This window comes from Tachyglossus aculeatus, chromosome 19, assembly GCF_015852505.1.
Source record: "Tachyglossus aculeatus isolate mTacAcu1 chromosome 19, mTacAcu1.pri, whole genome shotgun sequence".
NCBI classification, from domain to species: domain Eukaryota; kingdom Metazoa; phylum Chordata; class Mammalia; order Monotremata; family Tachyglossidae; genus Tachyglossus; species Tachyglossus aculeatus.
The window spans coordinates 15585572-15656594 of record NC_052084.1 but is presented as its reverse complement, the minus strand read 5'-3'; the positions used below and the strand labels follow the sequence as shown (position 1 = coordinate 15656594).

General features: G+C 51.8%; 1 protein-coding gene across 4 annotated transcripts; it reads right to left on the bottom strand.

The window, feature by feature from the left end:
- Nucleotides 1-42799: 42799 nt before the first annotated feature.
- Nucleotides 42800-65294, bottom strand: VEGFA (vascular endothelial growth factor A). Of its 4 annotated transcripts, none has more exons than XM_038760914.1 (8): nucleotides 64648-65294; nucleotides 60692-60743; nucleotides 51722-51918; nucleotides 50328-50404; nucleotides 49992-50024; nucleotides 46763-46834; nucleotides 44947-45078; nucleotides 42800-43095 (listed from the first exon to the last, which is right to left on the bottom strand). In XM_038760914.1, exons 1-8 carry the CDS (start codon nucleotides 64711-64713, stop codon nucleotides 43074-43076), a joined length of 651 nt encoding a protein of 216 aa, XP_038616842.1. In that variant the 5' UTR covers nucleotides 64714-65294; the 3' UTR covers nucleotides 42800-43073. The 4 variants fall into 4 exon arrangements, with proteins under 4 accessions (XP_038616842.1, XP_038616843.1, XP_038616844.1 ...); XM_038760915.1 differs by having other exon boundaries at nucleotides 46781-46834; XM_038760916.1 differs by lacking the exon at nucleotides 46763-46834.
- Between the last annotated feature and the right edge of the window lie 5729 nt (nucleotides 65295-71023).

Here is a 71023-nt window from a genome sequence, read left to right as displayed (position 1 = left end):
AAATTATTAACATTAATGTCTGTCTCCCCTTCCAGACACTATAGGCAGGAAATATGCCCACTAACTCTGTTGTACTCTCCCAAGCACTTAGTACAGGGCTCCGCACACAGTAAGCACTCAATAAATACCACTGATGGATAAAAGATAATCAGTCATCTAGGGTCCCTGTTCCACAAGTTTTTGAAGGGTTTTTCTGTCCCTCATTTTACCATGAAGAAACTCCAACCCAGGGAGATTAAATGACTAGCCCAAAGTCAAACAGCAGGCAAGTGGCCAAATTGGGATTAGAACCCAGGACTCCTGACCCTCAGGCTTTGTGCTGAGAAAATTGGAGTGGGGTTGACATGACCGCAGCATTACTATTTTCCCTATGTTAAGGCTGTAGCCATCTGCATTAATAATAATAATGTTGGTATTTGTTAAGCGCTTACTATGTGCCAAGCACTGTTCTAAGCACCGGGGGGCGGGGAAACAAGGTAATCAAAGTCGTCCCACGTGGGGCTCAGTCTTACTCCCCATTTTACAGATGAGGGAACTGAGGCTGGGTTAGGGCCACATACCTCTAGACTTTAAGCTCGCTGTGGGCAGGGAATGTATCTTCCAACTCTATTATAATGTATTCTCCCAACCACATAGTGCAGTGCTCAGCATACACTAAGAGCTCAATAAATGCAATTGATTGGATAATTGAGCGATGTGTAGAAATCCTTGGTTTGGTGGTGTCCTTCATTGAGGTTTATCTTCCTTTAATTTCATTTGCTGGTCACAGTGTAGGATTTTCTCAGCCTCTTTCATCACACCACTCAAGGCCCAAGACACATTTCTTTCCTACCAAACCTTAGATCTTTGTAATTAGACACAGATCTGAAAGTTGTGTTTTAGGCATCATTGTTTCATTATGGGTATCTATTAGATGGCAAGTACCATGTGCTTCTCTTCGTAGAGAAGCAGCGTGGCTCGGTGGAAAGAGCACAGGCTTGGGAGTCAGAGGTCATGGGTCCTCATCCTAGCTCCGCCGCTTGTCAGCTGTGTGACTTTGGGCAAGTCACTTCACTTCTCTGTGCCTCAGTTACCTCATCTGTAAAATGGGGATGAAGACTGTGAGCCCCACGTGGGACAAACTGCTTACCTTGTATCTACCGCAGCGCTTAGAACAGTGCTTGGCACATAGTAAGAACTTAATAAATTCCATAATTATCATTATTATTATTAGTATCATGTGAGACAGGGACTGTGTTCGACCTGATTAAGCTGGATCTTACCTCATCACTTGGTACAGTGTTTAGCACATAAGTAAGCATGGCTTAGTGGAAATAGCCCAGGCTTGGGAGTCAGGGGACATGGGTTCTAATCCCGCCTCCACCACTTGTCTGCTGTGTGACCTTGGGCAAGCCACTTAATTTCTCTGTGCCTTAGTCACCTCATCTGTAAAAAGGGGATTAAGACTGTGAGCCCCATGTGGGACAACTTAATGACCTTATATAATAATAATAATAATGATGACATTTATTAAGCGCTTACTATGTGCAAAGCACTGTTCTAAGCACTGGGGAGGATACAAGGTGATCAGGTTGTCCCACCGGGGGCTCGCAGTCTTAATCCCCATTTTACAGATGAGGTAACTGAGGCACAGAGAAGTTAAGTGACTTGCCCAGCGCATAGAACAGTGCGTGGCATATAGTAAGTGCTTAAGAAATACTATTATTATTGCTATAGCATAGCATATTAAGCATATAAGCATTACTATATGCTTAAGAATATTATTATTATTATTCCCATCTCCTTGTGGGCTGGAACCAAGTCTTCCTCTGACTCTTCCCTCAGGGCTCAGCCCAGAACTCACCCCAGTGAATACTCTATTGCTGAATTTCCCCCTTTCTCTTCTCTTTGATCATTTCTTCCCCCTACCTTTGATTCACTCCCCTGCACTTCCCTAAAATTCTTCTGTCTCCCTTCCCTTCCCTGCCTCCTCACAGCCTGGTTGTTGGGTTTTTTTTTTCCACCACTACATTCTTTCTTCATGTTGCTTCTTTCGCTCTCTGGTCTCACTTTGATTTTATTGACCTCCTGCCCTCCTTCCTTTCTCATCTATTCTTCCCCTCTCCCTTCCTCTCCTGCTGTCTGGAGCTGCCATTCCCTATTTTCCTGCCACAAAAATGACAAGCAAGTGTATGGAAAAATGAATTAAAATGGGAAATTAAATGGTTTCTTTCACATTAAACTGTCTGAGATTTCACTCCTTTACCTCAAGTTGATGTTTCTCCCTGCCATCATCTGCTTTTTTCCTCCCTCTCTCCTTTTCTCTCTCCCTTTATTTCTCACTGTCATTTTTTTTGGACTCTGGTTGTCTCTTATTTTCTCTTTCTCTGTCCCTTTCCCTACCTCTCACTTTCTCCCTCTGCCCTTTTATTTTCAGGCTTTGGTCCGACTCGGCCATAACCCATCCCCAAGGTGACACACTGTCACGTAAGAACTTTCTTAGAAAACAGTCGTGAAAAGGAGAAGTTGAAAAAGAAAGACCCAATGGAGAGGAGAAAATTACAGCGTCTGAGGCAGTATTTACGATAATTATAATTATTATAAAGTACAATGGGGTATAAAAGCCCATAATTCGACTTGTGCTTTCTGATTTTTCTCTCTATCTTTAGATGATCCCTGCTTGATTCCTCTTTTTTTTTTTTTTGAAAAAGACAGAAAGGGAATGGCATGAAGTCTCAGCACTTCATATAGGAAGGGTGTTGAGGGGGCTATTTGTGTCCTCAAGGGATCCCGGCCTTTCGGCTTCAGATGAGACACAGTAAGCTTCTCCCTAGACTCTAAGCTCTCCTCTAGACTCTAAGCTCCCTGTGGGCAGGGATCACACCTACCGACTCTGTTGTATTATCATCTCCCAAGAACTTAGTACAGTGTTCTGTGAACAGTAGGTGCTCACTAATTACCACTGATTGACTGAATTGTTGTCCAAGACCCCAGGACCAGGGTGGAAAGTCAAGGTTGGCTAAACAGACTCAAATAGACTCCCCTAAACACGTATATCTGGACAGTGGACTTCCTAGGGCTTTCTGTTGAATCCTAGAGATGGGAGGGATGACAGGAGGGACCTTAAAAGTCATCTCATTCATCTCCCGACCTCTGGTCACGACCATGACTAACCCAACCCAAGTTGGTTTGATCAAATAATAATAATTTTGGTATTGAGCGCTTAGGTGCTGAGCACTGTATTAAGTTCTGGAGGAGATAGAAGATGAATCAGGTCAGACTGTCCCTTATTGGTCTCAGGGTCTAAATGGGAAGGAGAATGGAGAAGCAGTGTGGTCTAGTGGTTAGAGCGAGGACCTGGGTTCTAATCCTGGCTCCACCACTTGCCTGCTGCATCACCTTGGACAAGTCTCTTAGCTTCTCGGGGCCTTGATTACCTCACCTGTAAAATGGGGATTAATGGGGCCTCCCTCCTACTTAGACTGTGAGTCTCTTGTGGGACAGAGACTTTGTCCAACATGATTATCTTGTATCTACCCCAGCGCTTAGTACAATGGTTGGAACATAGTAGGTCCTTTAATAAGTGTCATTAAAAGATAAATATTTAATCCCCATTTTACAAATAAGGACACCGAGGCCCAGTGAAGTGGCTTACCCAAAGCCGCAGAGCAGGGATTCGACTAGGCCAAGACGCTATAGGTATTTCAGGATTTTATAAGGGCGTATTACAGGACATCCCACAGCCGCCCTTGACCACCTCTCCAACGATGCCTCCTATTCCACCCAGTCACGGAGTTCACGCAATACCAACTGACCTCATCCCAGTCTGCCCATGACCCCCAGGAGGTGGGTCCGGATCATACATGATCACCTCCGTTTTATGGTGGAGAAGGAACTCGGGTTTGTAAAAGCCAAGTGGACTTCCTGGCCTGGGTTCATCTGGATGGCCCAGAGAGACACGAGGTCCGTATAAACTCAGCCTGTCACATGCTTTGACTGGGTCCCTGCCTCAGCATATGTGCTGAGTAATCTCTGACTCACTGCACTCTGACCTCAGGCCGGAAGATACTTCCCCTGCTAGCTCCCAAAAGAGGCACGTTCACCCGATGCGGGCCCAGGATTCTGGCTGCAACTGCTTGGCGATCACAGGCCAGGCCAGGAGGCACCCTGGGGATTCGGCTTGTTGCCCTCAGTGGTGCCCAGGAGGGAAGGAGAGGGGCTGTGGTCAGGGGGATTGCTGTGGGATAGTCCCCCCAGAGAGAACCGTTTCTCTCTCATCCGCTAGCATCCGGGCTCCAGGAGGAAGGCCCAGCTCTTGGGTTGCCACTGTCTCCCCAGAGTGGGAGAGGATCTGGCCAGGTGAGCACTCCGGCTAGACACCGATAAGCCGACACAGGGTCATACTGCACCGCCCGGCAGTCTGGCAGGCTTCCCGGGCAGAGGTGCCCGGAGTTGAAGCTTCCAAAGACGGTCCATCCCGCGTGACGTCACCTGAGGTGAGGGGGCGGGGTGGACATGAAGCTTCCTTTCCCGGTCAGCTCCAATGTTCTCAGACCATGCCCAGTGAGGTGGACCGACCCGGTGATCCTGAGATGCCTCTGAGGCCACTTTGGCTAAGCAGAGGGCTCTGAGAGGGCATTCGGGTGGAGGCCGGGTGACCGCGGACAACACTCGCGGACATAACCTAGTATAAAGACATTGTAGGAGCCGGGCTGCGGAAGCGTCCTGAGATCACCCAAACCCAAGCTGGAACTTTTGTCCGGGGGGAATCCCATTTCCCACCCTTCTGCGTGCTCATGGTCACCGCTTCTGAATCACGGAATGCAGCATCCAGAGCTGAGGAAGAGGGAAGCTTTCCACTGGAAACAAAAGCCCCAGTAATAATGGCATCCAATGCCACGGTACCAGAGAGACTGGCCCAAAACTGGACAAAAGATCACCCTGCTGGAGGGGGCCCAGGGCCCTGGAGCTCTGTCTCTCTGCAGACCATTTTTTAATGGTATTTTTTAAGCACTTATTTGGTGCTGGGCACTGTACTTAGTGTTGGGGTCTCTTTATGTTGCCAACTTATACTTCCCTAGTGGTCTATCCTCTAGGCCATGCTGCTTCTCTGAGAGCGAAGCGGGTCAGGACTCAAGGGCTAAGGTGACTTAGTGCTGGGTTGGGAGTAGAGGGGGAAAATCAAATGGGGAGATGAGAAGAAAGGGGGCCCACCCTTTGAGTCTGATGATGGTCCAGCTCATGAGAAACAGGCTGCCCATACTGCTTTTGTGGTGTGGTGGCCTCACTCCCAGCCCCTACATCTCTGGGCATTGCTGCCCATCTGGACAGAGACCTACGTGGGGAAGCGGGGAGCTGATAAGGGATTTACACCCCCCAAAACTGGCAGAGAACATGCTTGCTTATTCTGTTGTACTCTCCCAAGCACTTAGTATTGTCCCCTGACCATAATAAGCGCTCGGTAAATACCACTGATTGATTGTGTCTCTTCACTGGGGGGTGGGGGGACTCCATTTGGCTAGCATCTCTAGTTGAAAAAAATCACATCCCTGTCCCGAGATCCCACCCTAACCTCAGGGGGCCCCTCTCCTGGGAGTCTCTCGGGTGGGGGCTGCTTGTCCTCAGTTTCCCCTCTTCAGCTGAGGAAAGAGTGTGGGGCTGGGAATTGAGACCTCCGCCACTTGCCTGCTGTGTGACTTCGGGCTACTCGCTTTGTGTCTCTGGGCCTCCACTTCCTCACTTGTAAAATGGAGGTGAAATACCTGTTGTCCCTCCACTTAGACTGCTAGCGCTTAGTACAGTAAGCATGAAGTAGACACGACGGAATGAATGAGCCTCGCGTGGGGCCCGGACTGGGTCCGACCTGTGCTTGGCACAGAGTAAGCGCTCGACCAATACCTCGGCTATGATTATCCTTCCGCTTCTGCTGGCCTGTCCCCACTATGGCCCACCCTCCCCGCCACCCAGCGGAAACCGAATCCTGTCCCTTCCCTTGGCCTGCAGGTGCTCTGTGTACTGTAAACAGAGGGAAGATCCCAAGGAAAGGTCACTGGAAAGCTTATTCCAGAGTAGTGAGTTTGCAGGTTTGCCTTTGTTCCCGCAACCTCCGCTCCGCCTCTTCCGTGCTCTCGCTTTGTGACTTCGCCAGCAGCCCGGTCCCCTTGGAAGAAATGTCTGCGTCGCCCATAGAAACGGGCTTCAGAAATCGAGTTGTTCTCCCCATGCCACGAGGGTGCTGTGCGGTCGGTCACCTGAGCCCTGGGCTCCTGCCCGTCGGCTTTTAAGCACTAGATCACCTTAATAATAATAATAATGGCATTTATTAAGCTCTTACTATGTGCAAAGCGCTGTTCTAAGCACTGGGGAGGTTACAAGGTGATCAGGTTGTGCCACGTGGGACTCACAGTCTTAATCCCCATTTCACAGTTGAGGTAACTGAGGCGTTACTGGATATTACTGGATGTTACTATTTATTTATTTACTTGTACATATCTATTCTATTTATTTTATTTTGTTAATCTGTTTGGTTTTGTTCTCTGTCTCCCCCTTCTAGACTGTGAGCCCACTGTTGGGTAGGGACTGTCTCTATATGTTGCCAACCTGTACTTCCCAAGCGCTTAGTACAGTGCTCTGCACACAGTAAGCGCTCAATAAATACAATTGATTGATTGATTATATATGTTTGTACATATTTATTACTCTATTTTACTTGTACATTTTTATTCTCTTTATTTCTCTCCTCCTCCCTTCAAGGCCCTACTGAGAGCTCACCTCCTCCAGGAGGACTTCCCACACTGAGCCCCCTTTTTCCTCTCCTCATCCCCATCTCCCCCGCCCTACCTCCTTCCCCTCCCCACAGCACCTGTATAGGTGTATATATGTCTGTATGTATTTATTACTCTATTTATTTTATTTGTACATGTTTATTCTATTTATTTTATTTTGTTAATGTTTTGTTTTGTTCTCTGTCTCCCCCTTCTAGACTGTGAGCCCACTGTTGGGTAGGGACCATCTCTATGTGTTGCCAACTTGGACTTCCCAAGCGCTTAGTACAGTGCTCTGCACACAGTAAGCGCTCAATAAATACGATTGAATGAATGAATATGAGGAGAAAATGACTCCCCCCACCTTCAAACCCTCATTGAAGGCCCCGTCTCCTCCAAACGGGAAGACTAAGCTTTCACTTCCTTTCCTCCCACTCGCTTCTGCGTCACCCTGACTTGCTCCCTTCATTCACCCCTCAGCCCCACGTCACTTATGGAAGCAGCGTGGCTCAGTGGAAAGAGCCCGGGCTCTGGAGTCAGAGGTCATGGGTTCAAATCCCGGCTCTGCCACTTGTCAGCTGGGTGACTTGGGGCGTGTCGCTTCACTTCCTTGCGCCTGTTACCTCATCTGTAAAATGGGGATTCACTCATTCATTCAATCAATCGTATTTATTGAGCGTTTACTGTGTGCAGAGCACTGTACTAAGCGCTCGGGAAGTACAAGTTGGCAACGTTTAGAGACTGGTCCTTACCCAACAACGGGCTCACAGTCTAGAAGGGGATTTGCTATTACTCTATTTATTTATTACTCTTTTTATTTATTTATTTTATTTGTACATATTCTATTTATTTTATTTTGTTAACATGTTTGGTTTAGTCGTCTGTCTCCGCCTTCTAGACTGTGAGCCCACTGTTGGGTAGAGACCGCCTCTATATGTTGCCAACTTGTACTTCCCAAGCGCTTAGTACAGTGCTCTGCACACAGTAAGCGCTCAATAAATATGACTGAATGAATGAATGATTAAGGCTGTGAGCCCCGTGTGGGACAACCTGATCACCTTGTAACCTCCCCAGCACTTAGAACAGTGCTTTAGTAAGCGCTTAATAAATGCCATTATTATTATTCAGCGCTTAGAACAGTGCTTTGCATGTAGTAAGCGCTTAATAAATTCATTTATTCATTCAATCGTATTTATTTAGCACTTACTGTGTACAGAGCACTGTACTAAGCACTTGGGAAGTACAAGTTGGTAACATATATGCCATCATCATTATTATTATGTGCACATCTGTAATTTATTGATATTAATGTCTGTCTCCCCTTCTAGACTCTAGGCCCGTCGTGGGCAGGGAATGTGTCCGTTATATTGTTTGACTGTACTCTCTCATTCATTCAATCACATTTATTGAGCGCTTACTGTGTGCAGAGAACTGTACTAAGCGCTTAGCTCCCAAGTACCTAGTGCAGTGCTCTGCACACAGTAAGCACTCAATAAATATGATTGATGGCTCAGTGGAAAGAGCACGGGCTTTGGAGTCAGAGGTCACGGGTTCAAATCCCAGCTCTGCCACACATCTGCTGTGTGACCTCGGGCAAGTCACTTAACTTCTCTGAGCCTCAGTTACCTCATCTGTAAAATGAGGATTAAGACTGTGAGCCCCATGTGGGACAACCTGATCACCTTGTATCCCCCCAGCGCTTAGAACGGTGCTTTGCACATAGTAAGCACTTAACAAATCAATCAATCAATCGTATTTATTGAGCACTTACTGTGTGCAGAGCACTGTACTAAGCGCTTGGAAAGTACAAGTTGGCAACATATAGAGACAGTCCCTACCCAACAGTGGGCTCACAGTCTAAAAGGGGGAGACAGAGAACAAAACCAAACATACTAACAAAATAAAATAAATAGAATAGATATGTACAAGTAAAATAAATAGAGTAATAAATATGTACAAACATATATACATATATACATGTGCTGCGGGGAAGGGAAGGAGGTAAGATGGGGGGGATGGAGAGGGGGACGAGGAGGAGAGGAAGGAAGGGCCTCTCCCCTGTTAGATTGCAAATGCCCTGAGGACAGGGACCCCCAGTACAGACCCCAAATGTAGAGACGTCTCTCTCCTTCTTACTACGGCCCCCAACGCCGGTCTTCTAGAATGATTCTCTGCACGCATCTCCCTGTTCTTCAACAACCTCCAAAGTTCACCCAAACCTCTGTGCATTAAGAAGAAGCTCCTGGCCACTGGCTTTTTTAGACTGTGAGCCCACTGTTGGGTAGGGACTGTCTCTATATGTTGCCAACTTGTACTTCCCAAGAGCTTAGTACAGTGCTCTGCACACAGTAAGCGCTCAATAAATACAATTGATTGATTAAGGTACTCTCCATCAGCAATCCACTCAGGTCTCCCAGTATTCCCTCAGCTCGCCCTCGTTGTTCCTGACAAGCCCATCTCTTGGTGCCTCATTCTCGACTCTGCCACCTCTGACTCCTTGACTCCCTCTTCCATTTATATCATATATCATATATATAAAATAATGATGGCATTTGTTAAAAAAAAATGATGGCATTTGTTAAGCGCTTACTATGTGCAAAGCACTGTTCTAAGCGCTGGGGGGATACAAGGTGATCAAGTTGTCCCACGTGGGGCTCCCAGTCTTAATCCCCATTTTACAGATGAGGTAACTGAGGCTCAGAGAAGTTAAGTGAAAGGTCACACAGCAGATATGTGGCAGAGTCGGTACTCAAACCCATGACCTCTGACTTCAAAGCCCGTGCTCTTTCCACTGAGCCACGCTGCTTCTCAAGTGCTTACTATGTGCGAAGCACTGTTCTAAGCGCTGGGGGGGATACAAAGGTGATGAGGTTGTCCCACCTGGGGCTCACAGTCTTCATCCCCATTTTACAGATGAGGGAACTGAGGCCCAGAGGAGTTAAGTGACTTGCCCAAGGTCACACAGCAGACATGTGGCTCCCAAGCGCTTAGTACAGTGCTTTGCACATAGTAAGTGCTCAATAAATACGATTGATGATGATGATGATGTGGTGGAGCCGGGATTAGAACCCATGACCTCTGCCTCCCAAGCCCGGGCTCTTTCCACTGAACCACGCTGCTTCTCAATGGGTACGTGTGTATACACACGCACGTAATACCTAGTGTTAAGCGTTTACTATGTATCAGGCACCGAACTAAGCACCGGGGTAGATATAAGTTCATCAGGTTGGACACAGTCCGTGTCTCTCAGGAGGCTCACAGCTTTAATCCCCGTTCTACAGCCCACTGTTGGGTAGGGACTGTCTCTATATGTTGCCAACTTGGACTTCCCAAGCGCTTAGTAGAGTGCTCTGCACACAGTAAGCGCTCAATAAATACGACTGATTGATTGATAAAGTAACTGAGGCTCAAAGAAGCTCAAAGACTTGTCCAAGGTCACACGGCAGAGAAGTGGCGGAGCCGGTATTACAACCCCAGGTCCTTCTGTCTCCCAAGCTCGTGCTCTGTCCACTAGGCCAAGATGCTTCTCTGCCGTTCCCTAGAGCTGCTTCCTCCTTCAAATCCTCCAAACCACAGCCCTTCCCAACTTTCACGCCCTCCTGAATGAATGAATGAATGACTAACCGCTTGTATATATATATATATATATATATATATATATATATATATATCAATAATATCAATAATGATGGTATTTATGAAGCGCTTACTATGTGCAAAGCACTGTTCTAAGCGCTGGGGAGGTTACAAGGTGATCAGGTGGTCCCACGGGGGGCTCACAGTCTTAAAGCCCATTTTACAGATGAGGGAACTGAGGCCCAGAGAAGCGAAGTGACTTGCCCAAAGTCACACAGCTGGCAAGTGGCAGAGGTGGGATTTGAACACATGACCTATGTATATATACATATGCATATGTATATAACCACCTGTATATATGTATATATGTTTGTACGTATTTATTACTCTATTTTATTTGTACATGTTTATTCTATTTATTTTATTTTGTTAATATGTTTTGTTTTGTTGTCTGTCTCCCCCTTCTAGACTGTAAGCCCACTGTTGGGTAGGGACCGTCTCTATATGTTGCCAACTTGGACTTCCCAAGCGCTTAGTACAGTGCTCTGCACACAGTAAGCGCTCAATAAATATGATTGAATGAATGAATGAAATCCCTTCTCTTTCAGGCAGCTTTCCCCTATTACATTTTCTTCTCTCCTGATTATTTTTCCCAACCACTCTCAGCACTTAGACACTCACAGCCACCTGAATGTACACGCTGATTTACCCGCTCTACTATATAAGGACAGATTTATTCACCTATCTACCTTTGAATTCTCTTTTTCCCCCGACCTCTAAATCATTTTGTGTCTATTCCCTCCCGTTGGATTATAAACCCCTTGAGGGCAGGGATTACGCCTTGGTACCTCTAATGTAGTCTTCCAAGAGCTGAGGTTGAGTGTTCTGTAAACTGCAGGTACTCGTTAAATATTTTACTCTATTTATTTATTTATTTTACTCTATTTATTTTACTCTATTTATTCTATTTATTTATTTATTTTACTCTATTTATTTATTTTACTTGTACATATCTATTCTATTTATTTTATTTTGTTAGTATGTTTGGTTTTGTTCTCTGTCTCCCCCTTTTAGACTGTGAGCCCACTGTTGGGTAGGGACTGTCTCTATATGTTGCCAACTTGTACTTCCCAAGTGCTTAGTACAGTGCTCTGCACACAGTAAGCGCTCAATACGATTGATGATGATTACTGATTAACTGACTGAGTGCTGAAGGGCCGATCGTTTGACCGATTCAGAGAGAGAAAAGGTATCAGCAGACGCTGACAGCTCTTGTCTGCCCGTTTGACCACATCTCAGTATGCGGTGAAGAGGTTTTGGACCAAAGTCAGGCCCAAAGAAACCAAAGACATTTAAGGCGGCCAGTCAATCCATCCGCAGGGAACGACAGAAGAATTCGTTCCTGTCCTCAGGGAGCTTGTGGCCTAATAAAGGAATGGATAATGATAGTAAGAAAGAAAATAATCATCATGGCATTAAGGGCTTACTACGTACCAGGCACCCGAGGGACGTACGAGTCATTCAGCTCAGATGCGGTCCCTGACCCACATGGACCTCACAATCTAAGTTGGCGGGAGACCAGGCAGTTCATCCCCATTTTGCAGATGAGAAAACTGAAGCTCAGAGAGGTTAAGCGACTCGCCCAAGGTCACGCGGCAGGCAAGCAGGGATTAGAATCTGGATTTCCTGGCTCCCAGCCCTGGGTGGGAAATCAATCAATCAATCAATCAATCAATTGTATTTATTGAGCGCTTACTGTGTGCAGAGCACTGTACTAAGCGCTTGGGAAGTACAAGTTGGCAACATATAGAGACAGTCCTTACCCAACAGTGGGCTCACAGTCTAAAATCCTCCTAATGCAAACAAACCCAAAGGATAGAAATGCTTTAACGTGTGCCAGTCCAACTAGGTATGCACGGAGATCTTTTTTACGTATCAGGCTAACCGCTGGGGTACATATAAGCTAACCAATTTGGACACAGTCCATGTTCCACAGGACTTAATCGCCAGTTTACAGATGAGGAAACTGAGGCCCAGAGAAGTGAAGTGACATGCCCAAGGTCACCCAGTAGACATATGGCGGAGACGGGATTAGTACCCGGGCCCTGCCGATTCCCAGACCGGTCTTTTGTCCTTTAGGCCAGCAACTCGAAGGGAGGCCAAGAGAGGTCAATTCAGGGATGCTTCCTGGAGGAGGAGGGTTTTGCCGAGGGTTTTGACGGTGCGGTTTGGGCACAGGGAAGCGGGAAAGAGGTTGCGTTTAAGGGAGATGGCTCATTCTTTTGTCCTTCCACAGGGGTCACGGGGCTGCTCCCTGGGATTCATTCATTCATTCAATCATATTCATTCATTCATTCAATCATATTTATTGAGTGCTTACTGTGTGCAGAGCACTGTACTAAGCGCTTGGGAAGTCCAAATTGGCAACATATCAGACGGTCCCTACCCAACAGTGGGCTCACAGTCTAGAAGGGGGAGACAGAGAACAAAATCAAACATATTAACAAAATAAAATAGATAGAATAAACATGTGCAAATAAAATAGAGTAATAAATATGTACAAACATATACATATATAGTGCTTACTGTGTGCAGAGCACTGTACGAAGCGCTTGGGAAGTCCAAGTTGGCAACATCTAGAGACGGTCCCTACCCGACAACGGGCTCACAGGCTAGAAGGGGGAGACAGACAACAGAACGAAACACGTAGACAGGTGTCAAGTCATCAGAATAAATAGAATTAAAGCCAAATGCACGTCATTAACAAAATAAATAGATCGTAAATATGTACGAGTGAAATAGAGTAATAAATCTGTACAAACGTATATACAGGTGGCAAGATCGCACACAGAGCTGTCAGCCACGAGCGGAGCCAGTCCTCTTCATCATCATCAATCGTATTTATTGAGCGCTTACTATGCGCAGAGCACTGTACTAAGCGCTTGGGAAGTACAAATTGGCAACAAACTGGCTTCAGGGCCTCAAACCAGTCCAATTAAGGACTACCAGGAAGTGAGGTGCAGATAAAGGATGGAAAAGAGCGACTCGCGATGTGACCGTAGATTCGGGTCACGTCCAAACTCCAGCAGCCGGCTCCCGCTGGCGAGCGCCGGCCGTTCGGACCAGCGTGCTCCTTGCCCCGCTCTCTGGGTTGGCTTTTCCTCTGAGTCACTGTGCTGGACGCCCCGCCGCCCCAGGCCGGGGCCTGTGGCTGACCGGTGGTCAACGCCCAGGCCGCGGACCCCGAGCCGGACGCTCCGGGGACGACAGAGGAGGGAGGACCAGATGCGACCTCGGCCCTGACCCGGAATCTGCAGGGTGAATAAATGGTCGACAGAAACGGCCGGAGCCGGAGGGCAGGAGGAGTCGTCAAGTAGTCGAGGAGCAGCGTGGCTCAGTGGAAAGAGCCCGGGCTTTGGAGTTGGTGGTCGTGGGTTCAAATCCCGGCTCCGCCAATTGTCAGCTGGGTGACTTTGGGCAAGTCACTTCACTTCTCGGGGCCTCAGTTACCTCATCTGTAAAATGGGGGTGATGACTGTGAGCCCCACGCAGGACAACCTGATCACCTTGTATCCCCCCAGCGCTTAGAACAGTGCTTTGCACATAGTAAGCACTTAACAAAAGCCATTATTATAATTATTATTCTTCGGGCCTCCGCTACCTCATCTGTAAAATGGGGGTGATGACTGTGAGCCCCACGTGGGACAACCTGATCACCTTGTATCCCCCCAGCACCTAGAACAGTGCTTTGCACATAGTAAATGCTCAACAAATGCCATTATTATTATTATTATTATTATTCTCTGGGCCTCAGTTACCTCATTTGTAAAAGGGGGATTGACTGTGAGCTCCCTGTGGGACAACCTGATCACCTTGTAACCTCCCCAGCTTGGAACAGTGCTTTGCACATAGTAAGCACTTAACAAATGCCATTATTATTATTATTATTATTATTCTCTGGGCCTCAGTTACCTCATCTGTAAAATGGAGATTGACTGTGAGCCCCCTGTGGGACAACCTGATCACCTTGTAACCTCCCCAGCGCTTGGAACAGTGGTTTGCACATAGTAAGTGCTTAACATGCCATTATTATTATTATTATTATTATTATCATTGTTATTCTCTGGGCCTCAGTTACCTCATCTGTAAAATGGGGATTGACTGTAAGCCCCCTGTGGGACAACCTGATCACCTTGTAACCTCCCCAGAGCTTGGAACAGTGCTTTGCACATAGTAAGTGCTTAACAAATGCCATTAGTGTTATTATTATTATTCTCTGGGCCTCAGCTACCTCATCTGTAAAATGAGGATGATGACTGTGAGCCCCCTGTGGGACAAGCTGATCACCTTGTAACCTTCCCAGCGCTTGGAACAGTGCTTTGCACATAGTAAGTGCTTAATAAATGCCATTATTATTATTATTATTATTATTATTATTAACTGTGGTGTTTGGTTAGCACTCAGTGGGGGCCGAGCACTGAGCTGAGTAGGTACTTGCTTGTACAGGATGGTCGGATCAGATGCCGTCCCTGTCCCTCGTGAGGCTCACAGGCTAAGGGGGCTGGGAGGACAGGTATTTTATACCGATTTAACCGATGAGGAGACTGAAGCCCAGACAAGTTAAGTGATCCGTCCAAGGTCACACAGCAGGCAAGCGGGGATTCGAACCCTGGTTTCTTGACTCCCAGTCCTGGGTTCTTTCCATACTGCTTCTCAAGGAAGGGGGTAGTTGCCTGCACTATGAGGGTCCTACAGCCCGAAGCCCCCAGACTGAGCCCCCTCCTCCCCCTCCTCATCCCCCCGCCTTACCTCCTTCCCCTCCCCACAGCACCTGTATATATGTTTGTACGCATTTATTACTCTATTTTATTTGTACATATTTATTCTATTTATTTTATTTGGTTAATACATTCTGTTTTGTTCTCTGTCTCCCCCTTCTAGACTGTGAGCCCACTGTTGGGTAGGGACTGTCTCTATATGTTGCCAACTTGGACTTCCCAAGCGCTTAGTACAGCGCTCTGCACACAGTAAGCGCTCAATAAATATGATTGAATGAATGAATGAATGAAGCCCCCTACCCAGAAGACGTGTGGGATCTGCCGCCTCCGGATCCTGGGGGCGGAGGGCTAGGGGTGACGGTGAGGACCAGGAGAAACCAGCGGTATTTCGTTCAATCATATTTATTGAGCACTTCCTGTGTGCACATTCATTCTTTCATTCAATTCATTCAATCGTATTTACTGAGCGCTTACTGTGTGCAGAGCACTGTACTAAGCTCTTGGGAAGTACAAGTCGGCAACATATAGAGACGGTCCCTACCCAACAACGGGCTCACAGTCTAGAAGGGGGAAGACAGACAACAGACACACACAGACTGGCAGACACACACCCTCGTGTAATAATAATAATAATGGCATTTATTAAGCGCTTACTATGTGCAGCACTATACTAAGCGCTTGGGGAGTACAAGGTGGCAACATATAGAGATGGTCCCTACCCAACAACGGGCTTACAGTCTAGAAGGGGGAGATGGACAACAAAACAAAACATGTAGACAGGTGTCAAAATCGTCAGAATAAATACCGACTAAAGCAGTAGGTAAAGAAACCTTGGTAGCCCACCCGGCTTTAGGGTGAGCGACCCCCCTGAGCCCCTCTCCCCGCTGCTCCTGAGCCTGACGGGGCCATCCTAATCCAAGGGAGGAAGCAAAGCAGAGTGCCCCAACCTTCGCCCCAAACTGCTGCCCACTCAGGTGGGTAGAGGCTCATACAGTGGCGGGGCAGATCGCGGGGGGAGACCACAGTAACAACTGTCCCGACTTCTCTCCGTTTCCCACTTTGAGCCAGACTCGGAGGACCGGAGCCTACAACACAGCAGGTGGATGCAATCCATCCATCCGGAAAGGGGCAGGGCCCAATCCATCCCAGGTGGATTTACCAGAAAAGCGGGGTTTCGGTTGGGCTCCCCGAGCTGGGGAACACTTCACCAAACCCATTTGACTGGCCCCAGGGCCTTCGAGGTTTTCAAGACAACGTGGATGTGGAAAGATGACAGGAGGAGGAGGCTGCCATACTCAGGCATTTTTTCATCCTCTTCCACTCCTCCTGATTGTGATCTATGACACCCTCAGTGATAAGGCAGGGGCGCTTGAGCCCAAGCTACTGCCCACCCTGATATACGTCTCCCCCCGAAACGGGGCAGCCCCCGTCTGCCTCTCGCTCCAGTTGAAGCCGCCCAGCTCCTGGCTAGGGCTATCGTCTCTCCCCCTCTTCCCGAAAGCCGGGCGCTGGGCTGGATGCCTCCTCCGGGACCCCTCCCAACCCAGCAGCTCTAGCACACAAGCCCGGCTTGATCCAAACCGCATTTTCCCACAGTTGGAGTCGATCGTGCAGCAGGGGATAATGGGAGCTTCGAGGATAAAGCGTTTCCAATCCTCTGGGAAGCTCTCGGGCTGGAGAAGGCTGCCAGCCTTCCGAGAGTCCTAGAGGCGTTGTTCGTGAATTGTGGAACACCAGCGACTGGGCCCAAAAGAGCACGCCCAGAGAGCGGGCCACAGATTAGCGATTGCTTTGCTGAGTCAGCCCAGCCCTGAGGATTCACCGCCGGCTTGAAGGTGAGCATGTCTCGGCCTGGCCCGGCCAATCTCTCTCCCAGCCCAAATCCTCCTTTCCGTGAAGAAAAAACCCCCCCTGTTCCCTGCTGCTACCTTGGCGGCCCCTTCCTTGATGATGCACAGCTAGACGAGGAATCGGAGCATTATATCATCATCATCATCATCATCAGTCGTATTTATTGAGCGCTTACTGTGTGCAGAGCACTGTACTAAGCGCTTGGGAAGTACAAATTGGCAACATATAGAAACAGTCCCTACCCACATTATATGGAAGGTACCCATCGGGGAGACCAACAGACAGAGTTTGGGGAACCCCCAAACCCCCCCTTACCTCCTTCCCCTCCCCACAGCAGCTGTACAAATGTACATATGTTTGTACGTATTTATTACTCCATTTATTTATTTTATTTGTACATATTTATTCTATTTATTTTATTTGGTTAATATGTTTTGTTTTGTTCTCCGTCTCCCCCTTCCAGACTGTGAGCCCGCTGTTGGGTAGGGACCGTCTCTATGTGTTGCCAACTTGGACTTCCCAAGAGCTTAGTCCAGTGCTCTGCACACAGTAAGCGCTCAATAAATACGATTGAATGAATGAATGAAATGGGGGAGACAGGGTGATGATGTTGGTGGTTCCCTGCCCACAACGGGCTTATAGTTTAGGGGGAGTACACCATTCATTCATTCATTCAATCGTATTTATTGAGCGCTTACTGTGAGCAGAGCACTGTACTAAGCGCTTGGGAAGTACAAGTTGGCACCATATAGAGACGGTCCCTACCCAACAGTGGGCTCATCATTCCTATGGGCAGAGTAGGCCAGGGACCCCTGAGTAGTTGCCCCCCTGGGGGTCCAGGGTGCAGGACTGTGGCTCATCTCAGCTGGGGTCGCAAGTCACGGACAATGGCCCAGCCCACGGGGCACAGAGTGGATAATGGGACTCTGGCAGAGGGGCAGGAGATCGAGAGCCTTCCAAATATAAGATGGCATCTCTGATTGTAAGTTCTTTGTGTTCATATAGCATGTCTGCCAGCTCTACCCACAGTAAGTGCTCAGTCAATACCACTGATCGTTGGATTGATTGAACTTGGGCCCTTGTGTGTGGCCAGTGAGAAATAAAGGAGATGTTCCTGACGTGGTGAGTTGCAGGCTCCAGAGGAAAGGAACTGTGAATGAGATGGCATGAGGGTGGAAGTGGGGGGAGCTGAGAGGCACGGAAAAGAGAAATGGGGTGGGGGTGAGGGGACGGAGGTGTCAAAAGTAGTTGTGAGCCCGAAAGGCAGCAAGAAGAGAGGAACAGCAGCTGGGCAGGCTCTGGAGAGGTCACCTAGTTGTTCGCCTTCCTTGCCGTCCAGGCCCAAACTGGTCCCACCCACCTCAGAAAGCAGGGAAGCCTGCCCAGCAATTACCGCGCCAGCCAGCCCTACAGTTGGGAAGTCTTTCCTGAACTCATCTGAACACTTCCAGAAACTTCTTCCTTCTCTGGGATCGATTGAGATGGGCACCAGCTGGACCCACTCTTCCACATCACCTCCCTTCAGAGCCTGGAAAGTGCTTGATTATCCGAGTCCTCCCGCCACTCCCTGCCCCCTTCCCTCCCCCAGGCTAAATTTCCCCCTCCCCATCACCGCCCCCCCAGGCCCCTAGTGCTTAGAGATTCAGAAGCAGAAGGTCACCATGATGACCACAGACAAGGGAGTCTTGTCTAAGGCAGGAGCCCCAAAGAGCCATAGAGAGACAGACTTCAGTTCTCACCGGGCCCCGCTGAGTCCGGAGAACAAACTTTCTCTCTTTTTCGTCTCCTTTCTCTTTCTTCTGTCACCTCCAACTGTTGCCAAAAATGTGAGTCTCAGGACAGGCTCCAGATGCCCGGCTCTTCCCTCACACACAGATGTGGGGCCCGGGCCAGCTCGGCGCTCTGGTTTCAAGGGTCAGTTCCTCTCCTCCACACTGCAGGGATGATTTGTCATGAGCAGAAGAGAAATCAAAACCCAACTGGAACTGAGGATTCCTGGAGAGGCTCCAGCTCCTTTCCCGCTTGTGAGGAGGGGTTTTTTTCTCTCTTTCTCTCCCTCTCTCGTTTCTCTTTCCATCTCTTCTTTCCCTTTCTCTTTTCTGTCTTCTTTTCTCCCTTTCTCTCACTCACTCTTCTTTTTCCCCCTCTACTTTGTCTCTCTTTCTAGCTCTTTCTTTTTCTTTCCTTTTCTTTCTCTCTCCTCTTCTTTCTCTTTCTCTCTTTTCTCACTCTCTTTTCTCTCTTTTCTTTCTCTTCTCTATTTTCTCATTCATTCATTCAATCATATTTATTGAGCATTTACCGTGTGCAGAGCATTGTACTCTTTTTTTCTCTCTCTCCTCCCTCTGTCTTACTCCCTCTCTGGGAAAAGGAGGAAATAGAGAAGGAAACCAAATCCTCATTTACTGAGGGGGAATGAGTTTGGGGGTTCAATCCGAGAACATCTCCACTCTCGTCTATGCAACTTGACTGTCACCAGAGTCTCTAAGCAGACACGCACACCCTACTTCAGAGATCTGCCTCCCAGGACAGAGAGGAGGAGACAGACCAAGAGACAGTGGGAGGCAGAGAAAGAGAGAGAGGGAGGGAGAAAGGGGAAAGAAGGGATGGAGGGAAGGAAGAGGAGAGGGAGAGAGGAAGGAAAGGAGGAAAGAAGGAGGGGGGATAGAAAGAGGAGAGAAAGAGGAAAGGAGGGAAGTTTAGTCTCCAGAAAATGAAATATCACTTCTGCAAAATGTCCCTCAACATTTCCAGCTGAAAAATTTGATCTTAACATTAACCTATTCAGGTAAACAGGTGATTTACCTATTATACATATTGATGTCTGTGAACAATGCTTTTTTTCCCCCAGCCACCTTTTTCAAATGTCTCCCAAAAGATGACAGTGCTTTCTTTCCAACAAATCTCAGTGTACCCCAAGGCACGTGACGCAGTTTCACCTCGGTCATGATACGACTGGTTCCTAAGCCACTCGTGTAGATTGCGTGGAATACATGACTTTCAAAACCAACCCCAATCCCATCTTTGCAGGTTCAACCCACCCCCAGAAGGAGACAAGTCCGTCTCCTTTCTCTGGACAATAGCCCTCCTATCAAATTCACCTTGTATCCTCCCCAGCACTTAGAACAGTGCTTTGCACATAGTAAGCGCTTAACAAATACCAAAATTATTATTATTATTATCAAATGATCAATCGATCAAGCAATATTTATTGAGCACTTACTGTGTGGGGAGCACTGTACTGAGTGATTGGGAAAGGGCTTCATCCCCCACCTCAGCCTTCCCTTTTCCATTTGGAAAGCGGCCCTACTCCTCCCCCCTTTCCTCCCAGGTTTGACTTTCTAGACAGTACTCCCACCCATCCTTCTGAAACTGGGGGGATGGTCCAATAATAATAATAATAATACTGATGATGGCATTTGTTAAGTGCTTACTATGTGCAAGGCACTGTTCTAGGCACTAGGGTGGATGCAAAGTTATCAGGTTGTCCCACGTGGGGCTCACAGTCTTCATCCCCGTTTTATCGATGAGGTAACTGAGGCCCAGAGAAGTGAAGTGACTTGCCCAAAGTCACACAGCTGACAAGTGGTGGAGCCGGGATTAGAACCCATGACCCCTGACTCCCAAGCCCGGGCTCTTTCCACTGAGCCACGCTGCTTCTCTAAGACCTTAGGGTCTGGCAGAGTTGGAGGCAATCAATCAATCAATCATATTTATTGAGCGCTTACTGTGTGCAGAGCACTGTACTAAGCGCTTGGGAAGTACAAGTTGGCAACATCTAGAGACAGTCCCTACCCAACAGTGGGCTCACAGTCTTGCTCCCACGAAGGGCCCGCCCTCCCACTAGTTAGAACGTGTGAAAAGCAGCCACCCACATAAGAGCAGATGTGAGAGAAGAGTTCTCCAGACTGGGGACCTGAGGAGGTTCGCTGTCTTGGAAGATAAATGAAAACCTCCACACCCCTATAGAGTTACCAGTTCGAATGTCCCACCCCTGCTGTGGAACCAACAGGAGAGAGAGAGGAAAGAGGAGAGGAGAAAGAGAAGGGGGGTGGGAGAGAGAAAGAAGAGGAGAAAGAGAAGGAGAGAGAAGAGGAGAAAGAGGGGAGAGAGAGAGAGAAGAGGCGAAAGAGAAGGAGGGGGAGAGGAGAAAGAGAGAAGAGAGGGTGGACAGAGAGAAGAGGAGAAAGAGGAGAGAAAGAGAAAAGGAGGAAAGGGAGGAGGATGAGAGAGAGAACAGCGTGGCTCAGTGGAAAGAGCACAGGCTTGGGAGTCAGACGTCATGGGTTCAAATCCCAGCTTCGCCAATTGTCAGCTGTGTGACTGTGGGTAAATCACTTAACTTCTCTTTGCCTCCGTTACCTCATCTGTAAAATGGGGAGTAAGACTGTGAGCCACGTGGGACAACCCGATCATCTTGTATCCTCCCCAGCGCTTAGAACACTGTTTTGCATTCATTCATTCATTCAATCGTATTTATTGAGCGCTTACTGTGTGCAGAGCACTGTACTAAGCACTTGGGAAGTCCAAGTTGGCAACACAGAGGGATGGTCCCTACCCAACAGTGGGCTCACAGTCTAGAAGACTCAGTCTAGAAGTCTAGTCTAGTCTTGCACATAGTAAGCACTTAAATGTTATCATTATTATTATTATTATGAACAAGGAGGTGAGGGGGAGCCTAGGCAGGATTTTCTGAGTCTGTTCCAAGTCAACCCGACCCCAATTCCGGCCCTGACTGGTATGAGTTTAACCTGGACCTGGTCAAGACTAGAAGATCCGGGCACATTTCCAGAGAGAGCTGCTCATATATGAAGTGTCTTCATGCCTACAGGGTCGTTCCCCTCAAGGGATGCCCACTCTTTGGTGGGCTTTTTTTAATGGTATTTGTTAAGCACTTACTGTGTGCCAGGCACTGTGCACTGGGGTAGATGCAAGCTAATCAAGTTGGACACAGTCCATGGCCCATGTGGGGCTCACAGACCTATTCCCATCTTATAGATGAGGTAAGTAAGGCCCAGAGAAGTGAAGTGACTTGCCCAAAGTACCACAGCGGACAAGCGGATTAGAACCCAGGTCCTTCTGACTCCCAAGACTGTGTTCTATCTATTAAGAAACACTGCTTCCAGATCTTCTGGTTTCTTCTCCTCCTGCCCTCCTCCTTGGGGAGAAAAGAGTTATCAGCTTGAGCCCCAGATGGATGGAGAGGCAGAGGAAGTATCAAGGACAGCGTTGGAGTTCTTTGCCTCGGGGAGAAGCAGGAAGTCTGCACCCTGGGTAATAATAATAATAATAATAATGGCATTTATTAAGCGCTTAGTATGTGCAAAGCACTGTTCTAAGCTCTGGAGAGGTTACAAGGTGATCAGGTTGTCCCACTGGGGGCTCACAGTATTCATCCCCATTTTAAAGATGAGGGAACTGAGGTCCAGAGAAGTGAAGTGACTTGCCCAAAGTCACACAGCTGACAATTGGCGGAGCCGGGAGTTGACTCCAAAGCCCGGACTCTTTCCACTGAGCCACGCTGCTTCTCTAGACTTCAAACTGGCTTTGTTTCTTCACTAAGCAGGGCCAGAGCAATGCCACCCAAGTCGGGAGCAGTCATCTGAAGAGGGGGGACTGTACGGCCTCTCTGTTCTCAAAATGGTCTCCAAGCAGCATGAGTCTGGAATGGAATGCCCTCCCTCCCAACATCCGCCAAGCTAGCTCTCTTCCTCCCTTCAAAGCCCTACTGAGAGCTCACCTCCTCCAGGAGGCCTTCCCAGACTGAGCCCCTTCCTTCCTCTCCCCCTCGTCCCCCTCTCCATCCCCCCATCTTTCCTCCTTCCCTTCCCCACAGAACCTGTATATATGGATATATGTTTGTACATATTTATTACTCTATTTTACCTGTACATATCTATTCTATTTATTTTGTTAGTATGTTTGGTTTTGTTCTCTGTCTCCCCCTTTTAGACTGTGAGCCCACTGTTGGGTAGGGACTGTCTCTATATGTTGCCAACTTGTACTTCCCAAGTGCTTGGTACAGTGCTCTGCACACAGTAAGCGCTCAATAAATACGATTGATTGATCGATTGACTGAGTCAGGGCCACCGCTCCAGGGGCTCTGGGATGTCAGAGGGACCAGAGGGGTTGGGGAGGAAGGGGCAGACAGAGATCTTGGAAACGGGGGCTGGGCCTTGTCCCCTTCCTGCCGGACGGACCCAGGAGCCCCACAGGACGCTGGGGCCAAATCTCTCTGCAACCACTTCCTCTTGAGCAAACCCCCAACGGTCCCACCGGCTGTTACCCTGCTGGGAGCTCTCGATAACCAGGCCTGGGCGGTCGCGGCCAACCACGGCCGTTGTCCTGCAACCTCCACTGGAGGTACTGGGTGGAACCCCCTTCCCGGCAGCTCCACCAGCCCCCCTGCCTTTCCCTCCCACTCCCCACCCCCTGTCCTCCATCTCCTTCCCTTCCCCCAGTCCATCCCTCAGACTGCCCGCCCGTGGAGGAAATGTGGCAGCGGTAGCTTGGCACATTTTTTAGCTAACATTACCCACAGGGAAGCAGCCTGCCTGCTCTAGACCCGGGCTGACCACCAATCTATCAATCAGTGGCATTTGTTGAGCGCTTATTGTGTGCAGAGCACTGTACTAAGCGCTTGGGAGAGTACAATATAGCAGAATTCCAGCAGACTGCCCACCACGCTCCCCTGCCCGCCCGCGGAGGAAATGTGGCAGCAGTAGCTTGGCACATTTTTTAGCTAACATTACCCTCGGGGAAGCAGCCTGCCTTCTCTAGACCCGGGCCGACCACCAATCTATCAATCAACGGCATTTGTTGAGCGCTTACTGTGTGCAGAGCACTGTACTAAGCGCTTGGGAGAGTACAGTATAGCAGAATTCCAGCAGGCAGCCCACCATGCTCCCCTCCGGGCTGCTCATAAAGCTGCCACCCCCTGCTGCAGCCAAGTGATTCCCCAGTCTCAACTGTGGCTGGGTTCAGAGCCATCTCCAGGAGCCCAGCTTTCCTCCGCTCCTCATTCATTCATTTCATTCAATCGCATTTATTGAGCGCTTACTGTGTGCAGAGCACTGTACTAAGCGCTTGGGAAGTACAAGTTGGCAACATATAGAAACAGTCCCTACCCAACAGCGGGCCCACCTGCAGTGGTGCCTAGCCAGAACAGCCCCACTTACCCAGTGAACGTGAAACCTAAAAGAGAAGACGGGGGAATAAAGGTGGGAACGGGGCAGTGTGGCCTAGTGGATAGACCATGGACTTGGGAGTCGAGGATCTGGGTTCTAATCCTGATTAGATCTATAAAATGGGAATTAAGACCTTAGGATCCATGTAGAACCAGGACTGTGTCCAGTCTGTATCTACCCCAGTGCTTAGAACAGTGCTTGATACATAGGAAGCAGCGTGGCTCAGTGGAAAGAGCCCGGGCTTTGGAGGCAGGGGTCATGGGTTCAAATCCCAGCTCCGCCAAGTGGCTTGCCCAAGGTCACACAGCAGACATGTGGCGGAGCTGGGATTCAAACCCATGACCTCTGACTCCAAAGCCCGGGCTCTTCCCACTGAGCCGGCACTTGGCAAGTGCTTAACAAATATTATTGTTATTATTATTAACGTTATTACTTTATCATTGTTATGAATATTATTACTGTTGCCGTTGCTTTGAAAAGCACAGAAGCCCTGACTCTTATCTTCAGGCTGTCGGTGGTGGTGGGGGGGGGAGGGGGGGCTCGTACCAGAGTGGATCCTTAAATCTGGGTTGTAGCCCTGGAGTATGAAGGCAGCTGAAAGAGAGAGAGAGGCCGGACATTGTAACACTCTGCCCCAGTATTATAAATACCAATGCTGACAGATAGAGCTTTATTAATAGCACGAGAGGTGTTTATTGCTAACAACAGTCAGCAGTTCCAGGGGTGATTGGCTTCACAGAACACGCCAAGGTCGGAAGTGCAGCTCCCTGGGGTGAGCGGATTGTCCCCGTCTCCTGGGCCTCTCCCCGCTTTCTTTCCAGCGCCTGCTGACCAACAGGCTCCGGGGGTCCCCTGGAGCTGTGGGGTCCCGGGCAGCTCCGTCGGGCTGCTGCCCAGCAAGAGAAACTACCACTGGTCAGCTAGGCTGTTAGGCCAACGGCCGACTCCCGCCTCGCTCCCTCCTGACCACTCTGACTCTTCCAGGGTGACCTGCGGCGCTCAGCATTTGGGGTTGAGGGGAGGTGTTTATGGTCAATGAAGCAGAGCTGAGGGTGGACCAGTCCTGATGGATTGGGGAACCGGTTCCCGCACGAGTAGAGGCGGAGGGTGCCGGGAGGAGTGCTAAGAGGACAGAAGGGAGAGCTAGCAGGAAGGATGGAGAGGAGGTGGGCTGGGGGCCGGAGCAGGGTGTTGTGATAATAGAGAGAAACAGTAGTGGGTTAATCCCTGCGTGGGCTCAATTCAATGGCAAGGACGAACTAGGGAAGCAACATGACCTGGTGGAAAGAGCGCAGGAGTGAGTGTCATGAGACGTGGGTTCTGAGAAGGTAAAAGTGGCCGGCCCAAGGCCACCACTTGCCTGCAGGGCGGCCTTGGGCTGGTCACTTTTACCTTCTCTCTGCCTGTTTCCTCAGCTATAAAATAGGGATTCAACACCTGTTCTCCCTCCCCCTTAAACTGCCAGCCTCATGTGGGACGGGATCTGTGTCAGACTTGATTATACCCCCCAGTGCTTAGTGCAGTGCTTGTCATATAGTCCATGATTAACGAATACCATGATTATCATTACTTAATCAGGCCAGAAGTGCCCAGCGCTTAGAACAGTGCCCAGCACTTAAAACAGTGCCCAGCACTTAGAACAGTGCTTTGCACATAGTAAGTGCTTAATAAATGCCGTTATGATTGAATGGGTCAGGCTGGAGAGAGGCAGAGGTGGAAGGGTCTGAAATCTCCCCTCCCTATTTCAGATCTACATCCCTTATGGGCAGGGGTCCTGCCTGCCAGCTCGGTTATATTGCACTCTCCCAAGCACTTAGTACAGAGCTCTGCACACAGGAAGCGTTCAAAAAATGATTGATTGATACACAGGAGATGCCGTTCGTCTCCTCACACCCCTCCACCTTGTCGGCCGTGAGCTGCCGCCCAGCTCCCTTCCCCCACCGTTCTGTCAGTGGCCGTCGTCCTCCGTCCAGCAGTCATATTGCCAACTTGTACTTCCCAAGTGCTTAGTACAGTGCTCTGCACACAGTGAGCGCTCAATAAATGCAATTGAATGAGTGAATGAATGAATTTGCCCACACACACAAGTTGCATGCTCTCCTTCCAGCCTGGAGAAGAGAAGCCTGCGGCGGGAGGGCCACCGAATAACTCTCTAAATGTCTTCAAGGCCCCAAAGGGCGGTGCAACAGACGGGAATGTCCCAGCTGGTCTCCGTCTCCACCAAGGGCAGACTAAGAGGAAAAGGTCTTCGGTCGCATGAGGGGGGCTCAGATTGCATTTAAGGAAGACCGTCCCGACTGCGTGAGGTATTAAACGCTGGCCCAGCCCTTGGGGAGGGGGCAAGTCGGAGTGGCTCTGAGCCCTGCTTCCCATACAGCAGGAAGTGGGGTTGCGGGGAGAGGGAGAGCTTCCTTTTGTGGTTGATCTGTTGCCAATAGCCCTATCCAAACCTGGCCTTCTCGTATTGGCTGGCTCACCAAAGCAGAAATGGCTGTGATGCATGTAAGGGAATCACCTGGGTTGAACAACTCAATGAGGAGCTGACTCTCCTCCCCCACATCAAGCCCAGAGTCATCCTTGCTCTTTTTCCAGCTTCCATTATCTGTAAGTAACTTCTTTCTGTCTCCCCCATTAGATTGTAAGCTCCCTGAAGATGGGGAACTTATGTCTTGCTACTCTTATTCTCTCTCTAGCACTTATTATAGTGCACAATAATAATAGCAATGGTATCAAGTGCCCAGTATGTACCGAGCGCTGTACTAAACACTGGGCTAGGTAAGCAATAATCAGGTTATACAAAGTCATCATCATCATCATCAATCGTATTTATTGAGCGCTTACTGTGTGCAGAGCACTGTACTAAGCGCTTGGGAAGTACAAGTTGGCAACATATAGAGACAGTCCCTACCCAACAGTGGGCTCACAGTCTAAAACAAAGTCCCTTTCCCACGAGAGGCTCACAGTCTAATCAACCAATGACATTTATTTAGTGCTTACTGTGTGCAGGGCACTGGGCTAAGTATTTGGGAGAGTACAATAGAGTTGGTAGGCATATTCCCTTCCCACAATGAGCTAAGTGGGAAAGGGATCAGGTATTGAATCCCTGTTTTCCAGACGAGGAAGCAAAGGCACACACAAGTGAAGTGAGTTGCCTAACTCAGGAGTTGTTGATTGATTGACTGATTGGGAAGGGGCCTGTCTTGAAATTTCTGACTCAAACCCACCTAACACACTGAATGATCGTTTGAGTTTGCCGATGATTTGCTTGTGACTATCAAAAAATTCAGAAACCTCCCCCTTAGCCCTCCTCTCTCCCTTAATGCCCTCAGTCCCTGTTTCTTTCCTTCTCCCTCCCTCTCATTCAGCCAGTGGTATTTATTGAGCGCTTACAGTGCTCTAGTGATCATTTGGGGAAGCAGCGTGGCTCAGTGGAAAGAGCCCGGGCTTTGGAGTCAGAGGTCATGGGTTCAAATCCCGGCTCCACCAACTGTCAGCTGTGTGACTTTGGGCAAGTCCCTTCACTTCTCTGGGCCTCAGTTCCCTCATCTGTAAAATGCGGATTAAAACTGTGAGCCCCTCGTGGGACAACCTGATCACCTTGTAAACTCCCCAGCACTTAGAACAGTGCTTTGCACATAGTAAGCGCTTAATAAATGCCATAAAAAAAATTTGGGAGAGCACGTGGAGAAGCAGCGTGGCTCAGTGGAAAGAACCCAGGCTTTGGAGTCAGAGGTCATGGGTTCAAATCCCGGCTCTGGCAACTGTCAGCTGTGTGACTTCGGACAAGTCGCTCCACTTCTCTGGGCCTCAGTTACCTCATCTGTAAAAAGGGGATTAAAACTGTGAGCCCCCCCGGGACAACCTGATCACTTTGTAACCTCCCCAGCGCTTAGAACGGTGTTTTACACATAGTAAGTTCTTGACAAATACCATCATTATTATTATTATTACAATCTAACCGTTGGTAGAAACATTCCCTTCCCATAAGGAGCTCTCCCACTCTAGACTGTAAACTCGTTGAGGGCAAGGGAACGTGTCTGCCAACTCTGTTATATTGTACTCTTCAAGTGCTTAGTACAGTGCTCTGCACACAGGGAGCACTCAATAAATATGATTGAGCTGACAGTCTCTGGACACCTGTGCCTTCACAAAGCTCCTGCCCCTTCTTTTTTCTCCAGTCTTTTTTCTCTCCCCTGTGATCAATTTAGTCTTCGTCAGGACCATCATCATCACTATCGTTGATTACATCACTGTCACCAGGAACAGTATTATTTACAGTGTCTTCGGTACAGAAGCCCTGAACTGGGTGCAGGGAGGCATTCCAAGCCAGGCATTGTCTAAGATAAGGGCTCAGAGTCCAGTGGGGAGAGATCAGGGCCGCTGGTCTCTGCCCCCCGAACGGGACACTGCACCCAGGTGCCAGCTACCGCGGACTGCTACAAGAAGCAGCGTGACTGAGTGGAAAAAACACGGGCTTGGGAGTCAGGGGACGTGGGTTCTAATTCCTGCCCCACCACTTGTCTGCTGTGTGACCTCAGGCAAGCCACTTGACTTCTCTGGGCCTCAGTTGCCTCATCTGTAAAATGGGGATGAAGACTGTGAGCCCCACGTGGGACAACCTGATTACCTTGTATCTACCCCAGCGTTTCAAACAGTGCTTGGCACATAGTAAGTGCATAACAAATACCATAATTATTAATAGACTGTGAGCCCACTTTTGGGTAGGGACCGTCTCTATATGTTGCCAACTTGTACTTCCCAAGCGCTTCGTACAGTGCTCTGCACACAGTAAGCGCTCAATAAATGTGATTGAATATTATTATTATGAGGGCTGGCCCGGGATCTCTGGGCTACTCTGCCCCAGCTGCTCCACTGTCCCCTCACCCAGTGCTCCTAGGTGACTGCTCTCCTAACCCCACCATCCAGTGCTTCTAGAGGTTGCCCCACTTCCCCCCAAGCCCTCAGCCCCTGTGTCTGTTACAGTCACTCCATTTCTTCACTCCATCAGTCCCCTGCCACCTCCCAGGCCTTTCAGCATAGGGTGTTTGTGTCTTAGGGGGGTCCTCTCTCCCGACCCCCAGCCCCTCTTCCCCATCCTGATTCTGGTTTCAGTGAGTGGCTATTTGGTGCTGCTGATGAAGAAGGAAATGACCAGGAGTCCCCTCCTGCTCTCGCCTCCTTAAGATTTCCATAGCCCAGCTGGAGACCTGACTGTGGTCTTCTAAGCAGCGGCGCACGGCACGGTTTGGCAATGGTGGGGGCCGGAGGGGGACATCTCTGTACAGAAATCAAGCCCCTTGGGTAGCCCAACACTTTACCCACACCACAGATCCCCAGTCCCCTCCGCATTCTCTTCCTGGGGCTCGGCACCCGGAGACAAGATGAGAACCGGAAGGAAACTGAGGTAAGCTTATACTATGAGCCCCATGAGGGACTGTGTCCAACCTAATCAACTTGTATTTACCTAATTAACTTGTCAAAAGAGTTTGGGGCATAGTAAGCATTTAATAACAACAACAAGAAAAAAAACTATAGTGGAAACACAGAGGAAACCAAGGTGGGAACATACAGAAAATAGGAATGGGGAGGAAACTGAGTTGGGATTGGGAAGGAAGCTGGAGTGGGAACATAGAGAAAACAGGAATGGGAACCTAGAGGAAACTGGGTTAGGAACACAGAAGGAAGTAGAGTGAGAGTGGAGGGGAAACTAGGGTGGAAATGGAGAGGGAACTGGGTTGGGAATGGAGAAGAAATTGGAGAGGGAAAAGAGATAAAACAGAAATGAGAACGGGAAGGAAACTGCGGTGGGAACCGAGAGAAATCAGGGTTGGGAATGAGAAAACTAGGGTGTGAATGGAGAGGAAGCTGGAGAGGGAACAGAGACAAAACAGGAATGAGAATGGGAAGGAAATAGGGGTGGGAATGAGGGGGGAACTGGGATCAGAGAGGAGAGGAAAGAGGGACGGGGGGAAGGGGGCGGCCCTGGAGCAAGATGGAGAGCCTCAGTGGCAGCAGGAAAAGGCTGAGAAGTGATGAATGAATGTCAGAAGGCGGCCGAGCCAGGAGCTGCCAGAAAGCAGGGTCCGCGTGTGAGACAGAGGGGCCCAGACCACCAGGGAAGAGGGGGTCAGAGGAAGGGTAAACTGGGAAGCCAGGGGAAGTTGCATGAGTTTTTGGCATCCGTCTTGGCTTCGATGAGGCAAGGGGAATTCTCGGTCGGGGACGTGTTGGAAGGAAGATCAGAGGGGGGCCTGGAGAGAGACTTAAGTCAGGTAGGGTAAACACTGGGAGCAACTCGGAGAAACTCCAGCAGGGAAATGATTTAGGCTTCCTCTCCACTCTCACGTTATCCGAATCCCTCTAAATGAACACTTTCGCCTCCAGGAACGGGCTTGTCTCAGGCTAACCGAGCCACTTTCAACTGAAACCTATGAGGCCCGACTGTGTATGGGGGTATGATGACCGGAAGTCCCACACTGGGATGGCCTGCTGCCGGTCACCTGGGGATCGGTAGGCTGGTCCTCCTCAGGACCTGCTTCGAGCAGGGGCAACTGGGTTGACAGTGATGCTAGCCAAGCTGGGAGGCCAATGCAAGGCAACGAGCGCTGCAGGGTCAGAGCCAGACAGACGGGTGATGGCCAGTGGAGAGAGACCTCCTCACCCGCTGCTTCTGGCGGCCAGCGACATCCCCCCTGTCATGAAGAATCACTGCCTCGGGCAGACACTTCCCCGGCAGACTGGCAGCTGCAGCAGAATCCATCAGTCCGTGGCATTTATTGAGAGCTTTCTGCAGAGAGAACACTGTGCTAAGCTCTTGGGAGAGTACAATCGCCCCCCAGGCCTTGGTCGGCCTGCTGCTGAGTGGAGGATGAGGGATCTACATCCCATCAGCTTCTGCTTTCCCTGCTGTCCCAGATCCCGCGGCAGCTCCCAGCCCGTCATCCCAGGGGGAGGAGAAACTTCGAGACGGGGCCTGTTTGCGGGTCAACGCTAATGTGTCAGTGTGACAGAGTGGATCTGTTACTCGCCTGCGTCCTGCTTCCAGCCTGGAAAGCCCCCCCTCTTCATATCCGTCAGACAATCACTCTCCCCTGTTTTAGAGCCTTATTCATTCATTCAATCGTATTTATTGAGCACTTACAGTGTGCAGAGCACTGTACTAAGCACTTGGGAAGTACAAGTTGGCAACATATAGAGACGGTCCCTACCCAACAGTGGGCTCACAGTCTAGAAGGCCCACCTCCGCCAAGAGGCCTTCCCTGACTAAGCCCTCATTTCCTTTTTTCCCACTCCCTTCTACGTCACCCCAGCTTTATTTGCCACCACCTCAGCCTCACAACATGTACAAATCCGTGATTGATTGATTTGTATTAACGTCTGTCTCCCCCTCTAGCCTGTAAGTCAACTGTGGGCAGGGAATGTGTCTTTTATATTGTTTATTGTACTCTCCCAAGAGCCTAGTGCAGATTGACTTGCCTAGCTCTATCTCTTTTTCTCCTCCTCTGCTTTTCTGTCTCCCTTAAGGTCTTTTTCTTCCCTTTCTGTCTCTGTCAAGCTATCCTAGGGTGGTGCCAATGGGGATAACTGTCCTACAAGTTGGCCTAGTGGAAAGAGCCCAGGCTTGGGATCAGAGGACCCAGGTTCTAATCCCAGTTCTGCCTCTGTCACTTCACTTCTCTGGGCCTCAGTTACCGCATCTGGAAAATGGGGATTGAGACTGTGAGCCCCGCATGGGACTGGGACTGTGCCCAACCCGATTTGCTTGTAACCACCCCAGTGCTTAGTACAGTGCCTAGCAAATAGTAAGTGTTTAACAAATACCACTATTATTACTGTTAACTTCTTTGCACCTCAGTTCCCTCATCTGTAGAAGCAGCGTGGTTCAGTGGAAAGAGCACAGGCTTGGGAGTCAGAGGTCATGGGTTCTAATCCTGGCTCCGCCACTTGTCAGCTGTGTGACTTTGGGCAAGTCACTTCACTTCTCTGGGCCTCAGTTACCTCATCTATCAAATAGGGATTAAGACTGTGAGCCCCACGTGGGACAAACTGATCACCTTGTATGACTTTGGGCAAGTAACTTCTCTGGGCCTCAGTTACCTCATCTATAAAATGGGGATTAAGACTTTGCACATAATAAGCACTTAACAAATGCTACCATTATTATTATTATCTGTAAAATAGGGAATAAGTCTGTAAGCCCTATTTGGGACTGGGAACTGTGTCCAACCCAATTATTTTGTATCACCCCACGGCACTTATGTAAATATCTTTAAATTATTTATTATAAATTACTTATTTATTCATATTAATGACTGTATCCCCCTCTAGACTGTAAACTCACTATGGTCAGGGAACATGTCTGCTGATTTTCTTGTATTGTACTCTCCCAAGCACTTAAAACAGTGATCTGCACATAGCAAGCACTTAATAAGTACCTTTGATGGATTCAATGATCTAACCGAGGGCATAGTACAGTGCCTAGCACATAGTAATTGCTCAGCAAATACCATTTAAGGAAAAAAAGCCCCGTGACCTCTGCCAACTCTTCTCCTCATTGCCTTTCTACGCTGCTTTTCCTTTTTAACTTTTCCTCCCCTGGGTCATGGAGGCTCTGCTCCTTGCCCCACTTTCCTTAGCCTATTCTGAGCTGCAGAAAACAGCCAGAAGCCAACTCAGCCTGCGAGAGCCTTTTTTTAAAAAATTTCTTAAGCACTTACTATGTTCCAGGCACTGTACCAAGAGCTGGGCTAGATCCAGGCAAATCAGGTTGGACACAGTCCCTGTCCCACATGGGGCTCATAGTCTTAACCCCCATTTTACAGACGAGGGAACTGAGGCCCAGAGAAGTGAAGTGACTTGCCCAAGATCACACAGCAGACAAGCAGTGGAGCCGGGATTACAACCCTGGTCATTCTGAGATTCCCAGGCCCATGCTCTATCCACTAAGCCACATTGCTTTTTAGCCTTCTCAGGGACCCCTAACCAATCTCTGGCTCCAGCCAGGATCCCATCTAAAAGCTAAAGGAGCCATTCAAATCTTCTAAGATCTCCAGAAAAGATTCCAAACTCTCTCCAGAAGCTTGTTTCTGCATCCAAAATTTTCGCTATATCTCTCTCTCCCGATCCTAACACCCTATCCCCATCTCCCCACGTGCTATTTTTTCAGAGAATGGCCCCCTCCCATCCCTGCTGGTCATCCCAAAACTGTCCTTCAGCCCTTCTCTTCTCCAAGCTGAAAGGTCCCATTTCCTTTGCATTTTTCTAGCAGGTCTGATTCTCCAGCTCCTTCTTTTCCAGCTCCGGGGCCTCTTTGACACCTCTTTCAGGTCTTCCCATCGTCTCTTGTAGCTGTGGAGGTCAGAGCAGGCCAGGGGATCCCATTCAGGGCCTGACTGAGGCAGAGTGTTAGACTCAGATTAACTCAATGGCATTTCCATGGTAACTCCAGAGGGCACCCTGAACGGCCTTTATTTCCGGCTTCATCGTCAAGCAGAGCAGAGAGTGCCTACCATCTGACACTTCAGCCTCCTCCTCCTCCTTCTCTCCCTTCTCCTCCTCTTCTCCCACCCCTCCTCTCCAACATGAAACTCTTGGAGAGAGGGAAAAAGTCCAGGGCCAGACTTCATCAACCTAGAGGATGGGAAGTCACTGTAAGAACTGCAGAGACAAATTTTGGAGGTCCTTGTGGGGAGGGATGATATCTCTAGTTTTACTCACTTCGCTTAGATCTGCACTTGGATTATCTACGCACTTGGATCTGTGCCCTTGGGGCATTTGATATTTTCCCCATTCTCAGCCCTGCAGAAATTATGTGCAAATCTCTAAATTATATATTATAAATTATTTATTTACATTAATGTCTGTCTTCCCCTCTAGACTAAATTCATTGTGGGCAGGGAACGTCTCTACTGACTGTTGAATTGCACTCTCCCAAGGGCTTCTATAGTGCTCTGCACACAGTAAGCACTTGATAAATACTACTGATACTCTCTTGAGAGCTTAGTACAGTGCTCAGCACACATCAGGTGGCCAATAAATACCACTGGTTGATTGACTGATCATTTGAGACCCTCCAGAGGAAGAGCAAGTAAAATCTGTAAAATGGGGATTGAGACTGTGAGCCCCACGGGTGACATGATCTGTGCCCACCCTGATTACCTTGTATCTACCCCAGTGCTTAGAACAGTGCCTGGCACGTGGTAAGAATTTAACAAATACCAGTAAGAAAATAAAATTAAAGAACCAGGGAGGTCCAAGTCCTGAAAGCCAAGGAGAGGGTATTCAGTCAGCTAGTTGTTTTGTTTGAGAGCTTCACTCTATTAGCTGTGATGATCAAATCCATAAGGGAGTGAGATAGGACCTCCAAAATCACTGGAAGGGGTAAAATCTAACTACTGAGGTCTCCTTCCCACAGGGAATACAGAATACAGCCCATCACAGGGAAGGACTCTGACAAGAAGTGGGGACTGGTTAATTGGGGAGAAGAACCCCTTGGCCACTTTTAAGTTGGCGTTGGTGTTGACCAACCGTAGAAAAGAAGCCTCCGTGAAGGGAATAAGTAACTAACATCCCTGAGGAGCAAGGCTCCGGCCCCAGATGGTGAAAATGGGAAGCCGTGGCACTCTGGACATCTGGGAATCCTGAGGGAAGGAACCTGGGGTCCCCAGAGAGAGGCTGAGGGGAGCAGACCAGAAGAACAAGCCCTGAGGCACCTGCAGAAAAGCAGAGGGGAGAGCTTAACCTGAAAAGAAGACGAGGGAGAGTCATCATCAGCTTAATCTTCGAAGGGGAATTGTCAGAGAAAAGGGACTGGTGATTTGAATCTGACTTGCTTTTATCTTTGTAACCTAATTTAGTCATTAGGACTACTTCTATTTTTCTAATAAAAGTCAGAGCTCTAATTCTCCTGGTTGCCAGAGGGATGTTGAGAGAGAGAGAGAAAAGCTGAGAGAGGAGGAAGGATGTAAGACCCCCATCTGAGCTTCCTGCAGGCAGTCGCAGCAGGGACGATGGCTGGCTGGAACCCAAATGATCATAATAATAATAATAACGTTATTTGTTAAGGGCTTACTATGTGCAAAACACTGTTCGAAGCGCTGGGGAGGTTACAAGGTGATCAGGTTGTCCCACGGGGGGCTCACAGTCTACATCCCCATTTTACAGATGAGGTCTCTGAGGCCCAGAGAAGTGAAGTGACTTGCCCAAAGTCACACAGCTAAGTGGCAGAGCCGGGATTTGAACCCATGACCTCTGACTCCAAAGCCCGGGCTCTTTCCACCGAGCCACGCTGAAACACAAAACACAATCCCCGCCGCCATGGAACTGACAGAGAAACAGGTTAAGGCATAAACTGGAAGGCATTATCCATTCCACTATGTAGTTTTTTTTTTTTAATGGTATTCGTTAAGTTCTTACTATGTGCCAAACACTGCACTAAGCACTGAGGTAGATACAAGTTAATCAGGTTGGACATAGTCCATGTCCCACGTGGGGCTCACAGTCTTAATGCCCATTTTACAGGTGAGGTAACTGAGGGACAGAGAAGTTAAGCACCTTGCCCAAGGTTACATAGCAGACAAGTGAAGGAGCTGGATTCGAACCCAGATCCTCTGGCTCCCAGGGCCGTGCTCTTTCACTACTGCTATTATTGCTACAGTACTTCTACTAGTATTACGATGACTAGAGAAGCAGCGTGGCTCAGTGGAAAAGAGCCCGGGCTTTGGAGTCAGAGGTCATGGGTTCAAATCTCGGCTCTGCCACTTAGCTGTGTGACTTTGGGCAAGTCACTTCACTTCTCTGGGCCTCAATTACCAACCTGTTCACCTTGTAACTCCCCCAGTGCTTAGAACAGTGCTTGGCACATAGTAAGTGCTTAATAAATGCCATCATCATTACTACTATTGCTATGACAACTACAACGCCAATGATCAGTGTTTTTCAGCTGTTTGTCTTCAGTTAATCATGTCAGACACGGTAATAATGATAACAATAATAATAGTATTTGTTAAGCGCTTATTATATGCCAGGCACTGTGCTAAACACTGGGGTGGGTACAAGCTAATCAGGTGGGACACAGTCCATGTCCCACATGGAGATTGCCATCTAAGTAGTAGGGAGAACAGGTATCGAACCGCCGTTTTACAGATGAGGAGACTGAGGCACGGAGAAGTTAAGTGATTTGCCCAAGGTCGACCAACAGATAATAATAATGATGGCATTTATTAAGCGCTTACTATGTGTACAGCACCGTTCTAAGCACTGGGGAGGTTACAAGGTGATCAGGTTGTCCCACGGGGGGGGCTCACAGTCTTAATCCCCATTTTACAGATGAGGTCACTGAGGCCCAGAGAAGTTAAGGGACTTGCCCAAAGTCACACAGCTGACAACTGCTGAAGCCGGGATTTGAACCCCTGACCTCTGACTACAAATAATAATAATAATGACATTTATTAAGCGCTTGCTATGTGCAAAGCACTGTTCTAAGCACTGGGGAAGCTACAAGGTGATCAGGTTGTCCCACGGGGGGCTCACAGTCTTAATCCCCATTTTACAGATGAGGTCACTGAGGCACAGAGAAGTGAAGCGACTTGCCCAAAGTCACACAGCTAACAATTAGTGGAGCTGGGATTTGAACCCCTGACCTCTGACTCCAAAGCCCGGGCTCTTTCCACTGAGCCACGCTGTTTGCGGAGTCGGGATTAGACCCCAGGCGCTCCGATGCCCAGGCTCTTTCCCAGCAGGCGAGGCTGCTTCTCTTCAGAGAGAAGCAGTGTGGCTCAGTGGAAAGAGCCCGGGCTTTGGCGTCAGAGGTCATGGGTTCAAATCCCAGCTCCGCCAACTGTCAGCTGTGTGGTTTTGGGCAAGTCGCTTCACTTCTCTGGGCCTCAGTTCCCTCATCTGTAAAATGGGGATCAAAATTGTGAGCCCCCCATGGGACAACCTGATTACCTTGTAATCTCCCCAGCACTTAGAACAGTGCTCTGCATATAGTAAGTGCTTAACAAATACCGTTATATATATATATATATATATATATATATATATATATATATATATATATATATATTTCAGGGTGCTGCCCCTCACCCCCACTGCGCCCAAGACCAGAGGTTTTCAACCTCTTCTTTTTGATATAGATCAATTCCCTGGCATTTCACCCACTCAGTGTTGACTCCGAAGAGCCCGGAGCCAAGAAAGGCCTGCTCTCCACCCATGACCATCCCCTCCCAGTGTGTTTATTCAAGCAGTTGTTAGGAAGAACACACTCAAGGTTTTGCTTAGCTGTCCCTCTCTCCCTCAGTCCCCCCTGAATCCGCTGTTCTCTCTCCCCCCCGGAGTGGAAAGAGCACAGGCTTTGGAGTCAGAGGTCAAGGGTTCAAATCCTGGCTCCGCCAATTGTCGACTGTGTGACTTTAGGCAAGTCACTTAACTTCTCTGTACCTCAGTTACCTCATCTGTAAAATGGGGATTAAGACGTGAGCCCCCCGTGGGACAACCTCTCCAGCGCTTAGAACAGTGGTTTGCTCATAGTGAACGCCTAATAAATGCCATTATTATTATTATTATTATTATTATTATCTCCGTCTCTGCCTGTCCACTTCAGCTGCCCCAGCCCCGGCCTCCGCACGCGCGCAGGTCAGCAGCTGCGCTTGTAAGGTTCATCCCGGACGAAAGTTGTGAATGATTAATGCAGCTATTTTGATCCTTTGTGTTCTTTCGTACACCTTTGAATGTCACTTGCGCATTGCGTCTCTTCCACCTGGGTTGTACTGTCAGTCCCGTCTTCTGTCCCCTCTGTTCTCCACCCCAGCACCCAGTGGCCAGCCATTTGGTCATCAGGTCTTGGGTCTCTAGACTGTGAGCTCACTGTGGGCAGGGAATGTGCCCGTTTATTGTTACAGTGCACTCTCCCAAGTGATTTGCACAGCGCTTTGCAGAGTAAGCTCTCAATAAATACGCCAAGCTAGCTCTCTTCCTCCCTTCAAGGCCCTGCTGAGAGCTCACCTCCTCCAGGAGGCCTTCTCAGACTGAGCCCCTTCCTTCCTCTCCCCCTCGTCCCCCTCTCCATTCCCCCATCTTACCTCCTTCCCTTCCCCACAGCACCTGTATATATGTATATATGTTTGTACATATTTTTTACTCTATTTATTTATTTATTTATTTTATTTGTACATATCTATTCTATTTATTTTATTTTGTTAGTATGTTTGGTTTTGTTCTCTGTCTCCCCCTTTTAGACTGTGAGCCCACTGTTGGGTAGGGACTGTCTCTATATGTTGCCAATTTGTACTTCCCAAGCGCTTAGTACAGTGCTCTGCACATAGTAAGCTCTCAATAAATACGATTGATGATGATGATGATGATGATTGAATGGAATCAAATGGGTGGGAGCACAGCAGTGATAGACTAAGGCTAGGCGGGGTGGGAGGTCCAGGGAATGTTGGGTCGTTGTTGGGTAGGGACCATCTCTCTATGTTGCCGACTTGGACTTCCCAAGCGCTTACTACAGTGCTCTGCACACAGTAAGCGCTCAATAGCGGGGACCAGATGAGGGAACTGAGGCCCAGAGAAGTGAAGTGACTTGCCCAAAGTCACCCAGCTGACAATTGACAGAGCCACGACCTCTAACTCCAAAGCCCGGGCTCTTTCCACTGAGCCACGCTGCTTCTCATGTACTGAGCGCCCACCGTGTGCAGGGCACTGGGCTAAGCGCTCGGGAGGCCCAAGGCAGCCCCACAACCTGTATATATGTTGGTACGTATTTATTACTCTATTTATTTACTTATTTTATTTGTACATATTTATTCTATTTATTTTATTTTGTTCATATGTTTTGTTTTGTTGTCTGTCTCCTCCTTTTAGACTGTGAGCCCGCTGTTGGGTAGGGACCGTCTCTAGATGTTGCCAACTTGGACTTCCCAAGAGCTTAGTAGAGTGCTCTGCATACAGTAAGCGCTCAATAAATACGATTGAATGAATGAAATACGATTGAATGAATGAATAAAAGCCAACCCCTAATTTCCTTCTTAAGCATGGCCTAGTGGAAAGCGCGTGGGCCCGGGAGACAGAGGACCTGGGTTCTAATCCCAGCTCCGCCACTTTCGGAGCGCCTCTAGTAAGCACTTAATACCCCTCTAGACTGTAAGCCCCTATCTAGACTGTAAACTCTTTGTAGGCGGGGAATGTGTATGTTATATCATTAGATCACTCTCTCTCAAGCGCTTAGTACAGTGCTCAATAAATACGATCGACTGACTGACTGAATGATAATAAATACCATGGATCAATGGTGTTTAAGCCCCCCTAATTTCCTTCTTAAGCATGGCCTAGTGGAAAGCACGTGGGCCCGGGAGACAGAGGACCTGGGTTCTAATCCTAGCTCCGCCACTTTCAGAGCGCCTTTAGTAAGCACTTAATACCCCTCTAGACTGTAAGCCCCCATCTAGACTGTAAACTCTTTGTAGGCGGGGAACGTGTATGTTACATCGTTAGACCGCTCTCTCCCAAGCTCTTAGTACAGCGCTCAATATATACGATCGACTGACTGACTGAATGACAATAAATACCATGGATCAATGGTATTTGAGCTGGATTTTTTGAAAGAGCTTCCTGACGGCCAGAAAGGGTTTGAGACCATTCTGGGCAAAGTTGAGGCCCGGCGGAGCAGCATGGCCAAATGGATAGAGAAAGGGCCGGGAGTCAGGAGGACCTGAGTTCTAATCCCGCTCATCCCCTGTGAGATCTTGAGCAAGCCAGTTCACTTTTCTGTGCCTCGGTTGCCTCATCTGTAAAATGGGGAGCCCCAAGTGGAACAGGGATTGTGTCCAACCCAACCTGCTTGTATTCACCCCGGAGCTCAGTACAGCGCCTGGCACATAGTAAGCACTGAACGTATACCACAGTTAGAGGCAGCTTGTCCTGGCTGCTGTCTCCGGGCGAGGAGGGCCTCCCGAGAAGACCGCCGTGGGCGTGGGAGGAGACCACGGAACCAGAGGCCGACTGCGGGGGCCGGAAATGCGATCTGTTTTCGGCAGCGTTCGCTTGTAGCGGGTCACGCTGCCACGCTCCAGTGTCCATTTCACGCCTAGACAGATGGGACCGGGAAGCACCGGGGAGGGCCGGCCCCGGCCCTGCCTGGCAAAGCCGGCACACTCCGGGCATCCCGGACTGTCGGATACTTCCCGGTGGCTCTAACAGGCTCGCGGGCTGGGAAAGAGGTGGGGAAGGGGTCTGATTCCCATGCCCTCTTTCCCTAAACTTCCTGCGCCGTCGCTCGGACCGTCCCGCCCCCGAGGACCGGGAACGGCCCACTGGGATCCAGAGCCGGTCGGTTCGCCCAGGATCCTAGGCCGAGCGCTTTCTCCTGGGTTACATCTCCCTGTCCGGCCTCAGGTTCAAACTGTCCTGCCTGGAGGCAGGGGGATGAACCGGATGACCTCTCAAAGTCCCTCTGGAATTCCTTCCTCTTCCAGGCCCGTGTTAACAGACCTGGCTCTGTTGGGTCCTCAGATCCCGAGCCTCCCAAAGGGAAAAAAAAAGATGATACTGTTCCCTGCCCGCTGGGGAGGGGAAGGTGAGGGGAAAGGAAAAGGAGACCAGAAGGAGAAACTAGAGGAACTTGAGATCAGAATTAAATTCTTTAATACAAAATGCTTTTTTTAAGATATATCTGTATTTTTTTTGTTTAAAAATAAATATGTACTACGGAATATCTCGAAAAACTGCACTAGAGACAAATATGTGGTGTTAATAACTTTTTTCCCACAATTATTACGGACAAACAGTAGCACCAATAAATAAATGATAACAAATATTAAAATTAAAAAAGGAGAGAGATTTAGTATGTAGAATTTTCTATTTTTTTTCTTGTTTTGTTTTTACATATAAAAAACCAAAATCGCAGTGTCTAGTTCATCCGAATCACATATATACATAAACATATATATATATATATACACACAAGTAGCCAAATATATATATAGTATGTAGATGTATATTGAAACATTATTTCAATAGGAATGTGAAGGGGGAGGGGGGGGGTCGGGGAGGTGTTAGAGAAATTAAATATCTGTCCAAGGCATATGCTACTGACCGTCAACAATCGGTGAGAGAAGGACAATGGAAATATGAACTTTATACACAAAACCAGTACAAATAAAAAAAAAAAAGAAGAGGTACGCCTTATAAATAGTTGAAATTAAATATTAACCGAGAATACTGAAAAAACCCTACTCTTTAATTAAATTAACTGTTTAATTTCTAATTAAAAAGGGATATTAAATAAGTATATAAAACACTTTCTCTTTTATTCAGATGCCGTCCGCTGCGTTTCAGTCCGGCAGGTCTCTCCCCCAGCTCTCCGTGGTGCGGACAGGGTGCAGGAACACGTAGGGGTTCTTTACACACAGGCACACGCCCGAACACGCGTGCGGACACAAATACACACACACACACCACACACATACACACACGAGCCTGTCTGCCCACCACCAACCTCCTCTTGGGTGGGTGAGCAGACACGGGTTCCTAGTGGTTAGTAGAGTCCCAGGGGAGGGTTGGGGACCCTCGGTTTGCAGGGGATCGGACGGGGAGGGGGGGCACCCCATTTTCCGAGGCACCTCCCCCGTGTACCGTCTTCCCGGGAGAGGGTTCCAGGGATGCACACCCACACGGACGGACAGACACCCTCACGCACACAATGCCCAGACACACACGCCCCAACCATTCTCCGTGCACCCAATCGCCCTACTGTATCTCTATATACTCTTCGGTAATATCCCTTTCCGGAAATGTTCCATGCGCATCTTGGATGCCATTTGGGGGCCGGGGAGGGGGGCATCTCCAGGGGTACAGGACAGATTGCTGTCACCTGGGTCCCCCCCCGTCAGCACATGCTGTCGTTTGGATTTCTGAGCAGCCGGAAGGGAATGGGGGCGGAGGGATGGACAGAAAAGTGGGTGGGGGGCAGGAGAGGGGCAGAGGAGGAGGGCGGAGGCCCCCCGCCCTCCCACCTTGCCAGGTCTCTGTAGACAGACGGTCCGCGTTACAGCTGGCTCACCCCCGTCTCGAGCACCGGGCCACAAAACCACGCACCGCCTGGCCCCGTTCTGTGCCTCCAAGTCCGCAGACGGGTAGCCGGGGGGCCCTGGCCCGGCGGGAAGGGAGGGAGGGAGGTGGTGATGGAGAGAGGGGACCGAGGGGAGGGAAGAAATCTTCGTCATCGCCCGGTTCGCCTGCCGCACCAGGCCGTCCGCGACCTGTCATCCCCATCGCATCCGCGGCATCTCCCCCGGGGTCGTCTCGGGCCCTGCGCTCTCCCGGGAGGTCGGGGGGTCTCTCCCCGGCCCCTCCTCCCCTGACCGGGGGGCCATCGCTAGCCAGCTGCCCGGAGAGGGGGGTGGAGAGGGAGGCGAGGGGGGCGGGGAGGCCGCATGGATGCACCCAAATTAGAAGATCCGTCTCACCCAGCGTCTCTGCTCAGTCCGTTCCTAGCTGGATTCTTTGTTTTTTTCCCCCAAGCAGCCCGCTTGGGTCCTCAGCAGTCAGATATATATCCAGTGAAGACACCAATAACGTTAGCAATGTTAATAAAAAAAAAACAGAATATATATATATATTTATATACATATATAAAATATATATATATATTTTTATTTTTATATATATATATATCTATAGGAATCCCAGAAAATACAACCCTATAGTCTTCCTGGCTCTTATTAGCAGCAGCATGAAAAAAAAAAATACAATCCAACTCCAAGGGAATTCTGCTCAGGTGCTTCAGTCCAGGGAATGCTTATTCCGGAGATTTTCCGTACTCAAAGTGCTATGCGCTACTGATCATCCTTCATTGGCGTTCCATTTGGATTAGTGTTATTTTTCTTTCCAGGTGAGAGGTCCGGCTCTGGAGATGTTGCCGCCCTCTTTCTCAGCACAGCTCATCGCCTTGGCTTGTCACATCTGCGGGAGGAGAAAAGAGGAGAGGTCAGGAGGGCGTTCTCGACTCGGTCTCAGTCGGACTCCGTGGGGGCCCCTCCACCTCATCCCGGTGGGAGCGGGGGACCGAGAAGACCGCTTCCCACCCCGGCCCCCGACCGCAGTCCAGGCCGGTATCCTTCTGCTTGGCCCCAGAATCCTGTCTGCCCCCCGCCGGGCCCAGGGTCACTTTGGGGCAGCGTGGGCTAACTGTCAGGGCCACCGCACGCTGGCAACCGACAGAAGGTGGTCCTGGGCAAAGTTTGTTCCACTGACTGAGATCTCTGGGATTAGGAAGGGAGGGGAACCACGTGGATTGCCCACCCAGCCCCTCCACGCCCGGCTCCTGGCCTTCGTGCCAAATCACCCAGGCAACCGGGCCAGGCGGGTCCGGGACTCCCTGCTCGCCCCACCCGTCCTCGAGGGCTCCGGGCTCGTCACTAGAAGAGCCAAAGTGCCAAGTCTCCCGTTTCCCCCAGAAAGATCCTACGGTGAGTAGGGACCTCGACGGGTCAATTTATCCAGTCCCCCCAGCCTCCAGATCGGGCTGCACCGAAATCCTCCCAGTCAGAGGACGATGACCAGACCCAGAGCACCATCCCAGGCTCGGACAGGAGAGCCCCAGGCCCACGGGCTTCGGGGGGTGAAAGGTCAAAATCGGAATCCGGAGCCGAGCCCCGGCTGAATCTCTGGAGCTTGAGGCAGAGGAGGGAAGGGGGTCTCTAGCCCGCCGGCTGCGGGTTTCCTTCGCTCTACCCCGAGTCTCAGAAATGGAGCCCAACTGGGGTTCACGGGGGCCAGGGTCCTCCTTGAGCCCTCACTCGGAAGCTGCCCCCACCCAACGGCGGCTGTCCCTTGGGTCGTCTCCCAGGGCCTCGACTCTGGCATCTGCGGGACTAGGGTCAGGTTGATGGCTTTGGCCTCTTTCGGGTTCGTCCACGTCTTCGGCAACTCCAGTAACTTACACGCACGCACACAAACACGCACTCTTCCACTCCATGCCAAGCTACAGACCAAGAGCTCCCAAAGGGCAGTCACAGTCTTCGCCATTTAGTCGGCTTCATGGCTCACTCCACCGGGCACAGATGAGCCCCCCGAAGGGACCCCCACCATTGCTGCTGCCTGTAGATAGCCCAAGGGGGTTGGGGGGGGGCACGCCCTTTAGGCAGTGTGAGCCCACCCCCGCATGCCCCAGGGAGCCCAGAATCCCGGGCCACCGAGAGGACAGGTGGGGACACCGGTCAGGGCCCAAGGTAAGCCTAGGGCTCTCACATGAGACAACGTTTGAAGGCAAGAATCCTAGGCGAGATGGCGCTGGGGTGGGGGAGCAGAGAGAAGACGACGAACTCGGATGGCGGGGAGAATGGGCTATTCCGGGTTCCCCCAATAAGGGCAGGGGGGTGGGGGAGGATTTGACACGGGGGCAAAGTGGAGTCAGTTCTAGCTCCCGGAATGGGAAAAGGAGCCGCTCCTTGGCATTGCAGCTGGATGTCTTCACACCCCCCACCTCCCCCATCAGAGTTCACAGGTCCAAGGAAAAACGAGGTGACCTCTTTTGGAGGCAACAGCACAGCACCAAAACGAGTCACCGCAACCAAAGATCACCAAGAGTACGGACGCCGCCAGCCGGGAGCCCAAGCCCCCCATTAATCCCCCTCCTCAGCGCCTGCCCCGACCCCCGGTGCGACCCCGTCTCTGAGCAGAAGGAAGGAGCAGTCACAAGCAAAGGGGAGCCAGAAGGCAGTAGGGGAAGCAAGCGCTCTCTCTCTCTCTCTCTTTCTCTCTCGCTCACTCTCTCGCTTTCTGACTGTCTCGCTCATCCTTCGGGAAACAAACCTGCAAGTGCGTTCGTTTAACTCAAGCTGCCTTGACTTGCAACGTGAGTCTGTGTTTTTGCAGGAGCATTTACAGGTCTGCAGATCTTGTACAAACAAGTGCTTTCTCCGCTCTGAGCAAGGCTCACAGGGACTGCAAAAAGGGAAAAGGAAAGAAGTCTAAGCTAGAGCGCTCCAGCAGAAAGAAAACAACTCATGCACCACCCCCTAACCGATGCGAGCCGCCCCCCCCAGCCCCGTCTCCGGTCCCCCGTCCGGCAGCCCCCAGAAACGCCCAGCAGCGGCACCCCGGGCAGGCCCCCTTAGGAATCACATCCGAATGCAACAGCGGAAAGAGAGAGAGAGAGAGACAGGAAACACAGACAGATTCCCTGGAGCGAGCCGGCAGGGGGCTGCCCCCGTTGGGATGGAGGGGAGGCAGGAGGCGGCAGGCGGCTTGGAGAGAGCGATGTTCCCTCATCCCCCGTCCCCACCGGAGCCAAAAACCAGGCTAGGCCTCTCCTAGAGGGTCCGTCCTGGAGGTCTGCCATGGTGGCCGGTCATTAAAAGTGGTGGGTCGGGAGGCCCCAGGTTGAAGATCCCTGGATTATGGCTGAGGCTCCTTCTTTGAGATGGGAATCCGCCTCCAACCCGGGTTGCGAATTTCCATCCACCATTTTGAAGAGTAAGCCAACCCCGGAGGAATGGCCCCCGAGCCATGGGAACGTAGAAGAGCCCCATCCCTGGTGGCGGGGGGGTGGAAGAAATGACCTCGGGCCCACCGCACGTGGACTCCTGGCCTCTCCTCGCCAAAGACAGAGAAAGACCGCCACCCCCCGCCACACGCACACCCTCCGGAACGGTCCACGCCTCGCGGGGAGGAACCGCGGTGGCCGCGGCCGAGCCACGATGGAGGATCAAGATTTGGCCCTACATTAGGAAGCTGAGCTCAACGCCCTCATCTTTTACGGTATCTGTTAAGCGCTTACTATGTGTCGGGCTCTGTACTAAGTGCTGGGGTAGATACAAGATCATCAGGTTGGACACGGTCCGGGGCCCGCGGTCTTAACGCCCATCTCACAGATGAGGTTGCTGAGGCCAGGGCAGTAAAGTGACTTGCCCAAGGTCACACGCAGCAGAGTGGCAGAGGCGGGACTAGAACCCAGGTCCCTCTTTCTCCCAGGCCTGGGCCAGGCCCTTTCTGCACTAATGGCTACTCCCAAGAGTCCCTTCGCTCCAGCCTGGCCCCAGAGTGGACGGGGAGAGGGAGGAGAGGGAGATGAAGAGGAGGAGGAGGAGGAGAAGGGAGGATAGGAATCAAAGCCACTGCCACCAGCACCACGAGACGACATCCGCTCCTCCCCAACTCCTGGACCCTAAGCCTTTCGCCAGGCCACAACATTATCCACGCACACGCGTACACACACGAGCACGCGGTCAAACACACGTCTGAAACATGCCTCTCCGCAGCTCCCAGCATCCCACTTCAACCAGGTGCAGAAGGCGGGAGCAGCAGACGTAGCCCCCGGGTGGGCTGGGAGCAGGCTGCAGGGGGGCTTAGGGTCCAGCCTGACCACCTGAGGGGACTCGGTGGGGGAAAGACCGGCACCCACTGAAGCCAGGAGTCCCCACCCAGAGGACCAGACCCCCGGGCCGGGTGACCGACCGCCACCAAATCTGCTGCCCCGATGGGCAGGAGAAGAAAGAGGGAAGGGGAGGTGAGGGGAGAGGGGAGGAGGTCATTGAGTGTATCGCAAGCCTGGGAGGAGGGAGGTGGCGGGGGGAGGCGGGGGGCGGGGTGGGGGGCCAAGGTCAAAGAGCACAGGACACCAACGTACAAGCTGTGAGATTTGTACCGGGCTTTCTTGCGCTTTCTCTTTTGACCCTTCCCCTTTCCTCGCTTTGATTTTCTGGAAAATAAAAAAACACAGAGACAGAGAGAGGGAGGGAGAACGGAAGAGCACGGAAAGGAGAGGGAGAATACCGACAGCCACCCCTTTTAACTTGGGGAGAGGATGATGCGAAGGGGAGAAAGGGTCAGGGTCTTCCTTGGGGTCCACACACCCATACATGTACGCGCACACACATACTCTCACTCACCTCCACAGACCCATCTTTCCACGTTCACGGGAGAGCGTAATACCTCACTCTGACGAGCACGCCTCAGTTTTTTTTTTTTTCCCAAAGCGCTTTCACACCAACGATCTCACTTTATCCTCACCACATCCCTGTGAGGTAGGGAGATGCCGGCATTATTGTCCCCATTTACAGGTAAGGAAACTGAGGCACGGAGAGGACACGGACACACAGCAGGCCAAGGGCAGGCAGGGCTGGGACTAGAACCCAACACTCCTTGCACAGGCGCATTCGTGTACACACAAACGTGTGCATACCTACGCTCATCCGTTCACGTTCACACAAAAATACGTGCCACAGGCACACTTGCTCACATCCATGCTAGAGCATCACTACAGAGAGACGTTCCCACCCTAACACAGGCCTTCTCCATCATCACCATCATCTCCTTCTCCTCCTCCCTCGCTCTTCCCTCTCCTGCCAGGGTGCCCCCCAGCCCCACCCCGGCCCCCTCAAAGGGTCCTGAGCCAACTGCAGGTCAGCAGCGGGTGGGAAGCACATTCACCATCAGCCTGGGACTGGGGGAAGGGATGCAGAGAGGGGAGGGTGCGGGGGAGAGAAATGGGGGAAGAAGGGCAAACCCACTTCTGTCGCCCCTCCAGGCTGGGGCTGCCACCTTTCCGGTGGGCAGAGAGAAGAAGGGAAGCGTTTGAGAGGGAGCAGGTTGGCCCAACTACCCAGTAGGTAGGGTCAGAGCTGAGAACCACAGCCTAACTCCCTCTTTCCTCAAGGGCTCAGAAGGCTGGGGCCCAACGCCCAACGGGCCAGGATGGTGACGATACCAGCCCGGGTGGATCAGGATGGCTACCTCCGAGGAGACTTGGCTCCTGGGGGTTCGGAGGGCGGAAGAGAGATGACGGCACTTAAGCTCACTTGCCTCCCCCCTTCCCAGGGTCCCTGGTTGACCGCCCACTCCCGGGGAGGAAGCGAGGGCCGAGTTGGGGGCTGACCACCTGGGGAAGGTGGGCGGCGGGTGTGCCAGGGCTGCCGGGTGGGGGGCAAAAGTTCCCCTAAGCCCCCATAATGGGGAAGAGCCAGTGGGGGCTGGGGGAACCGCCCAGTGTCACGGAATCCCCTCACAGTCTTGGTGCACCTCCCCATCTCCCCCCCACACCTCCATTCCCTCCCCACAGCACCTGTATGTATATATATTTGTACAGACTTACTACTCTATTCATTCTACTTGTACATATTTACTATTTATTTTGTTAATGATGCGCAGGTAGCTTTAATTCTATCTGTTCTGACGATTTTGACACCTGTCTCCATGTTTTGTTTTGTTGCCCGTCTCCCCGTTCTAGACTGTGAGCCCGCTGTTGGATAGGGACCGTCTCTACATGTTGCCAACTTGGACTTCCCAAGCGCTTAGTCTAGTGCTCTGCACACAGTAAGCGCTCAATAAATACGATTGAATGAATGAATGAATGAGTGAATGAATGAGGGGGAAGGGAGCCCGAGAGGAACTTGGCAGGGATTTCTCCAGGGCCTTGTTTAAGCCTGTTTTCTGGCACTGGGGCCCAACTGAATTTCCTTCTAAACCTCCCTCCTCCTCGCTGCAGGCAGGAGGGTGAAGGGGCGGGCCTAGTCCTGCCACCCTCCCCGCCTCAGAAAGGTGTGACCCATCCTAGAAATCCAGCAGGGAGGCGCAGAGGGCACCGCTGCCGGTCACTGGAGCTTTGGCAGGGGCTTCAGTCACGGGTTAGGGTGGGGTAAATATTCACGTGTGGAAAATGCACAGGGAACAGAGTGGGGAAAGAGTGGGGTACTGAGGCGGGAGGGAAAGCGGAAGGGGGGAGTGGGGCAGCCACCCACAAAGCTGGAACCCCAGGACTCTCCCCTCCGTCCTCTCTTCTTCACTCCGACACCTCAAATCCACGGGCACCGATCAGCAGACACACCCGAGGGGGAGACTGGAGCTCCAGTGCTGCCTCAGGCCATACTCTGATGCCAAAGGGAAGAGGGCAAGAATGCCAGATCTCTACCCAGGCCTGGGAGCGGCGTGGGGGAGGGAAATGTCTCTCTCTCTGTCTCACTTCTCTCTCTAGCTCTCTACATCCCAGGCAATCTACTGGTGACACCGTCCTTGGTTTCTCCATGACTCAGAGGCTTCTCCTCCGGCCTGTTTCCTAGGTCCCTTCCCCTGACCATGGGATGGACTGAACCCTCTGCCTCTGTGTCCCTGAAGTCCCTGCCCCTGAGCCAGAGCCAAAAAGCCCAACGCGCTTCCTCTGGAGCCAGAAGCCACTACTTCCTCCTCCTCCTCCTCCACCTCAAGAGGCCAGGCCAAAGCAAACCCACCCGCCCCCATTCAAGCCAACGATGCTTCGCCTCTACACACGGCCCCGACCTCGAGGCCGCTTCCAGCACAAAACCCTCCTGCTCTTTGGCAAGAGGCCGGCTCTTTCCCCTGCTCCTCCCGGTCACATCTGCCGGCCGCCACGCTCCTCTCAGGAGGAAGGCCGAGCCCCGCTCCGGAACCCCCCTCCCCGCAGCTGGCCAGAGGGTCCCGGCCCCGTGCTGGATGCCGACGTCGGCCCACGGCTGGAGGAAGCGTCCGCGGAGGTGGTCGGGGGCAGTGCCAGGGAAGTCTGAAAGCTCCCTCTCGGCCAGCAGTGGAAGGGGCGGGGATCAAAATCTTCAGACCACACTGCTGGGAATATACAATCCCTTCCAATACGGTCCGACGCTCGGGGCCGGGATTTCCCAGGGACTTGTAATTCAAGTCCAAGTCTCCTAGACCCCAAAGGGGGTTCGAGCGCCCTTAGAGAAGGGACTTAAGAAACTTCCCTTGCCGCCCCACCTCGGGAACCAAAATCCATCCAGATCTGGCACCCCAGCCGCCGCTGCCGGCGGGAAAGCCGAGGGGAAGGTTGCAAGGGGCAAAACCATCGCAACGACTGGTCAAGTGAGGAGGAAATTTGTGTCACTTACTTTTCTTGTTTCGCTTTTACATCTTTCTTTGGTCTGTTGAGGGGAGGGGGAAGAGAAACAGAAAGGGAGGTTAGATAGAGTAACCAGAATAACCCTTCCTCCCTCGCTCCCATCCCTCTGGCTGAGAGTTGCCCCTCAACCCTCCTCTCTCTCCGGACTCTCCCTCTCACCGGCCTTCTCTCTCTCCTGCCTCTCCCCCTCTTTCACCAGCCCTCTTTCTCTGCCTCAGGAGCTTTACAATCTCCAGCCTCTGCCCATCCTGAGAGGGCAACCCGTCTCGCTCCTCCCCGCCCCACGGGCCCACCCTGCGGCCCGGACGCTTGGGTCCCTCCTCACCTGCATTCACATTTACTGTGCTGTTGGAAGCTCATCTCGTTGATTTGCTGACTGTGGTGAGGTTTGATTCTCATGATCTGGAAGCGAAGGAGAGAGCGGCGCAGTTAGGGAGTGAGCCAAGTCGATGCCCTGGAAGATGCCCTGACCACTTAAAAGGCTTGGAGGTTTGACCCATGGAGGGGGCCGGTCGATGGGTGGGGGACACCGCCCCTTCCTCATGTGTCTACCTCATCTGGTAGCACATCCCTGCCCTCAAAGAGCTCACAGTCTAGCGGGAGAGACAGACGGTAAAAGGAATTACAGATGTCTCTGCCGTCTCCAACGTGGGCACCCTTGGGAGTCGGCATGGGAGGGGGCCACGGCTCTTTTGTCTGTCCCACCATTAGCAAAGTTCAGAGGGGCGCCTTCATCCCCAGCAGGATCTAAGAGAAGACTGGGGGGAGCCGGGGGGAGCTGCGTTGGGGGCCTGTGGTCAGACCTCTGAGGGGGCAAGGAGAAAAAAAGGGGCTGGGGGCACAAAGGAGAGGACGGAAATGGACGTCTCTTTCTACCCGGTTGCTTTCCCCTCCCTGTAATTTACATTAGCATCTGACCCCCCTGTGCCAAAAGGGATCGTGCCTTCCCACTCCGTTGAGATCTAATCCCAGCCCTGCCACATGCCTGCTCTGGGACCTGAAGCTAGTCATTTACTTTATCTATGCCTCAGTTTCCTCAGCTGTGAGATAAGAATTCGATGCCTCTCGTCCCCCCTACGTAGATTCATTCATTCATTCATTCAATCATATTTATTGAGCGCTTACTGTGTGCAGAGCACTGGACTAAGCGCTTGGGAAGTGCAAGTTGGCAACATATAGAGACGGTCCCTACCCAACAGTCTAGAAGATGTTCCTCTATTAATAACAATAATAATAATGGCATTTATTAAGTGCTTACTACGTGCAACCCCATGTGGAACCGGGACTTTGCCCAATCTGATTAACTTGTAATTACCCCAGTGTTTAAAACAGTGCTTGATACATAGTAAGAGCGTAACAAACATAACAATAAGAAGAATAATGTAATAAATCGATGCTCAAGAGATAAGGTTCATTTGGGCAGGGGAGGAGACCAACAGAGGCTTTCCTGGAGGGTTACTTCAGCTTTCTGAGAAACCTAGGGAAACAGCGAGGAGAGTTATAATCCTGGCTCTGCCTCATAACTACTATTTGACCTTGGGCAAGTCACGTAACTTCTCTGTGCCTCAGTTTCCTCATCTGTCAAAGGGGGATTCAATACCTGTTCTCCCTCCTACTTAGACTGCGAGCCCCTCGTGGGACCTTGATCTCATATCTAGCCCAGCGGTTGACACAGAGTCGGTGCTTGCCAAATTCCGGGAGCCCCGCAGGCCTGCCCACCTGCATAGTGACGTTGTGCACCTCCGACGGCACACATTCCAACCCCTCGTCATTACAGCAGCCGGCACACCGCATCAGAGGCACGCAGGACGGCTTGAAGATGAACTCGACCTCGTCGGGATACTCCTGGAAAATGTCCACCAGCGTCTCGATCGTCCGGCAGAAGCTGCGCTCGTATACTTCCAGGAACTTTATGACTGGGAGGGGTCCGGAGAGGAGAGAAGGAGATACTGAGTCCAAAGTCATGCCGGCTAACTCCCCGATTTTCTCCCAGTTCGTGCCCACCGCCATCCAGATGCATCCCCATTGAAGTCACCAAATCTTCCAGCTGGATTGTCTCTCTTTTTTAGCCCACAGGAGGCAAAACCTCTCAGGATCCCGGACCCCCTCGCAAGCGTTTTCCTGGCTTGTGCCCCCCCACCTCCACCCCAAAGATCCTCATCTGGAATCCATTCCTGCCAGGATAGGGATAAATATCAGCCCTGAAGGAGGAGGGGACAATGGGATTAGGATCTTGATGAGGGGATGGGGGAGACGGGACTCCGTCCCACCAGATATTCCCTTCTTCAGGAGCAAGTAAGACACGGGGCCCCCACGGGGACTGGAGAATCGGGGGGCAACCAGGCCCGTAAACTAGCCCTAGCGCGAATAGTGGCTCAATGGAAAAAGCCCGGGCTTTAGAGTCGGAAGTCATGGGTTCTAATCCCAGCTCCGCCACATGCCTGTTGTGTGACCTTGGGCAAGTCACTCAACTTCTCTGAGACTCAGTTACCTCATCTGTAAAATGGGGATTACGACTGTGAGCCTCATGTGGGACAACCTGATCACCTTATACCCCCCAGTGCTTAGAACAGTGCTTGGCACATAGTAAGCGCTTAACCATCATTATTAGTATTATTACTTGATGGGGGTTAAGGGAGAGGTGTTATTTATTTATTCACTCATTCATTCACTTATCTATTTATTTATTTATATTAATGCCTGTCTCCCCTCTAGACTGTGAGCTTGCTGTGGGCAGGGAATGTGTCCATTATATTGTTATATTGTGCCCTCCCCAGTGCTTAGTACAGTGCTCTGCAAACAGTAAATGCTCAATAAATACGGTTGAATGAATGAATGAATGAATGAATGAGAAGCAGCATGGCTCAATGGAAAGAGCCCGGGCTTTGGAGTCAGAGGTCATGGGTTCAAATCCTGGCTCCTCCAACTGTCAGCTGTGTGACTTTGGAAAAGTCACTTCACTTCTCTGGGCCTCACTTCCCTCATCTGTAAAATGAGGATTAAGACTGTGAGCGCCCAGTGGGACAACCTGATCACCTTTTAACCTCCCCAGCGCTTAGAACAGTGCTTTGCCCATGGTAAGCCCTTAATAAATGCCATCATTATTTATTTATTATTATTCTCTGTGCCTCAGTTCCCTCATCTGTAAAATGGGGATGAAGATTGTGAGCCCCCCTGAGGGACAACCTGATCACCTTGTTACCTCCCCAGTGCTTAGAACAGTGCTTTGCCCATAGTAAGCGCTTAACAAATACCATTATTATTATTACTAGCGTGGCTCAGTGGTAAGGAGCATGGCTTTGGAGTCAGAGGTCATGGGTTCAAATCCAGGCTCTGCCAATTATCAGCTGTGTGACTTTGGGCAAGTCGCTTAACTTCTCTGTGCCTGTTACCTCATCTGTAAAATGGGGATGAAGACTGTGAGCCCCCCGTGGGACAACCTGATCACCTTGTAACCTCCCCAGCGCTTAGAACAGTGCTTTGCTCGTAGTAAGCACTTAATAAATGCCATCATTATTTATTTATTATTCTTCTCTGTGCCTCAGTTCCCTCATCTGTAAAATGGGAATTGAAACGGTGAGCCCCCCATGGGACAACCTGATCACCTTGTAACCTCCCCAGCGCTTAGAACAGTGCTTTGCTTACTATGCTTACTATGGTAAGCGCTTAACAAATACCATTATTATTATTACTATTATTATTATGAATGAATGAAGGGGCGGGGCTCGTGTCTCAGTGGAAAGAGCCCGGGCTTTGGAGTCAGAGGTCATGGGTTCAAACCCCGGCTCCGCCACTTGTCAGCTGTGTGACTTTGGGCACACTTCACTTCTCTGGGCCTCAGTTCCCTCATCTGTAAAATGAGGATTAAAGCTGTGAGCCCCCCATGGGACAACCTGATCACCTTGTAACCTCCCCAGCGCTTAGAACAGTGCTTTGCTCATAGTAAGCGCTTAATAAATGCCATCATTATTTATTTATTATTCTTCTCTGTGCCTCAGTTCTCTCATCTGTAAAATGGGGATTGAAACGGTGAGCCCCCCATGGGACAACCTGATCAGTTTGTAACGTTCCCAGAGGTTAGAACAGTGCTTTGCACATAGTAACTTCTTAATAAATGTCATCATTGTTTATTTATTATTCTTCTCTGTGCCTCAGTTCCCTCATCTGTAAAATGGGGATGAAGGCTGTGAGCCCCCCTCCGAGGGACAACCTGATCACCTTGTCACCTCCCCAGCGCTTAGAACAGTGCTTTGCACATAGTAAGCACTTAATAAATGCCATCATTATTATTATTACTATTATTACTATGAATGGATGAATGAAGGGGCTGGAGGTGGAGGGGCGGGGCTTGTTGCTAGGGGCGGGGCGTGTTGCTAGGGTGGGACTCGGAGTGCGCGTGCGCTTCCTGACGGGGCGGTGTCTGAGTGAGTGACGTAAGTGGGCGTGGCCCGGCGTGCGTCAGGGGGCGTGTCCCGGCATGCTCCGGGCGACGTCAGGTTGGCCAATAACCCCATCTGATAAGGGCCAAAGTGCTTGCATAATAACAATAATAATAATAATGATGGCATTTATTAAGCGCTTACTATGTGCCAAGCACTGTTCTAAGCGCTGGGAAGGTTACAAGGTGATCAGGTTGTCCCAGGGGGGGCTCCCAGTCTTCATCCCCATTTGACAGATGAGGTCACTGAGGCCCAGAGAAGTGAAGTGTCTGGCCCAAAGTCACCCAGCTGACCACTGGTGGAGCGGGATTCGAACCCATGACCTCTGACTCCAAAGCCCGGGCTCTTTCCCTTGAGCCACGCTGCATCGTGGAAAAAGCGGGCTCCGACCGGGTAAGTGTTGCTCGGCCGCGGTCAAAGAGGCCTATGAAGGTTGCCCAGCCTGGGGGACGGCCATGTGAATTTAGGCGGCGGGGCCAGGGTGCCCAGAGTTCACCCCATGGCATGGTGGGGGGAAAGTGGACAATGGGGCACGTTGACCCAAAGACAGGAGGGAGAGGAAGGCATCTGTTCCGACGATTTGGACGCCAGTCTACGCGTTTTGTTTTGTTGTCCGTCTCCCCCTTCTAGACTGTGAGCCTGTTATAAATCATAATAATGGCATTTATTAAGCGCTTACTATGTGCAACGCACTGTTCTAAGTAGTAATAATAATGATAATCGCACTTATTAAGCGCTTACTATGTGCAACGCACTGTTCTAAGTAGTAATAATAATGATAATGGCATTTATTAAGCGCTTACTATGTGCAACAGACTGTTCTAAGTAGTAATAATAATGATAATGGCATTTATTAACTGCTTACTATGTGCAATGCACTGTTCTAAGTAGTAATAATAATGATAATGGCATTTATTAAGTGCTTACTATGTGCAGCAGACTGTTCTAAGTAGTAATAATAATGATAATGGCATTTATTAAGCGCTTACTATGTGCAATACACTGTTCTAAGTAATAATAATAATAATAATGGCATTTATTAAGCGCTTACTATGTGCAACGCACTGTTCTAAGTAGTAATAATAATGATAATGGCATTTATTAAGCGCTTACTATGTGCAACGCAGTGTTCTAAGTAGTAATAGTAATGATAATGGCATTTATTAAGCACTTACTATGTGCAACGCACTGTTCTAAGTAGTAATAATAATGATAATGGCATTTATTAAGCGCTTACTATGTGCAACAGACTGTTCTAAGTAGTAATAATAATGATAACGGCATTTATTAAGCGCTTACTATGTGCAATGCACTGTTCTAAGTAATAATAATAATAATGGCATTTATTAAGCGCTTACTATGTGCAAAGGACTGTTCTAAGTAATAATAATAATAATAATGGCATTTATTAAGTGCTTACTATGTGCAACACACTGTTCTAAGTAGTAATGATAATGATAATGGCATTTATTAAGCGCTTACTATGTGCAAAACACTGTTCTAAGTAATAATAATAATAATGGCATTTATTAAGCGCTTACTATGTGCAATGCACTGTTCTAAGTAATAATAATAATAATGGCATTTATTAAGCGCTTACTATGTGCTTTCTAAGCACTGAGGAGGTTACAAGGTGATCAGGTTGTCCCACCGGGGGCTCACAGTCTTCATCCCCATTTGACAGATGAGGTAACTGAGGCCCAGAGAAGTTAAGTGACTTGCCCAAAGTCACACAGCTGACAGTTGGCGGAGCCGGGGTTTGAACCCATGGCCTCCGACTCCAAAGCCCGGGCTCTTTCCACTGAGTGCTTACTATGTGCAAAACACTGTTCTAAGTAATAATAATAATAATAATGGCATTTATTAAGCGCTTACTATGTGCTTTCTAAGCGCTGAGGAGGTTACAAGGTGATCAGGTTGTCCCACAGGGGGCTCACAGTCTTCATCCCCATTTGACAGATGAGGTAACTGAGGCCCAGAGAAGTGAAGTGACTTGCCCCAAGTCACACAGCTGAGAAGTGACTTGCCCAAAGTCACACAGCTGACAGTTGGCAGAGCCAGGATTTGAACCCATGACCTCTGACTCCAAAGCCCAGGCTCTTTCCATTGAGCCAAGCTGCTTCTCTAAGCCCTGGGGAGTTTACAAGGTGATCAGGTTGTCCCACGTGGGGCTCACGGTTTTAAACCCCATTTTACAGATGAGGTAACTGAGGCACAGAGAAGTGAAGTGACTTCCCCAAGGTCACACAGCTGACAAGTGGCGGAGCCGGGATTTGAACCCATGACCTCTGACTCCAAAGCCCGTGTTTTTTCCACTGAGCTGTTGTTGGGTAGGGACCGTCTCGAACTGTTGCCGACTTGCACTTCCCAAGCGCTTAGTACAGTGATCTGCACACAGGAAGCGCTCAATAAATACGATTGAATGAATGAATGAATGCTTGTTTCCATCCCAGTGCTTAGTACAGTGCCTGGTAAATGATAATAATAATAATAATAATGATGGCATTTGTTAAGCGCTTACTATGTGCAAAGCACTGCTCTAAATAAATAGACTAGGAAATGAGGGATTACTTAGATTGCTTAGATTAGCAATGAGGGATTGCTTAGAACAGTGCTTTGCACATAGTAAGCGCTTAACAAATGCCATTATTATTATTATTATTTAGTTAATGATGTGCATGTAGCTTAATTTCAATTTATTCTGATGACTTGACACCTGTCCACGTGTTTTATTTTGTTGTCCGTCTCCCCCTTCTAGACTGTGAGCCCGTGGTTGGGTAGGGACCGTCTCGATCTGTTGCCGACTTGCCTTTCCCAAGCGCTTAGTACAGTGGTCTGCACAAAGTAAGCGCTCAATAAATACGATTGAATGAATGAATGTAGGTCTTGTTTCCATCCCAGTGCTTAGTACAGTGCCTGGTAAATAGTAATCCCTCATTTCCTATTCTTTTTATTTTGTTAATGATGTGCATCTAGCTTAATTTCTATTTATTCTGATGACTTGACACCTGTCCGTGGGTCCACAGGGACCGTCTCGACCTGTTGCCGACTTGCACTTCCCAAGCGCTTAGTACAGTGCTCTGCACACAGTAAGCGCTCAACAAATAGGATTGAATGAATGAAGTTGGTGGTGGGCCAGGGGCAAGAAGCTGGCGATGTGCCTGGGAGAGGAATCAATCAATTGGCGGTATTTATGGAGCGCTTACTAGGTGCGCGGCACCGTAGTAGGCGCTTGGGAGAGTACGGCGTGGCTTAGTGGAAAGAGCACGGGCTGGGGATTCAAAGGATGTGGGTTCTAATCCTGGCTCCGCCGCTTAGCTGTGTGACTTTGGGCCAGGCACTTCACTTCTCTGCGCCTCGGTTAACTATCTGTAAAATGGGTATTAAGACTGTGAGCCCCACGTGGGGCAAACTGATGATCTTGTATCTATCCCAGCACTTAGAAGGGTGCTTGGTACATAGTAAGTGCTTAACAAATACCATATTATTATTATTATTCTAATCCCAGCTCCGCCACTTGTCTGCTGGGTGACCTTGGGGAAGCCACTTTGCCTCTCTGGGCCTCAGTGACCTCATCTGTAAAATGGGGATCAAGACTGTGAGCCCCACGTGGGACAACCTGATTACCCTGTATCTACCCCAGCTCTTAGAACAGTGCTCGGCACCTAGTAAGTGCTTAACGGCTACCATTGTTATTGTTATTATTACAATAGAACAGAGTTGGCAGACACTTTTCCTGCCCGCCCACCCCTCAGGACGTGGAACGAGTCTAATAATATTAGGAATAATAATGACGGTATTTGTTAAGCGCTTACTACGTGCGATAAGCACTGGGGGTGATACCAGGTTTATCAGGTTGTCCCCCGTGGGGTTCACAGTCTTAATCCCCATTTGGCAGATGAGGTAACTGAGGCTCAGAGAAGTTGTGACGTGCTGAAAGTCACACAGCTGACAAGCGGCGGAGCTGGGATTAGAGCCCGTGACCTCAATAAACACAATCAATCAATCAGTCATATTTATTGAGCACTTACGGTGTGCAGAGCACTGTACTAAGCGCTTGGGAAGTACAACTGAACTGAATGACTCCCGAGCCCGGGCTCTTTCCACTGAGCCACGCTGCTTCTAGTCTGTAGACCATCAGCTCGTCCTGGGCAGGGAATGTGTCTGCCCACGGGAAGCGCTCAGTAAGTACGATCGACCGACTGGAATGGGGTTCCTAGAGGACGTTCGGGCCCGGCCCTGGGTATCGCAGCCCCTCTCTGCCCTTGGAAAACCGCGTCTTCCGAGCTCCTGACCCTTCTCCCGGTGCCCTGGGGACGGGCGTGGGAGAGAGGCCGAACCTTCCACCCACTTGCATTGCCGGTGTCATCACTCATCCTCAGGACAGTTAGTGGGGATGGAGCCCATTGGGAGGGGGTGGGAGTTTGGGGGTGGGGGGGACGGGCAGGGGAGGGGTTAAAGGCAGACCCCGGCCATCCTCCCCCCCCAGGTTGACAGGCCCTTGGGTTGCTTTCCCACGCTGGCCAGCTGGCTAGCTCCCCGGGCCAGTCCGCTAGGACGCCTCCAAGGGAGGGTCAGAAAGATTTTGCTCTCATGGGTTGGGCGGAGGTTGGGGGGTGGGGGGGGGGTCTTCGGCGCCAACGAGGAAGGGGAGGGACAATACGTGGTCTCAGGCGTGGGGTCCGTTCCAGGATCTCCTAGAAATGGGGCCAGAGGAGGAAGTAGTTCCTGTAAAGCCGGCTCCCCTCGGTCCCCGGCCCCGGGAGACAGCGACCAATCGCTCGAAATGAAAACCTCCTTTTTACAAAGCCCGGCCGCAAGCATCTGTGGTTTTCCTTATTTATCCCGGACGACCTTTTCTCGAACAAACAAAGCCCGTTTGTCTCGCTTCCCTGGGGCGTCCCAGACCCCAGAAACCGGGCAGGAGGGCGGCCGTGGAGAGCGAGGTGGGTTCCGGGGGTCGGGGAGAGGTGGGGGGGATGGCGGTCCTCCTGGACAGACGGAGGGCCCGGCCCAAAGCGGAAAATCTAGCGTTCGCCCCTACGGCGGACTCCGCGGGGTCCTCATCGTGCATGGAGAGCCACGCTCTCCTGCCATCCAGCGCCCGTCCGGGCCCTGCCCGGAAGTCCCGCAGGCCGGGCGATGCTCGGGCCAAGGGGCCCCTGCCCCTGCCCTCCCGAGGGGGCCCAGATGCCAAGGGGACCCCTACTCCACTAGAGCCAGAGCAGAATTCGGAGAGAAAGGTGAGGGGGACTGGGTGGAAGAGATGCTGGGGGAGAAGAGGCGCCCCCTGAAACGCAGAGGCTCATCTGACCCCGGGTACCCCCTCACTCCCGGCTCTGCAGAACAAAAGGCAGAGCAGGAGCAGGGAGGAGGGAGAGGCGGGCAGGGGGAGGGGAGGGAAGAGGGAAAGGAGGAGGGAAGGGAGGAGGGAAAAGAGGAGGGAAAGGAGGAGGGGAGGGCAGTCTGGCTGCGGCCTTGCATCCCTCTGCTGGTTTTAGAGAGAAACACAGCAGGGCAGCGAGCCCGACTACTACCAGCACGATGAAGAAATGGGCCTCATTTTCCTACATTGTGCGTGGCATCACTGCTAGCCAGGGCAGAGGGCGGGCCAGCCGGACGGGCCCCCACCCGAATGACCACACGGGGCCTTGTCGGGCCCCCGCCCCACCCCCATACAGCTCTAAGCCATTTGGGCTGCCCGGGAGGAGGGGAACTCCTAGCCGCTCTTCAAGGGGGCAACAAAGGACGGGGGGGAAGACAGAAGACTGGGCTGAATAGACCATTGATATGACCCAATATGGCTTTCTTCTGTTCCGCCTCACCTCCCTGGAGACATTGGAGCCGATAGCCCTTCCCTGATGGGGGGGGCAAGGTCAAGACCACTTAGCCGTTCTGACCCCTGACAGTCCCCAGGACAGGTCCTCCCCTCGCCCAGGGTGCTTCAATCGGTGGAGGGGGATGGGGGAAGGGGGGAGGAGGTGGTCCCCCACCAAGGTCCATCTGTCCTTGATGGGCAGATCCAGGAGGGGAGATGAGAGAAGTGGATTCCACTGGCAGCCGGGGAATGAAAGGGTTAAACCTCCCTTTTCCCTCCTTTAACCCCCTTCTCCAGGGCCTCCGGCTGGAGAAAAGCTGCTTCCCCCCGACCCCCCCCCCCCAACACACACACACACCTCACCCTCCCAGGATGTTCTGTTTCCTCCCTGCCACCTCCCACCATGGTCAAGGCCTAGGCGGTCAGACTTACCTTCGTTGGGTTTCCGTTCTCCTTCCCCTGCAGTGGGAGCAGCTTGGGACCACTGTAAAGAGAGCAGGAGAGGAATTATTTCCGAGCCCTCCCTGCGGGAGCAGGGACGAGGGTCTGGGGTGAGGCCAGGTCACGGGGAAGGGTCCAAGATGGCTCGGTCTCTCCGGGCCTCTCTTCCGGGGCCCCAGAGAAAAGGGTGAGCCCTAGTTACAGCTCAGAGACCCCTTTCCTCAGACTCCCCGGTATGCGCCCATCTACTTCTCCTCCCTCTTTCTCCTGCCATGCCTGGTTCGATCGTCCCAGATGGGAGCCCCGGTGTGGCAGGAGTTATTTGGAAGAGTGGGCTTCTCCACCTATAAACCCCACCCTCCCCGCACTGTGACCCACCCACCCCCTTCTCAGCAGAAGGAGATGAAAAGCCAACCACGAACCCGAGCTAAAGGACGGAGAGAAGGGCTTCAGTCAGCTAGAGAGATCTGACTCCTCCAACCGCTTTTAGAGCAGCGTGGCTCAGCGGAAAGAGCCCGGGCTTTGGAGTCAGAGGCAAATCTGGCTCCGCCAGCTGGGTGACTTTGGGCAGGCCACTTCACTTCTCTGGGCCTCCTTTCCCTCATCTGTAAAATGGGGATTAAAGCCGTGAGCCCCCCGTGGGACAACCTGATCACCGTGTAACCTCCCCAGCGCTTAGGACAGTGCTTGGCACATAGTAAGCGCTGAACAAATACCATCGTTATTATTTTGAAGGAGGGAGGTTCTCTGGCACCTCAGCTTCTTGAAAGGAAGTGGATTTTAAAGGAGGAAGGTTCTCTGGCACCTCAGCTTCTTGAAAGGAAGTGGAAATGAACTTGGCGTTCAGAAGCCCTGAGTAGTAGTAAAGTCAGGAGAAGGAGAAGGGAAAGGGTGGGAGGGAAGCAGTGGACATGACCTGCTCCCACTAACACTCCGGGGAAGGCGTTTGGGAGCCAGCTCCCGAAGGAGAGCCGCCCCGTCCCTCCCCGCCTCAGCGGAGGAGGTCAAGGGCCACTCGGAGATGGAGCTCTGACAACAGGATTAGGCCGAGGGGTTAGCGTTCCCGAATGCCAAACTTCCAGGCCCCCGTGAACCCTTCCGTGCCAGGGTATCTGCCCTGCACACGAGATGCCCCGTCTTGTCCCCACTCCCACTTTGCCACCTCGGCTCCTACTCCCGGCCCCGCTGTCGCCCAGATATGGGCTCTGCATAGGCTCCCTCGAGTTTCTCTCTCCTCAGATCCACCCCAGGCCCGGAGTGCGTCCCCTCCTCCCCGCACAGAGACTCCCCGCTTGCCAGCTAGGCTGTCACACCACCCTCCAACGACTACACGCTCCTTAACCCCGGGGCCATCGTGACCACCGGTGGGGGGGGGGAGGGGAGGGGAGTCCAGGAGGGCGGGCACCCCTTCTCAAACCAACCCCCGAGCACCTCCCCTCCCCTGGACGTGGTCAACCCTGGGACCGAGGCAGGTCCGTCCCCTCCCCGGGCAGTGAAGGTCATCGCAAGAGCGCCGCCACGGACCAAATTACCCGAGTTGGGAGACTGCCTGGGGAAAGGTCCCAAGACCCAGGGACCCACTCAGCCAGGGTGGCGGCACCCCAAACTTCTCCACCCACCATCTTCTCTCCCCCAAAGCCTTCAGGCCCCTCTCCGACCTGAGAACTCCCTGCCGCTCCAGGCTGGTACCCGCCACTCACCGCCAGGCCAAAGGAGGCAAGAACCAATACTATCCCCCAAAAGTCAAAGGCACCCCCAAACTTCTCCACCCACCATCTTCTCTCCCCCAAAGCCTTCAGGCCCCTCTCCGACTTGAGAACTCCCTGCCGCTCCAGACTGATACCCGCCACTCACCGCCAGGCCAAAGGAGGCAAGAACCAATACTATCCCCCAAAAGTCAAAGGCACCCCCAAACTTCTCCACCCACCATCTTCTCTCCCCCAAAGCCTTCAGGCCCCTCTCCGACCTGAGAACTCCCTGCCGCTCCAGGCTGGTACCCGCCACTCACTGCCAGGCCAAAGGAGGCAAAAATCGATACTATCCCCCAAAATTCAAAGGCGTCCCCAGCCCCCGGTGACCTCCCACCCTAGTGTCCCCACTGCTTGCCCACCTCCCCCCCTTCCACCCAGTGCTCCCTGGGTCTTTACTGGCCCACTGCCCCTAGGATGGAGCCCCTCTCCTCATTGCCACCCCCTGCCAACTTCACCCAGAGCCTCTGTGCCCTTGTCCCCACTGCCCAGGGACCGCAGCTGCCCGCTTTCCCGGAAATAGAGGTGCAGAGACGGAAAGAGCAGTCGCAGTCTTGGAGGTGGGGGGCAAGGGGAGAATCCGGGTGGCCCAGAGCGGGCCGGCGGGGAGGGGCCCGGTGTCCTTCTCTGGGGGCTGCTGAAGGTCACACCGACCCGCCGGGCCCTGGGCTGCCTCCCCTCCCCCCTTCCTCCCTCCCTGGATTAACCAGGCCCCAATTTTTGTGGTGGGTTTTGGCTGGGGAGGGAGTATTTGAGTGGCGGGGGGGAACTTGGGCCATAGTAGCCCGCGCACCCCAAGGCTCGGGGAGTAAATGGGAAGAGGGGGGTGTTTGCAGATGCTGCCTCCCTTCCCTAAGTGACCAGGCCGGAGCCAGGAGCTAGAGCGCGGACCCTCCTCCCCTCCCCCAGCCTTTGTTGCTCCCTTTCAGGAGCCACGGGGTAGGGGGTCTGAGGTGGGGAGGGGGCAAGGGGAGACCGGGCTGGTGGCTGAGGGGAGAATCTGCCAGCCCCCGGGGGAGGAGGGGGAGGGAGCCCTGGGGCTGGAGGGGGGGAAGAGGGGAGGGAAAAAACCCTGCCCAGCAGGACAATGGGGACTTGGGTCAGCGGTTGGGGGGGATGTGGGCCGTAGAGAGGGGCTTCGAGGGGCGACACCTGCCTCCCTCCTCGGCACTGGGGACGTGGGGGGGGGGGTCTCAGCCCCAGGGGGTCAAGGCGGAGTCCAAACTCACTGACCACACTTCCGACCCCTCCTAAGGGGTCTCCAACGTGCGGGCCCTTCCCCCCTCCCGTCCCTCACCCCTCTCTCCGGGCCTCGACGGGAGGGTCGGGAGGGGGAGAAGGGGCCCGGCCAGTGCAGAGCAGGCCACAAAGGGGGCGGGGAACCGTCCCTCCCGGGCCGGGTTGTCCCCACGCCGCCGACGTCACCACAAAACGCTTTGGAAACGTTTCCAAACCCAAAGGCCAAGGAAGGGGAGGGGGTCTCCTTCCCTCTCTCTCCCCCCCTCCCAGCACCCCAAAAGGCGCCGTCCAGCCGTTCCCCCCAGCCCCCCGGCCCCCTGTCACCAGCCGGGACGGGAACCGCCGTGGCCACATGGGCGACCCCCGGGGAGGGGACCCCGGCCAGCAAAGCCCCCCCAAGGCCCCGGCCAGAGGAGGGGGGTCCGGGCCGGAGGGATGGGGAGGCTTGGGGCCGTCGGGGCCCAGAGGAGGGAGAAGGGGTGGTCCCTAAAAGCGTGGGACGGGGGACAGGGTCGGCCTCCCCCTCCAGGAAGCCCTCGGGGGGGAGACCCAGGCCCCTCGACTCCCAACCCCCGGGGCCCCACGCGGCCCGGGCTGATGTAATCAGGGCCGCCCAGGCCGCGCTGAGGACCTTAGAGGGGTCGCCGCCACCCCTTGGTGGGACTCCAGGATCGGCCCTCCCCGCCCCCCAACTTTTCCCCAACTCCGGCGGGGCCCGCAGGCCCCCTCCCACCCTGCCGTTGCAGGCCCGTTGGCGAGGGTCTCGGCGGACCCCTCGCCCCCCTTCTCCCTGCCGGGACAACTCAGTTCACTCAACCGTCCTTACTGAGCGCTCACCCCGGGCACTGCGAGACCTCGACCTCGGGGGCGGCGAACTTGGCCGGGGTGGTCGACCGCCCCCCCACCCCCACCCCCACCCCCCGCCGCTGTCACCGTGCCCGGCGTCGACCCCCGTCTTACCTTGGCATGATGGAGGTACAGCAGCAGTGCCAAGCCCCAGTGGACCCAAGTGAGCAGAAAGTTCATGGTTTCGGAGGCCGGGCAGGGGGCAGCGCCTTCCTCGCTGCTTCCCCTCCTCCTCCTCCTCCTCCTCTTCCCCGTGCCCCGAATCTCCAGCCGCCTGGCACCGGCCTCGTCCTGTCCGGCCTGGGGCGGGCGGGCACCTTGGGTGGGCACTCGGATCCCCAGGGTTTCACCCGTCCATGGGCCACCTGGCTCCGGGCCTCCTCCTCTTCTTCTTCCTCCTCCTCTTTCCCGGGCTCCTCCTCCTCCTCCTTCCCCCGGGGTCAGCTCCTCCGAGCTCCTCGGACGCGGGAACACCCCCCAAAGTTGCCCCCAAAGTTTCAAAGCATCGTCGGGGGGGGCGACCCCCGCCCCGCGCGGGAAAGGACCGGGCGCGGGAAAGGACCGGTCCTGGGCCCGGCCCCCCGAGGGAGGGGGATCCCGGGGGTGGGACGACGGCAGGGCCGGGACGATTCCCTCTCCCTGCCTTCCTTTCCCCCTCCCCACCCCGGGGGGGGAAGCAAAAAAATCCAACTGGGGCCTGGAGGTGGGCGTCGAGGAGCTTCTCCCCAGCCCCGGAGACCAGGAGGAGGCGGATAACGAGGAGAAGGATCAAAAAGAAATGGCAAAGAAGGACACCGGCGAAGCGCAGCAAATCCCAAAGTGGTGGTGGTGGTGGTGGTGGGTGGGTGGGTGGGGGGCTTGGTCCTGCCCGGGCTCCGTGTCCGGCTTGGCCGCCCACCAAGACGCCGCCTCCGGGCCTGTGTGGCTCGCCCGCCGGCCCTCCCGCTCGCCCACCGGTCCTCGGGCCACCGCCTCCCGCTCAACTGCGGCCCGGCCCGAGGCCCGGCTAAGACTAAGCCGCAGGCCCCTCCCCCCTGGGCCCGCCTCCCGGCCAACCAGGGAAGGGGGTGGGGGGTGGGCAGGGGCTGGGGGAGCCTCCCCCCTGCCACCCACCCCACCCACTGCCCCCCTCCAGACACGCCCTCCCACCCCCGAGCGCTTAGAACAGTGCTTGGCACCTACAGACCAATGCCATCCTTAATAATAATAGCGATTATTAAGCGCTTACTAGAATGATAATAATGAGGATGGCATTTGTGAAGCGCTTACTATGTTCTCTGTCTCCCCCTTTTAGACTGTGAGCCCACTGTTGGGTAGGGACTGTCTCTAGATGTTGCCAATTTGTACTTCCCGAGCGCTTAGTACAGTGCTCTGCACACAGTAGGCGCTCAATAAATACGATTGATGATGATGATGATGATGCAAAGCCCTGTTCCAAGCGCTGGTGGGGGATACGAGGTGACGAGGTTGTCCCACGTGGGGCTCACAGACGTCATCCCCATTTTACAGATGAGGGAACTGAGGCTCCGAGAAATGAAGGTCGCGCAGCAGGCGTGTTAAGCGCTTACTATGTGCAAAGCCCTGTTCTAAGCGCTGGGGGGGAAACGAGGTGATCAGGTTGTCCCACGTGGGGCTCACAGTCAGCATCCCCATTTTACAGATGAGGGAACGGAGGCTCCGAGAAGTGAAGGTCGCGCAGCAGACGTGTTAAGCGCTTACTATGTGCAAAGCCCTGTTCTAAGCACTGGAGGGGAGACGAGGTGATCAAGTTGTCCCACGCGGGGCTCACAGTCATCATCCCCATTTTACAGATGAGGGAACTGAGGCTCTGAGAAGCGAAGTGACTTGCCCAAGGTCACGCAGCAGACATATGTTAAGCACTTACTATGTGCAAAGCCCTGTTCTAAGCGCTGGGGGGGGGAGACGAGGTGATCAGGTTGTCCCACGCGGGGCTCACAGTCATCATCCCCATTTTACAGATGAGGGAACTGAGGCTCCGAGAAGTGAAGTGACTCCCCCAAGGTCACGCAGGAGACATGTGGCGGAGCTGGGATCCGAACCCATGACCCCTGACTCCAAAGCCGGGGCTCTTTCCACTGAGCCACGCTGCTTCTCTATGTGCCAAGCACTGTTCTAAGCCCTGGGGAGGTTACAAGGTGATCAGGTTGTCCCACTGGGGGCTCACAGTCTTCATCCCCATTTTCCAGAGGAGTGAAGTGACTTGCCCAAAGTCCCACAAGCTGACAGTTGGCAGAGCCGGGATTTGAACCCATGACCTCTGACTCCAAAGCCCGGGCTCTTTCCACTGAGCCACGCTGCTTCTCTAAGCGTCGTTATTATTATCATTATTATTATTATTATTATTATTGTTGTTGTTGTTGTTATTATTATTATTATTATTAAATACCATTAGTATTAATAATGATGATGGCATTGATTAAGCAATTACCATGTGCCAAGCACTGTTGCAAACACTATTAATAATAATAATGATGGCATTTGTTAAGCGCTTACCATGTGCAAAGCACTGTTCTAAGCGCTGGGGAGGATACAAGGTGATGTGGTTGTCCCACGTGGGCTCACAGTCTTCATCCCCATTTTACAGATGAGGGAACTATTATTATCACCCCATCGAGCCCCAGAATTAGGGACCGCCCGGGCATCCGCCCTTGGCTGGGGGTGGGGGTCTCCCCTACAGATTCATTCAATCGTATTTATTGAGCGCTTACTGTGTGCAGAGCACTGGACTAAGCGCTTGGGAAGTCCAAGTTGGCAACAGATAGAGACGGTCCCTACCCAACAGTGGGCTCACAGTCTAGAAGGGGGAGACAGACAACAAGACAAAACAGATTAACAAAATAAAATAAATAGAATAAATATGTACAGGGTCGGGGGCGCTTGGGACGCCCGGTTTTCTTCACCCTACCTCTGGCGGGGGGGGGGGGGGGGGGGGGGGTCCTTCATTACCCCAGGGGGGATACTGAGGCTGACCTGCTAGACTGTGAGCCCGCTGTTGGGTAAGGACCATCTCTGTATGTTGCCAACATGGACTTCCCAAGCGCTTAGTACAGTGCTCTGCACACAGTAAGCGCTCAATAAATACGATTGAATGAATGAATGTACTTCCCAAGCGCTTAGTACAGTGCTCTGCACACAGTAAGCGCTCAATAAATACAATTAAATGAAAAAATTGAAAAAAACCTGCCTCTGGGTTGAACAACTAATGCCCCCTCTCCCACCCTTCATTCGTTCATTCATTCAGTCGTACTTATTGAGCGCTTACTGTGTGCAGAGCACTGGACTAAGCGCTTGGGAAGTCCAAGCTGGCAATATTTAGAGACGGTCCCTGCCTAACATTGTTTTATTGTCTGTCTTCCCCTTCTAGACTGTGAGCCCGCTGTTGGGTAGGGACCGTCTCTATATGCTGCCAACTTGGACTTCCCAAGCGCTTAGTACAGTGCTCTGCACAGAGTAAGCGCTCAATAAATACGATTGAATGAATGAATGAATGAACAGCGGGCTCCCAATCTAGAAGGGGGAGACAGACAACAAAACAAAACCTATTAACAAAATAAAATAAATATGTACAAGTAAAATAAATAGAGTAATAAATATGTCCAAACATATATACAGGTGCGGTGAGGAGGGGAAGGAGGTAGGCCCATCTCAGGGCTGGCTAGCCATCTTAATATTCCTTTTTTTAGGGGGGTGGGAGGGAATTCCAGGCTGTGAGCCCGCTGTTGGGTAGGGACCGTCTCTATAGGTTGCCAACTTGGACTTCCCAAGCGCTTAGTCCAGTGCTCTGCACACAGGAAGCGCTTAATTAATACGATTGAATGAATGAATGAGGGAATTGGAGGGGACCCGGTGGAGACTGAAGGGGCGCGGGGCGGACACAACTCCTTCCCCCTTCTCCGAATCTACTGCGAGGCCCTACCAGGTTCGGGGGAGTCCCCAGTTGCCCCCCACCAGGAGATTCTCCCCAAGTGTATTCCGCACCGCACCTCAGTGGCTCTCCTTCACCCCCATCCTGCTGTTTGCAGCTCTTTTCCCCCTTTTCCCAAAACCATTCCTGGGCTCCTTAAACCCAATTCCCCCTTGCCAACAGCAGGTAAAAAGCCAGTTTGGGACTCTACAGCGACTCTACAGAGGCACCTGCTGGTTGCGAGGAACAGAAACATTTATTCCTTTTCCTTTTCCCTTTCTCCAGCCTCCCAACCGGCCCTCTTCGCTTTGTCCTGCCTTCCCCCTTTGACATTTTTAGGGTCCCCCCCCCCCCCACCCGTCCTTTGATTAGCCATTTGACATTCGCCCAGCCCCAAACCCCCAGCCCTTAGGTACATGCCTTTAAATTATATATTATTAATTATTCTTATTAACGTCCGCCTCCCCCTCTAGGCTGTACGCTCGTTTGGTGTCCGCTGATTCTGCTTACTGGACTCTCCCAAGCGGTTAGCACAGTGCTCTGCTCAGAGTAAGGACTCAGTAAATCCCGTTGAGGGACCGATCGACCGTCCCGAGGGACCACTCCCGGCACCGGGCTAGGGGTCCACAGTGTCTCCATTCGGCCATCAGGACGGATGCGGTGTTCATTTAGCCATCTCCACAGAGCAGGAAGAAGAGGGCATTCGGGAGCAGGGAATTTCTCTAAATAGCCCAGGCACCATTTTGCGGCCCGTCCGTGATCCACTCCCGCTCTGGCGGCCCGCCCCAGGGTTCTGACCCCTGTGAGAAAATGGGTGTGGAGGAAAATGAGGTTGGATTTGGGAAAGTCGGTTCTCCCTCCCTCTCGTGACTCCTAGGGTGTCTCTTTTCTCACCATCGCCACTTTCCCCACTGAAGGCGTCTGCCCCACACATCAGAGGGGCACGCTCCCGGGAACTGGGCCCTCGCGGCCTCTCTCCCCTTGACGGGTCCCGCCTCTGTCCCGATAAGCAGGCCGGCGGGCAGAGTCCCTTGTGACCGGCCGGCGTTCCGAAGGAGCTGGCGGCGGCCACGGGGGAACCGGAGGGAGTTGAGTCCGGCTTTATGATTAAAAAACAACATGCCAGCGCAAAAGCACATTAAAACCCTGCCCTTCCAGCAGCTGCTCCCTAGCTCTCCCACCCAGCACCGGAGTCCTATCCCGCAAAGGGCCAAAACTCCTGCCTCAGACGTCATAGCGGCCTACGTACGCGTTATTCCTGGGTCGTTTATCTGTTGTCCGTTCAACATCCGAATGCCCCTGAATTCTCTCCGGGCCTTTCCTCCACTCTTTGCGGTGCTCGCGGCCCCTGCTGCAGAAGCCAGTCAACCACTTCTTCTGGGTCAGGAGGCCCTATGTTTTTAGGGTAAACACCTAGAGTTCCTGGAGGCCAACCTCTAGCCTTCGTGTTCCTTCTCAGGACGGCCAAGACTTGTTCCATTCCAACCCTGCTCCTCTCTCTCCGACTTCTCCGGCCTCTGTTCCTCTTTCCCCGGCGCCCCTAGCCGCTTCCCCTCTGCTTCTCTCCCTCGAGTTCCCTCAGCCCTTGCATCTCTACGCTCGGGCCCCCCCATCCTCTGCCTCTCTTTCCTCTCCTTGTTTCCCTCCGTCGGGGCTCTCCGATTCCTTCCCTACCCACCACCGGCGCTCCCGGGCCCCCGCCTCCTTCCCCTCATTCCCCCATTCCGGTCGGCAAAGCAGTGCGGTCTGGTGGAAAGGCCACGGGCCTCCGAATCAGGACTCCTGGGTTTTCATCCTGGCTCTGCCACGCACCTGCTGTGTGAACTGGGGGGTGTCGCTTAACTTCTGTGAAAATGGAGATAAAACACCTGTTCTCCCTCTCTTTTGGACCGTGATCCCTCCCGTGGGACAGGGCTTGATCTGATCTGCTTAGATGGTTTCAATCCTGAGGGCTTAGTCCGATGCTTGGCACACTGTAAGCGCTTAACAAATACCACGATTATTGTTGTTGTTGTTATTATTATGGTTGTTACCGTCATTGGTATTATTATGCCCCCAACCCCAGTCCGTTTCCCCCAGGGGCTGTTTCGGACGGGAAGTAACCTCTGGCCTCCCTCTCCAACAGGCTACGGCGTGATTTTAAAATAGAACTGCAACTTCATAGAGTTAGAGGGCTGGAAAGATCCATAGGAGGTCATGTTGGCCAGCCCCTTGCCTCTGTAGTCTTTGTCTGCGCTGCCCAAACTGCGCTGCCCTCTCTCTCTTGCCCCTCCCTTCCCTCCTCCTTTGATCCTGGGTCCCTTCTGGTGGTGGTCGGAGCTCGGGGGGGACATTCGGAGAATCTTTATGGAGGAAAGGGACAACTCCGGCTGGCAGCTCTCAGGGCACTGACAGGCAGCAGGCTGCTTGGGAACAAGTTCTTCTTGGAGCCCCTGGCTCTGAAGTCAGCCTCGCCAAGTCCGCTGGCAGGGCCACAGTCCAGGATTTCCTGCCAGGCTGGGTCTGGCCTAGATCGGGCCTAGCTCTCCCAAGCCCGAGGCCTGGGTACATGCACGTCTCAGGAGG

What these genes read in the sequence shown, in the direction of transcription:
- VEGFA (XM_038760914.1), bottom strand. Translation starts at nt 64,713, where the DNA reads ATGAACTTTCTGCTCACTTGGGTCCACTGGGGCTTGGCACTGCTGCTG. An exon ending in CACAGTAAATGTGAATGCAG is followed by an intron (nt 50,025 to 50,327) that starts GTGAGGAGGGAC and finishes TCCCCTCAACAG; the next exon opens with ACCAAAGAAAGATGTAAAAG. An exon ending in CGGTACAAATCTCACAGCTT is followed by an intron (nt 45,079 to 46,762) that starts GTACGTTGGTGT and finishes CCCTTTTTGCAG; the next exon opens with TCCCTGTGAGCCTTGCTCAG.